The sequence below is a fragment of the Euleptes europaea genome, chromosome 18 (genome assembly GCF_029931775.1).
Source record: "Euleptes europaea isolate rEulEur1 chromosome 18, rEulEur1.hap1, whole genome shotgun sequence".
Taxonomy (NCBI): domain Eukaryota; kingdom Metazoa; phylum Chordata; class Lepidosauria; order Squamata; family Sphaerodactylidae; genus Euleptes; species Euleptes europaea.
The window spans coordinates 9,285,905-9,349,272 of NC_079329.1; the positions used below are offsets into that span (position 1 = coordinate 9,285,905).

At 46.9% G+C, this 63,368-nt stretch overlaps 4 protein-coding genes across 4 annotated transcripts; all 4 read right to left on the reverse strand.

The window, feature by feature from the left end:
- Window positions 1-983: 983 nt before the first annotated feature.
- LOC130490389 (zinc finger protein OZF-like) lies at window positions 984-3,762 on the reverse strand. Its single transcript, XM_056864215.1, has 2 exons — window positions 3,708-3,762; window positions 984-2,194 (listed from the first exon to the last, which is right to left on the reverse strand). Exons 1-2 carry the CDS (start codon window positions 3,760-3,762, stop codon window positions 984-986), a joined length of 1,266 nt encoding a protein of 421 aa, XP_056720193.1.
- Window positions 3,763-35,043: 31,281 nt separating this feature from the next.
- Window positions 35,044-36,534, reverse strand: LOC130490390 (apoptosis-associated speck-like protein containing a CARD). The gene is made up of 2 exons (XM_056864216.1): window positions 36,261-36,534; window positions 35,044-35,324 (listed from the first exon to the last, which is right to left on the reverse strand). The coding sequence occupies exons 1-2, from the start codon at window positions 36,532-36,534 to the stop codon at window positions 35,044-35,046; spliced, it is 555 nt and encodes a 184-aa protein (XP_056720194.1).
- A 10,409-nt stretch (window positions 36,535-46,943) lies between these two features.
- LOC130490391 (gastrula zinc finger protein XlCGF52.1-like) lies at window positions 46,944-47,990 on the reverse strand. The gene has a single exon (XM_056864217.1). It carries the CDS (start codon window positions 47,988-47,990, stop codon window positions 46,944-46,946), a length of 1,047 nt encoding a protein of 348 aa, XP_056720195.1.
- Window positions 47,991-58,582: 10,592 nt separating this feature from the next.
- LOC130491001 (apoptosis-associated speck-like protein containing a CARD) lies at window positions 58,583-61,382 on the reverse strand. Its single transcript, XM_056864826.1, has 3 exons — window positions 61,085-61,382; window positions 59,263-59,288; window positions 58,583-58,859 (listed from the first exon to the last, which is right to left on the reverse strand). The coding sequence occupies exons 1-3, from the start codon at window positions 61,380-61,382 to the stop codon at window positions 58,587-58,589; spliced, it is 597 nt and encodes a 198-aa protein (XP_056720804.1). The 3' UTR covers window positions 58,583-58,586.
- Window positions 61,383-63,368: the final 1,986 nt, after the last annotated feature.

The following is a 63,368-nucleotide window of genomic DNA, read 5'->3' on the forward strand; positions in this document are numbered from 1 at the left end:
CTGTGGCAGGCATCTTCAGAGGAGTAACACTGAAGGACAGTGTCTCTCAGTGTCAAGGGTGTAGGAAGAGTAATATATAGTCAGAAAGGGGTTGGGTTCCATCATTAGCACATTATCTTGATACTTACAGGACAATGATTAGCACATTACTTTTGCAGGACAATACTCAGCTCAAACCCAACCCCTTTCTGACTATATATTACTCTTCCTACACCCTTGACACTGAGAGACACTGTCCTTCAGTGTTACTTCTCTGAAGATGCCTGCCACAGTTGCTGGCGAAACGTCAGGAAAGAAAATTCCAAGACCACGGTTACACAGCCCGGATAACCTACAAGAACCAATATTAAAAATATGTTTTTTAGAATAATTTTGCCTTTCCACTAAACTGGGTGTTGCCGGTTGATACCATAAATACACGAAAGGAAACTCATGATATCAGTAGTCAACAATCTTGGTGTTCGTGCATCACGTAAGACAATGTAATTCTGTTAATATAATCCTTGGGAGAATGGGTATCTTCCTTTGAAACAGGGTCTCAAGTTGGCATCTCCTTTGGCACTACCACAAATACATTCCGAAACAATATGGCCTTGGTTAATTTTGCTTTTGTTTCCTGGTGTCACACCACAGATTCCAATAAAGGAATCACCACAATTCCAGAGAATAGTTCCTTGAAAAAGAGGCCAAAACCTGTATTGGAACCAGGCCACCCAAGTCTGGCTGGAATCCAATGCAAGCTTACCTTAGAAGTTCGCCCCATGCCTCAGCTCAGTTCAGCGGGACTTCCTAATCAAAATGCATAAAAATGGACTGCATTTATGTCACCAGAAATATTTCTGGCAGCTCCCAGGACCTGCTCAGTAAGTCAGCAGTGAGACCCTAGGATGGGCAGTTTATGGACCACCCAATTTTGGCAGGACTTATGCCTTTAACTGGAGTCAGTCTCTATAGTATCTGAAGCCCATTGGCCAGGGGCTGGGCTATGCGAGTAGCATATTAACGCTGGTGCCCAAAGTGAGCACAGAAACATGGTCCTCCCCAGGGTGGACGTGGGCTTGGTGGCGTGGGAACTGCTGCTTGTACCGGAAGGTCTTCCCACAGGCAGAGCAGGCATATGGTTTCTCGCCCGTGTGGATTCTCTGGTGCTTGACCAGTTTGGAATTGACATAGAATCCTCGGCCGCACTGGGCGCATTTGTAGGGCTTCTCCCCGGTGTGGATGCGCTGGTGCTCGATGAGGGACGAGCTCTGAGAGAAGCACTTCCCGCACTCCTCGCACCGGTAGGGCCGCTCCCCAGTGTGCACCCGGTTGTGTGACACCAGGTGGGTCTTCTTCTTGAAGCATTTCCCACAGAGCGGGCAGGGGAAGGGCTTCTCCCCCGAGTGGGTGCGCTCATGCTTGAGGAGATTGGAACTAAGGGAGAAGCGCTTCCCGCAGAGGGTGCAAGAGTAGGGCTTCTCACCCGAGTGGGTGCGCAGGTGCTTGACCAGGTTGGAGGTGCGGCTGAAGGCCTTCCCGCACTCCCGGCATGAGAAGGGCGTCTCCCCGGTGTGGGTGCGCTGGTGCTCGGTCAAGGCAGAGCTGCGGGTGAAGCCCCGCCCACACTCCAAGCAAGTGAAGGGCTTCTCGCCAGTGTGGATCCTCTGGTGCCCCATCAGCGTAGAGCTTTGGGAGAAGCGTTTCCCGCACACATTGCACACAAAGGGCCTCTCCCCCGTGTGGATTCTCTGGTGTTCGATTAGCACAGAGCTCTGCGAGAAGCTCTTCCCACACTCGGTGCAATGGTAAGGCTTATCCACTGGCCTGCGGCTGGCGGGGGGTGGAAGTTGAGGAGGAGGGGGCTCCAAGATCCCCAAAAGGTTGATAAAGCCCGGAGGATCATGGGAAGCCTCCTTGGCCTGGCGCCTTCTCAGCTGACTCTTCCACTGTTGCTCCTCTGCCCGGACTTGACTTCTGTAGATACTGGGGATCTGTGCATTATTCGTGTGGTGTGGCTCTGCCTCCCTTATGTTCCCATTTTCTTGGTCCTGGTCCCTCAGTTCTCTTCCTGGGCAGCCCTCACTTTCTGAAAGCATCCCTATCTGCTCAGGACTCAGAGGGGCTTCCAGCAACAATGCCTCCAGTTCTTCTTCTTCTTCTTCCAGTACTCCTTCCTGAAGACCTTCTTCTTGACTTCCAACCACAGCGCCTTCTAGAAGGAAAACAGAAATATGAGCAAAATCGCTAAGGAGATTGCAATCTCAGTTTTGACCACAGTGAAGCCAGGTTCTCTGTCCCAAAGACCCGTTCGCATGGGAAGATATAGACAAGTGCACTGCTGGGACTCATCCCCTGACCCCTGACCCTGCAAGGTTTCCCATGTTCCAGGAGTTTCTCAGAGAAGGGTACAAATAGCTTGATATAGCCCAAAGTTGCGATAAGGCCTGATTTAAACATGTCATGTAGTTGCTTCGGCCATACAGCAGTACAGTTTAAATGAGACGCTGGATGTATGTCAGGAGGGTGCATATGTGTTAATGTTGTTTGAATGAATTGTAAGATTTAATTTCTTTATCCTGCATTGATTGGAGCTAATTACACCTTGTCTAATTATTCCAAATAAAATGAGTTTTACTTTTTAAAAAAGTGAAGCAAGCGCAATCTCCAGGTCATTGGAACATAACATATAACTGGAAGTGACCCCAAGGATCATCTAGTCCAACTTTCTGCACACTGCAGGAAATTCATAGCTTCCTTCCCCCACACTCCCCCAGTGACCCCTGCTGTATGCCCAGAGGAAGGCAAAAAACCTTCAAGGTACCTGGGCCAATCTGGCCTGGAGGAAAATTCCAGATCGACATATAAGAAAGAGCCACAAGAGCTGACCACTGCCTCATCCCTTCCTGCCCTCCCTCATCTGCCTAAATTAATTGTGAGTCAACATGAATTGTACTGGAAGTTGCCAGCGCTTTTTCTCACTCAGTGGCTTATCGCTCACATTTGTTACCTCTGGATACGATCCCTAACTAGCTAACAGCAGCTCCAGTCATGACAGAGTTGCCGCACAATCCTAAGAACACTTCCTAGGAAGGAAGCCCCATTGAATAAACTTCAGTAGACCCGCTTAAGATTGCTCTCTCAGGAACCAAAGGCCCTCATAGGAACCAAAGCAACAGAGACAAGATGGGACTTTTGCTTTTTACTGCCTTCTGCTAATCATTCCAAACTACTCTAGCTCTGCAGAATATAACTGGAGTCTTCTTTTCTGAATATTACCTCTACCCAGCTTCATGTTTTTAGGCTCAATGAGAGCTATATAGGATTGAAAATTATTCCAGTCACAGCTTTTATTGCAGTAGCTGTTTTGGTGATGAAACCTTTAAAGTTGCAGAAAAACAACCTGAAGAAGAGTTCTGTGTACCTCTGAAGTTTGCTATTTACTGATCCAATTGCTCACAGGCACAATTAAAAAAAATCCCAGGTATTTCCATCAACTTGTGTTACATCATACACACACACAGTGTTTGTTTTGAACAGCTCAATCTGAAGAATCCTGTACAAATCAAAAAGCTCTCGCCTCTGAAATTTTGACACGAGTTGGCCACAATAAAAGGAATTGCCTCACTTCTAATTTTAATCTGGAATTGAATATGATGAGGGAGGAACATCTGGCATTCCCCTCTCCCCATCTTGCTCCCCGACAAAGATTTCTTCTCCATTCTTACCTGTCTCTCCAGCTCTCTCCCATTCTTCCGTCTCTCGCAAATCCTTCTGTTCCATCTTGGGCAGATTCCCTGGATCCTATTAGGTCTGAAGACGTTTTTGCAGCCCCCCTCTCTCCCCCACTCCGAAAACAGAAGAGAGATCAACCTGAGAGCATTAGACAGTTACAACAATCCCACTGGTAATGTCTGCAGAGTGGCAGAGGGAACCCAGTGATGATGTCACATCCTCACACCAGTTCACATGATGCAGGGGGGATCAAAGGGAGAGGGGAGGAAGAGGAATGCTGGAGGCGGTTGCTAGGGAACGAGTAGAGTCACACTAGGCAAGGAGGGGCTAGAGGAAACCAGGGCTTTCAGTTCCTTTATATGTGTGTGTGTGCGGTTGCACCATCAAGTCACAACTGACTTATGGCTACTTAAAGTCCAATAACTTGTGCTAAGAGAGTGATAAAGGCGGCAAGCAGGAGTATTTATAAGTTTAAAGAATCTCTGTCTGACCTCCACCCGTGATCTCTGAAATGGTTTCTAAACAAAAATGTAAACAATCCTAGGATTAAATATAAATGAAAGCAGGCTAAAAGGAACAGCATGGTCAATATCTCTGTGTGTGGGGACTACACCCATAAACAGTAGGATTGCTAACCCCAAGCTGGAAAATTCCTAGAGATTTGAGGGCAGAGCATGGGCAGGGCAGAGTTTGGGGACAGTAAGAAACGCAGCAGGGATGTGATGCTAGAGAGACGGCCCTCTGAAGCTGCCATTTTCTCCAGGTCCTACCTGGAGGTTGGCAACCCTACATGCAGTTGAATCTCACTTGGAAAGACAAGATGGTTTTTACCTGCTGCTGAAAAGTTATATGGCATGTACCTAATCAAGCATTTCCTCCGGCAGCATTTCAGTTCGCGAAAGAGTGGGCGGAGATTTCCCAAAGCCCCTCCCCCCAATGCACACTGCAGACCCCTGGTTTTTTGTTTTTGTTTTTGCCCCTGCACTAGTGTTGCAGCCTCCAGGTACTAGCTGGAGATCTCCTGCTATTACAACTGATCTCCAGCCGATAGAGATCAGTTCACCTGGAGAAAATGGCCGTTTTGGCAATTAGACTGTATGGCATTGAAGTCCCTCCCCTGCCCAAACCCCGCTCTCCTCAGGCTCTGCCCCAGAAACCTACCGCCGGTGGCGAAGAGGGACCTGGCAAGCCTACCCTGCACTGTTCTTGAGGTTCCACTAACCACCAGAAACAAAATGTGGTGGAGGGAAGGTTTGGCGGGCTGCACTGAGAGTGGGAAACAGGAAAGAACTGCTCTGTGAAGTCTACAAATCGTTGGATACACGCTAGTATAGGGGGAAGCCAGACAAAAATGCTGGGCCAGGCATTTCATACAAAGAGCGCCCCTGCAGGAAAGTCCATCTTCCTGGTAGCCACACATCTAATTGCCAAAGATGAGATGACAGAGATCGGTTCCCGGGAGTAAATGGCTGCTTTGTAAAGTGGACTCTATGGCATTATAGGCTCCTCTCCTCCCCCAACCACCACCCCAGTTCTGCCCACCCCAAAGAGCCAGTGTGGTGTTGTGGTTAAGTGCAGTGGTTTGGAACAGTGGAGTTTGATCTGGAGAACCGGGTTTGATTCCCCACTCTTCATGAGTGGCAGAGGCTAATTTGGTTAACTGGATTTGTTTCCCCACTCCTACACACAAAGCCAGCTGGGTGACCTTGGGCTAGTCACAACTCTCTCAGCCCCACCTACCTCGCAGGGTGTCTGTTGTGGGGAGGGGAGGGGAAGGTGATTGTAAGCCGGTTTGATTCTGCCTTAAGTGGTAGAGAAAGTTGGCATATAAAAACCAACTTCTTCTTTATCAGGTTGATACTAGCATGGACACTCTGTATGGGAGACTAATATAGCCCAGAGGAGAACAACTTGCAGGTATTCCACCTGAGTGGGCTTTCAGATATATACATACCAGGGCTTTTATCATTCTGTTCATATATTGTGATACATTTGTATATTGTTTGGGTGTGCATTATATGGGATTTTATCTGACCACTGATGAAGGCCAGTTGGCCGAAACACGTATGGTGTGTGGTTTATCAACCTTAATAGTTACTATTATGCTTTGATGTATCATTTTTAATGTTTTTAACCCTGATATATGTGCCCTAAAATAAATATATTTCTACATAACATTATTTTACCTTTCTCCACCTAACCTTTGAGTACCCAGCTAACAAAAATGAGGAACATGCATACTGGATGGGGGATACACTTCTGGGTAGCAGTGTGTGTGAGCAAGATCTTGGGTTTGAGTGCACTGTAAATTAAATATGAGCAGCCACTGTGATGCAGCAACAAAAAAGGCTTACATCACAATGAGCCAGCAGAGCCTCTACCCCGGGCCCTTCGTTTATGGGAGTGCAGCAAACTCAAATTAACAATTCTGGGGGTGTGGGTTGCCCACAACCCCAGCCCGGGTAGTCTGCCACCAGCTCTGTTCAAGACTTCAAATCTGTTAGAGACCAAAGAGCAAGCCTCCAACGTCTTACACACTTTAACAAGGAAAACCAATCTTGTAAGGCGGGATTCCTAAAATAGGTGTTTTACTAAAGCAAGGTCTTCAATAAACAGATAGGTGAACACTTTGGTCTGGGTAATAGATTTAGGTTGAAGCACATAAGCCACAAGAACAAAGGTTAATGTTATTTATTTAAAAGTTGTACAAATCACAAAGACAAAATACGTGTTAGCAAAAAGTGTAGGCAGAACAAGAAAGCTTAAGATACAAATCTTTAAACATGATACAAAACAAAATCCTCAGCATCTCACCTGAGGGCACAATCACAAGCAGGATCACAGCCAACTGCTGCAATCCCTCTGAAACAGGACTGCCTTTCAGAGTTTGCAAAAGGCCAGTGAAGAGGTTGCTCTATGGCCCTCCACCAGGAGGCTGTTACACTCTGTGAGTGCTACAACTGCTAACAGTGCTATCCTGAGAACACTTTCCAGGGAGTAAGCCTTACAGAAAAGACTTGAGTAAGATTCTGAGACCTGTTCAGGATCGCTGTCTAAATTGTGTGTGTGTGTTAAGTGCCGTCAAGTTGCTTCCAATGCATGGCGACCCTATGAATCAGTGTGCTCCAAAACATCCTATCTTGAACAGCCTTGCTCAGACCTTGCAAACTGAGGGCCGTGGCTTCCTTTATAGAGTCAATCCATCTTTTGTTTGGTCTTCCTCTTTTCCTGCTGCCTTCAACTTTTCCTAGCATGACTGTCTTTTCCAGTGACTCTTGTCTTCTCATAACGGGACCAACGTACGGTAGCCTCAATTTAGTCATTTTAGCTTTTAGGGTCAGTTCAAGCTTGACTTGATCTATAACCCACTCTCCTCCAACACCAAATTAGCAACAACCAAATTGTGTGTGTGTGTAAAGTGTCTTCAAATCGCATCCGACTTATGGCGACCCCTTTTGGGGTTTTCATGGCAGGAGACTAGCAGAGGTGAACAACCAAATAAGCAACACTGAATTAGCAAGGCTAATTATGGAAGACTGCACTTGGTGAAACAGAAGCACCACCAAAATCAAATCACGAGAAGACTGAAAATGACGTCTGTGTGGCTAAAGCAAGAGGCAGCCCTTCAGGTACGAAGGTCCCATATCACAACGGGCTTTCCAGGAAAGGACCAACACCGTGAATGGAGTCTGGCAGCTGATCCATAACTAGTGCAGTTGCTTTACAATTGGCAGTACAAACTCTTGTGGCATCACCCCCATCAGAATCAGGGAATCCTCATTCTGCAGTCGTCGAAGATTCTGTGGTGACTTTCCCCACCAATTCCTAACAAGGGAGGGGGGAGGTAGGCTTCTGCAACAGATTTTAAATTAGACCTTCGCTTATTTCCCCCCACCCCACCGGCTGCACAGGCGTCGGTCAGGAGCAAGAAGCTTCAGCTTTTTGCCTCAGCATCACAGAGGCTTGGTCTAAAAGAAACAATTGTTAGGGAGTCAGAAAAACAAACTTACTCCCTGAATAATGTGGGTACCAGCCAGCCAGCCTGCTAAAACGCAAGCTAAACAAAGATAATGAAGGTAAAATTAAAGTAAAATAAAACACTCTGCGGAGTGTAGCACGGCCACAACGCTGTTCACAGCTCAACCGGAACCAGAAAATCCATGGTGACTTTCAGGACAGCCCCATGTACACTACATCACAACAACTCTGTCTACAAATGACAATAGTGTGGATTAGTGTAGCTAGGGCAAAGGACAAGTTTATGAGCTAAACGCGGGTGATATAGGATGTCTTAGCAACCACGCCTGTTTGGCAGTTAGCAAGGCCAGATCTAAGAGAACTGCCATTTTTTTTACTCCATCTGATATTCAGAATGGCACATCAATCCTTTCTAGAGCATAGGGTGTTGGACAAAGAGACAAAAGAGCACTCTCCTGTATCAAATATATCCTAAGGAGTATCTGCCTTCTCTCCATCTCACTGCAGAATTCCTCATCCAACAGCTTTTGCCCCCATGGCATACTTCCCACAATGGCCATATGCCGGGTTACCATTTCTTCCCCATAGTGCAAAAGAGATAGTGTCGCTCCATATTGGAGCATAGTATATGCTTGGGAAGAGGCATTGCATGGTCCTGGGGGAGTCCCACAGCATGTGATTCTGGACTTTCTGTGCCCCGAATGGCACTGTACCACCTTCTTTATAGCTTCAATTTCTTTCCAAGGTCTGCTATGAGGTGGGGGGTTTTCTTCCTCAGTGCCTCGTAAAGCTGATCCTTGCAAGAGCAGTCCCAGCTTTTCACTAGATTGTACAGCTCCCGCATTTTATCTGGGTCAGTCTCCCGCGAAGATATTCTTTGGTATTGCTCATCATCCAGAACAGTTGGGTACAGCAGATCCAAAACTCCCTCCACTAATACAGTCCTCTGGATCAGCTGCTCCCGGTGCCGCTCGATGAAATGAGGCTCCAATGAGAGGAGTGCCTGTGTCCCTGTTAGAGAAAAAACGAGAGTCTAAGGACACGTCCCTGTCACTGCAGGCTTCAATTGCTTTCTCAGCTATATCTTTATCCCCAGCACATAGAGAGCTGTAATTCTCCGAGGGGAGGCTAGAGATTTCCTTCAGATTTCTTAGCAACCGACCAACCTACAGTTCTCAGAATTCACTGAAGGAAGCCATGACAGTTAAAGTGGTATCTAAGCAAAGCAAGTTGTGTAAAGCAGTGTTTCCCAACCTGTGGGTTCTGACCCAAAAGTTAGTCCCAGGCTTTTACATGGTTATTGATATGTGGCCTGCTCTGTTTAAGAAGGGGGTCACCAAGCCAAGTAAATTTGGGCTTGTGGGTCACCATACCAAAAAGTAATCTCTAACAAGACAGCAAGTGCCTGCCCATTTGTTTTCCTGAAGTAACACGGAAGGATGTGAACAAAACAATTCTTGTGTATCAGGTGAGATTGAAGGAGATAATATGTCCAGAACAATGACTCATTCAGAAATACTGGAGCTGGGCAAGCTCCAAGGGTGAGCAGTTGCAACTCTTAAGCACTCAGAAAGTCATTCTTTGCAGGTGTCAGAGTTAACTGTGCTCCAAAGTGTAATTTGTACCCCCAAAGTATTGCCTTAGCTATCAGATGTTTAGGAAACAGTGGGTCACTGATAACCCTTCCACCATTATCCCTTAGAAAGCAGTCTTCCTTTCCGTAAGGTTCAAGAGAATCTGAACTGATTTCCCAGATCTGGATCTTGCTGGAAGATCTCTGAAATAGCATAAAATTTAACAGCCTTAGACGGGTATTTGAAGAATGGCCAAGAAGAGGACCTTCTGGGTTCATACCTGTCCTTGACGACTCTTTCCCCCAAAAAACTACACAAAGGCTAAGCTGCAGATTACTTGATTTAGGGAACAGTGCTGTCAGGTGACCTTATTCTGGCTCCCAGAATACTGGCAGCTAGGGCCCATCACCAAAGTGGCTGCAGGATTACTTCCTCCTAGATTTCAGCCTTCCTAATAAAGGAATGCCAAGAACAAGCACTAAAGCCAAGCTGGCAGGACTCAGTCTGATTGCTGGTTAACAATGGTACTGGTAGGCTGCGCCTAAGCAGGCTAAAAAGTATAAAAGAGGAAGCAGTAGTTAGGGGGCTACGGTGGAGATCTGGAGCTGTTGGGAACAGCTGTTGTTGTAAGGAGCTCCATTGACCACAGGGATGTAAGAAACTGCCTTTATGTATATCGTGGCTTGTTTTCTTTTCTGTAATTAAAGTACATTTGTGTTGAGCTTCTTTGACTGCCCAGATCTATTCAAGAACCCTTGCCTCAGGCAAAACGGTCCCTGCAAAAACAACATGTTCTGTAGTAGTTGCCCCACAGTTTCCCTGACAAGGAAGCTTTGTATGGCTGGGAAGCCTCCACTCCTCCTTACCCTACTGGTTTGCCCTGCCTGGTATTGGAGCCACCCCAGTTTCTTTCTCCCTTCTCCTCCAGCTGCTGGCTTGGTTCTCTGCTCTTGCAGTGCCTTCCACCCAGGTGGGGCATCTGATCCTGGCAGTCTCAGATTCTCTTTCAGTGTTGCAGTGCCATCGTTGAGACAGTCTGACTGGCAGACAGAGGCAGCCAACGTTAGGTCAGAAGAGTGACCTACACCCACATCCAGAAAGGAAATCCCCACTCCCACTGTTAATTTAGCCCAATATTGCAGGGAGAATGAGAGCCTTTCTATGTCTCTTCCCCAGCTGTTCCAAACTCGCATAATTTAAGTAACCATGAAAACCATGACTTTCTGTTGCCATCACTATCCTCCTCCTGATTGTATGGACCTTCATATAAACAACAAAGGAAAAAACAGCCCTAATCTAAATTTAGCAGCTAGAAATAGAAGAGCTTTAACCACAAGGAGAGATATTAAATTGCAAATGTTCTTCCCTAGCTATACATTCGAATAGCAAACAGTGCCCGGTGCGAAAAATCCATGCAACCCTCATTAGGGTTGCAGGGGAGATACACGGCCAAAAAAACAAGGGCATTTCCGAGCCGAAATGGCTCAGGAGGCAGCCTAATGGCGGCCCCGCCCCCCAGCTGGCGCCACAACGCCCCGGGAACACCTCCTGGGATGCCGGAACGCCCTGGGAACGCCTCCTGGGTCGCTGCCGCGGCCTGTGTCGGCGTCCGGATGCTGGCAGGAGGCTCCAGTGGAGTCTGGGCCCAGCGCTGCCACGGCAGCGGCCGGGGACCAGTGTCCAGGCCTGCACACTGGTGCTGGGGCCACCAACACTGGTGTGCGCCTTCCAGACGCTAGCACTGTGGGCCCTTGTATAGGTGTGGGCTGTCGCCGGCCTCCAAAGGGCTTTGGGTGCAGCTGCCGGCACAGCTCAGGAATGGGCTGTATTTCGCAAAGGTGTGTGCTTTGTTACATTCCTCTTCTGTTTACTGGCTCGTTAGTGCAAATGAATTAGGAACAACTCAGGTTGAAAACCAGGAGTCTTGATTTTCACTTGCCCCTGCCTTTACTGGATCTAACCTGCACAACTTCTCCCCTTGAATGCAACCGACCCAACAACCATGTATGCCAGAAGAACAGGGGCCCAACAGTCTTCTGTTTTTGCCGCCTATCTTGTAAAAACAGGGTGTAATGAACTCAAGAGCCACAACATACAGACTGTGGGTTCATCCAGGAGTTTTGGTCCCCAGCCCGAACCCTCACTTTTCTTAAGGTGCCCTGGTCCTTTCCTTACATTCACTCAGTGGTGCCAGTTGCTTCATCTCACTTCATTACAATGTCAGCTCTTAATCCACTCGTAACTCCTTCAAAGTTCTTAAAACCCCTTCTCCAATGTTGACACTGCTGCTGTCCCTCATTGTTCAAGCATTTCCTCAAACTGCTGCAGGCACCTCATTTCTCCCACTGCCTTAACTTTTGCATGCAGTCTTGATGTATAACCTGCCTTTGTCTTCTTGCTGCAATAAGCTTGGGGGGTGGGGGGAAGAAATAGCCTTTGGCCTCTGTAAAAAAAAAAAAAGGACTTTTCCCAGTTCAACTAGTTTGCTCCTATGATCAGTCATATCATCAGTTATTTCCTTATGATGTCATATACATAAATAATAGCATGGCTGCATTAGATACCTATTCATAACAATCAGGTTAAGAATCATAAGCATCTAGTGAACTGGGGAACAAAAGGGCAGGATTCCTGAATGGTCTGGGACATGATGGGCTGCTGTGGTTGATGGATTTCTGTTCACCTTTTCATTACCTTCTGCACCAGAAGATACAGGAATCTGCTCAGCTTGAGAGGTGGTATCATTGAGACTTCCTAGAGAAAGTGCTTGAAGGTTCATGCCCAGGTCCCCTAGGAGAGAAGCAGATGGTTGAAACTCTGATGGGCAGAGCCAGAGATCAGTGGCCATTCTGGATGAAGTCTTAGCTCACAGTTCTTCCTACCCTGCAGTTGGAGTTCTCTGCTTGCTGTAGGGATTCTGAGGAGTAGTGAGAGATCATAGTTCATTTTATTTTAGGTGCTCCAGAAACACCTTTAGAAAATACAAGCAGCAGAGTACCACCACTAACTAACTATCTAACATTTTGGCTGGGAATACGGATCAAATTTCATAGTTTATTGTGTTGTACTCCACTTTGAGATCCTTGAAAAATGGCTTGTAAATTTTGTAAAGAAAGGAGCCTACACATATCTTGTACATAGTATACGCAGTATTCTTCCACAGAGAAACACTGGTTTTATCAATGCAGAATGCACTTTAGTACACAAGGGCCAATGGGCATTTTCATTATTTGCTCTAATATGCCATGTTATTTTGGAACGTATCTATCTTTTTCTTTAGTTATTGGAGAAAGAGGATTCTTAATTTCAAGTATTCAAAGTATCTGGGATATTCTCTCCACTGCCTGGATTTGTACACAGGAGCTGGGCCCTTAGGATGTTTCTGAGTACCTCTTTCTTCCTCTCCAGTTTCTGTGTTAGAAACACGACATTCCTCTTGAAGCAGCACATCCTCTATGATGGAAACAAAAGAAACACGAATTGAGCCTTGAGGGAGGAATTGAGGGAGGAAAAATGACAAAGAAAACCCCCCATAGCTTTCTCTTCTTTTCTGGTCTTATTCCTTTAAAAAAACAAAACAAAACCCTAGCTCTTCATCAAACCATCTGTGCCCAACTTAGCTCCCACTGTGCAATTCCCCTGCCCCAGCACAAAACGTGTCAGAATAAGCTTTATGCCAGTGTCCCTCAAGGCAGATCTTTCCTTTCCTTGTTCTTGTGGTTGCCTGCAAAGCAGTAATGTTTCATGTTAAGTGGAGCAGTAAGTCTCTCGCATTACATCTGCACATAAAAATCTAACAGTACCTGATTCTAGCCAAGCATCCCAGACAGTGAAAAGACTTTCCTTCTTTGCCAAACTGAGGTTTACTTTCTCTATGTTTCCAAGGTAGATATCCACAAAGGACTGCAGTTGGTTTGGAGACTTATAGGAAAACTCCAGTTCCTGATAAAGATGTAGAAAGGTGACATGCGGGGAGTGGGGGGATAGCTTTGAGTCAAAGGAGCACAGATTTACGGTTACATATAACTGTGAATCCAGACGCCATCTTTACTAGCACGGGCATTGTAATGGTTTTGGTAAATCTCATGTAAGGTTGTTTAAATCTCGTGCTTAAAAACATATAGTCAAATTCTGCTTCAAGAAAGGCTGTTTATTTACCATGTTTAATTCTGCCAGTCATGGGCAAAGAGCCCCCCCCCCCAAGTAGCTGCATACCCTTCTTTTATAATCCCAGCCTCTCCCTTTCCTCCTCTCCCTCATTGCTGGATTTCCTTAGGTCTGGAACTTGTCATTAATGCTGCTGATACCCTGTAAAGTGCCATGTACATTTTATATACATAAATAATCCTATATCATAATAAAGCCTATCTCCTGCCATTCTTTTTAAAAGACTCTGATGCCATTTAAAAAGAGGCTAGAGAAGACTCTGAGAGCCAGTGTGGTGTAGTGGTTAAGAACAGTGGTTTGGAGCAGTGGACTCTGATCTGGAGAACAGGGTTTGATTCCCTATTCCTCCACATGAGCAGCGGAGGCTAATCGGTGAACTGGGTTAGGTTCCCCATTCCTACACATGAAGCCAGCTGGGCAACCTTGGGCTAGTCACTCTCAGCCCCACTTACCTCACAGGGTGTCTGTTGTGGGGAGGGGAGGGGAAGGTGATTGTAAGCCGGTTTGATTCTTCCTTAAGTGGTGGAGAAAGTCAGCATATAAGAACCAGCAGCCCATTCCTGAGCGAAAGGGCTGTGTGGGTGACTGGAGGCAGCGCACCCACGCTGCCGCCAAAGAGGTTTGCCCCCCCCCCACTGAGGCTGAAACGTTCCCCTTCTCCCAAAAACCCGTGCAACCGCTCCATAGGGTTGCATGGGGATACGCCACCCAAAAAGGTGGCGTATCTCGGGGGAAAGGAAAAGGGGCGTTCCCGGGCTGAAAGGAGCCATGGAATAAATATAACCCAGGTCATGTTGTCAACTAGTTGGAAATCTATGAAGGCAGACTAGAAGAGGATTACAAAAAATAATTTATTACAATACTGCATGTAGATCATAGAGATTATGTGACTACTAACCGTTGGGCTTATCTGGAGATTTGCTGAGCTAAACACAATGTACCGAGAGCCATAGTACAAGGGTTCATTCGTTTGAGGGTGTTTATCCACCAGCACTGAATGCCGCTTTCTCTCACGTTCTCTGATGACCTGTTTAAAATTAAAAGGGACACTTCTGCTTATGATGATATGGGTGGGGGCTATGGAAATGACACAGCATTATTTTGTATCTTCCTCAAATCAGTTGTGAAGTCTACCAATTAGGATCTTCTTACACACAGAAATGTTGGACAGAAGGTTTTGTTCTCCTTCCCCAGGAAGTGAAACTTTCAAGGCATCACTATATGGTTCAATAGTCCCCTTAGCATTCTACAGTAGGCGCCCAGTACACACAACTGAAATGTCATGTAAAATATAATTCCTGATAGGATAGTTATGACGTTACCGCCACAATGTACGTGAACCATTTGAATACAAGGTATTATGTAAATTAGCGCTAAGTATTACTATTCTAGGAAGGGAAGGCAGCACGGTCTAGCCCGATCATCAGATTTTGGAAGCTAAGAAGGGATGGTCCTTGGAAGGGCAACATACCTGAGGAAAGGAATGGCAAACCACCTCTGCTTCTCACTTGCCCTGAAAGCCCCTTGCACTTTACAAATACATTACTATGATAATTATTGTAATTTAATCGTTATTTTAATTCCATATGTGTGATTTTTCCCAGACAAACCAAGGGATGTTCAGCAGGGATTTCATTGTATATTCCTTATTTAGTGCATAAACATGACCTATTGTAGTTACTTTTCCAGCCACTTCCCCCTTACAAAAAATACAGCGGTTTTTATTGGTCCAGATGCATAGACTTGGCCTCAATTGATACCGTTTGGATGAAAGCTCTTTTTCTGGTTTCACTGGCTGTCAGTTCTCACTTACCTTTCTCAAGGAAGAGTCATTGGGAATCAGATAGAGGTGAAGAGTTATGGTCTTCCTGCAGATCTGATAAAGCAGCACCACAGAATGGATAGGGATGAACCAGTGAATGGGTTTCAGCAGCACACCCAGAACAGAGAATTCAGGATTCTCCAGAACAACATGAAACTGGGTCACCTGTGATGGCTCCTCCAGAGTCATCCCAGCATCAACAAAATGGGCAATTTTCATCTGGGATGTATCAGTCTTTCCCCCTGTGAACAGATTTGTAAGAAATAAAGGTTCTCTACTATTTTATAAAAATGACTTTATCATTAGCAGGGGCAGTCTTAGTGATTCTAGGGTCCTGGGAAAAGTTAAGGATGGTCCCCAGAAAAATTGAGCATGGAGGTTGGGGCAGCTTCAGGTCAAACGACTATCAGTTGTAGGGCATTCAAAGGTGGACTTTCCCACCACCCTACAGCTGATTGCCCACTGCTGCCTGAGTGAAGCTGCTGACCCCACAACTGCAGAGGCAATGACAGCGAAGGAGGGAGGGTCGATCCCCCTCTGTAGTAGCAGCTGTGGCAACTACATAGGGGCCAGCAGCAATCAGCTGTAGGGCAGTCATAGAATATAATCATAGAATTGGAAGGGACCACCAGGGTCATCTAGTCCAACCCCTTGCACAATGCTGGAAATTCACAACTACCTCCCCCCTACACCCCCAGTGACCCCTACTCCATTCCCAGAAGATGGCCAAGATGCCCTCCCTCTCATCATCTGCCTAAGGTGATAGAAGCAGCATTGATGACAGATGGCAATCTAGCCTCTGCTTAAAAACCTCCAGGGAAGGAGAGCTCACCACCTCCCGAGGAAGCCAGTTCCACTGAGGAACAGCTCTAACTGTTAGAAAGTTCTTCCTAATGTTTAAATGAAAACTCTTTTGATTTAATAACTTGTTGGTTCTGGTCCGACCTTCTGGGACAACAGAAAACAGCTTGGCACCCTCCTCTCTATGACAGCCCTTCAAGTAGTTGAAGATGGTTATCATGTCCCCTCAAGTCTTCTCCTCTCCAGGCTAAACATCCCCAGCTCCTTCAACCTTTCCTCATAGGACTTGGTGTCCAGACCCCTCACCAACTTTGTTGCCCTCCTCTGGACATGTACAAGCTTGTCTGCATCCTTTTTAAATTGTGGTGCCCAAAACGGAACACAAAGCAGAGTAAAGCGATACCATCATGCGATCTAGACACTATACTTCTGTTGATTCAGCCCTAGATCCCATTTGCCTTTTTAGCTACCTATCACGACTGGCCGCCCTCTCCAGGGCCCCAGCCGCGTTGTAACGTAACCGAGTCAGGTCAAATAACTCAAACCACCTTTTAAATGAAAAGGTTTATTAAGAGATTAAAAGAGAATAATTAAAATGCAACTACAGTAATCTTAAAGACACACTGTTAAGCTAAGCTGGTTCAGGCCTTAGTTTTTTGCATTGCTGTATCTGAGCAGAGTAGTGTGCTAAAGCAGTTTAGGTGATGATAATAATTAGAATAGCATAAGAATGGCTAAACCTATAGCAATCTGAATCCCAGTCAGATGACCCCTGACTTCCAATCAGGAACAGTGGCTCAAAAAAACCTCTAGATGGTTCAGGCCGGTTCAAGCTGGATTGGGTTTTAGGAGTGAAGAGTGAAATCATTCCCCCCTCCCAACTAGGCTGGTATGCTGGTTCGGCCTTGCACAACCTTATCTGCTTGGTAACAGGCTGCAGGTGCATCTTGTTTTTCATGGTCTCTGTTAGGCCTCTACAATTAGAACAACCGTTTTCTAAGCATTCAAAATGGAGAATAGTGATGCTAAGCAAAAGTTAACACAAAATGGCTTTTCCTGTCTTCACACTACCACATCAAAGTGCTGACTCATGTTCAGTGTTTGATCTACTAAGACCCCAAGATCCTTTTTGCACACACTACTGCCCAGACAAGTCTCCCCATCCTATAATTATGCATTTGATTTTTCCTACCTAAATGCAGAACTTTAATTTATCTCTGGCTAAGAACTCACCCCCTGCGCACATTCTGGCCCTGCCCTCTTTAACCCCTCCATTGTCGCCACTTCCACCCCCAGCCCTCTTGTAGTACAGAGGGAATACGTTTCTCCATGGCCTGGGTGGTAAAGTGTTAATACAGTTTCTTGGGCGGTCCTAGCAGCTCCATAGCTAATGACTCTTCGGCAAGGGGGGAGGAAGGTTCCATTTCATGGTGCTCAGAATAAGCATGATGTCGTGTGGAAGCAAAAAAACAAACAAAGCTCAACGTGGGAGGCAATGAAAGTTCCACAAATAACTGTCACCATGTTGAAGGACCCTAGAATTGCCTTATTGCCTAGTTTTGTGCTCAAAACTGCCTTACCTTGAACACATATAAAATGAGGGAGGTGAACAGCTGCCACCTCCCCTGCTGGATCTGCATGGATGTCAAACAATGGTCCAGCCACCATCCATTCCTGCATCGCAGCCTCGCTCAGGTGCTGATTCCAGGAACTGTATGTATATTTGACAGTCACGGCCGCTTTCACTTCAAACTTGAGCTCAGTTACCGGGCAAAGGAAGATGCCGGCCTTGGGCAAGTGAATTCTGCAATGTCAAAGGTAGAAGAAGAGGAACAGGCCCTGATTAGTTTTGATCTTTACTTACCGGGGAAGGAGTGGTTTTCTGTAGATTTAATGTGCTACTAGTAATCAGGATCCATTTTCATCAGAAGAACAGCTCAGAGGGGGGGGAAATGTCTGACGTGTTCCTAAGCAATCTCAAGGGAAAATGAGGAAATTTCGGTTTTGGCTGAAGAAGCTGGAAAATTGGGCAGCCCAGCTAATGAGATTTCTCAGGTTCAAACTACATGTAATAGTAACTGTACTGATGGCCTACATGTGTAAAACATCGCCCCCCCCCCCAATGTGGCAAATAGTGCTGGAAGTGAAGGACTTTGCGCTGTCTCTTAACCCCAGACTTCAGAGGACCAGAACAGAGAGTAAAAAAGATAGAAGGGTCAAGACACAGCATCCTTTCCCCACTGCTCAGACACTGTCCCTTCGATGTATAGACTCTCGGGGAAACCCTTCCTTTCTGCTTTTCACACCTCCACACGTACGCACTCTATTGTTCTCCATCTTGCCACTATGAGAGCAGGACATGGATCCTGCATCTCCCTCCATCCTAGTTAGTTAGACTAGATTAGGAATCTATCTCTACTCCATCCTATCCAGAAATGGAGTTCCTATGATAAAAGAAGCTTATTAGTTTTGAATAGATAAAAGAGGCTCTGTGTGAGTTTGTTCTTAGCACAACACAAAGATCATGCTGGCTTCGCCGAGCACAATTGCCTTTGTGCACTCTGCTAACTACAGGATAACGAAAATATCCCCCAAAAAATAGTGCCCCTGGATCTGTTTTGGATCAGCAAAAGAGTGCTGGGGAGAGGCACAGTTGCCTCTTCCCACAGGCTGCTGCCCCAATTTAAATCGGTACTCTACATGCTTGGAGAACAAGTCCCCACACTCCTGATGTCTGACTATCTGTGTCAGAGTCAGGTATAGTCAGGTCAGGTCCTATACTTCAATTAACTACGAAGGATGGAGCTCTGCTTAGAATGCACTGACAGAAGACCAGAGGGCAGCTAAAGGAAGAAGGGCACCCTCAGAGATTGTTTCCTCTCTTGAGTCTTACCTCCCTGGAACCTGCCTCCTTGCAACCATCACATTTACTATTTTCTGTTTTGAAGTCATTCTGAGGGCTTATTAGACATATTTGTGATAAACCAGCTGGTAGGCAGAAAATTTTCCATGGGTGCTTTGATCTCAAAAAGAAGAAACTGGCTGAAGGTTCTAAGTGACTCCAAAAAGGTTACCTGTAGGTATTCAGCTTCCCTTTATCATCTGGAATAAGCTCTGGTTGGACCTCTGGACAGCCCTGAAGAACAAGAGATTACTTTAAGAGTGGCCAGGATTTGATTTTGGAATCCCGGACCTTTGCAAGTCTGAATCACTCATAAACGTAATGGCCAACTGAATTCCAAAGCTATAAGCAGCTGGAGTTTGTAGCTAATCCCTCCATATGAAGGATGTGGGGAAGGGAGGCTGGGAGGTAGAACAAAACAAATATTCTTGTCATTATCACTTTAAAGTTCCGAGCAGAGGGTTAGATCCTACTGCTCCACTCAGCTAATGGTGGTGCCTTCCACCAGCACAAGGAACTTTTCTCTGACACCAGCAGAAGAGCCTCTTGCATTGAAGGAAGTATCCTTGCACTGGAGAAATACACAGCCATTAACTGAGCAAAGAAGTAGGATTAAAACCCTTCAAGCTACCGTACTCTTGGTGTGGATTAGTTAACCTGTGGGTTGTTTTTTTTAAGTAGAATACAAAGAAAAGTGGCTCTAGAACCTTTTCTTCTTAAGGCATTGTCACCTGTACAGTAGTAGACAACATCCCTAACGTACAGCAACTTACCACTTACAGTTTACTTTCTGTAAACCAAAAAGCACCTGTGATAGGGGGAAAACCCCCACCAGAAATCTTTATTATTATTGTTATTATTATTATTAAAGATTTTAAATAAATTTTCAAACAAAACAACAGAAATCTATTCATTTTTGCTATTGGGCTATTTTTTTAAGCCACAGTGCACTAAAATATTCCACTGCACTTTTTTTTACCTCATGAGTTCATTAAGAAAATAGTGATTCATGCTCTGGAGAACATGCCTTTGAGGGACATTTTTATACGTAGTCATATGGGGGGATTTGGCTTGGGATGCCCTAAATGCAATATGTGTAATTTTTTCAAAGGGTAGTTTGAAGGTTAAACCCTATTGATCCTACAGCTGAGGTTAAAATCTGCAAGAGTCTTGGCTCATAGGTTATGGCTGCATTTGTATGTGATGAACAAACCACTAATGCAAGGGTATCAAAGATACGGGCCGTGGGCCAGATCCAGCCCCTTGAGCGTATTATCTGGCCTGCTAGTTGTCTAGGGTCCGCCTCCCCAGGAAGGGGCTTGCAGGAGAAACCATGAATCCGGCATAAAAGATCCCCACAGAGCTCCAAGCTGAAAGGCAATGGGGATCTGAGGGTGGGGGCCTCCCCTTGGGGCCTTCCAATGCACACTGCTTGCTGGCTCTGACCTTCCCATGGAGGTCCCAGCTGGCAAGCAGAATGGATCTGCCTTCAGATCCATGCTGCTTGCCAGTTCAGAACTCCAGATGGCATTTGCGAACTTTTTTTGCGGATAAGATCTTGTCACTCCATTGTAACCTCCCTGCCAATCTTGATACAGTAAGGGAGCTAGAGGCCCCTTCCCCGTCTTCTGGTCCAATTTTGGACCATTTCAGTCGGCTTGAACCAGCTGATGTTGGCAAGATCCTGTTAGCTGTGAGGCCTACCATGAGCCTTCTTGACTCGTGCCCTTCCTGGATGGTGAAGGCCAGTCTGGATGTGGTGTGGGTCCCCCTGGGAGAGATTATTAATCTGTCCCTAAATTCTGTGACCTTCCCGGGGGGGGGGGGAGGGGGTTAAAGGAGGCCATGGTACGACCGCTTTTGAAGAAGCCTTCGTTAGACCCTAAGGGTCTTACCAACTACTGCCTGGTTTCAAATCTTTTGTACCTGGGTAAGGTAGTTGAGAGAAGAAGAAGAGTTGGTTTTTATATACTGACTTCCTCTACCACTTAAGGGAGACTCAACCCGGCTTACAATCACTTTCCCTTCCCCTTCCCACAACAGACACCCTGTCAGGTAGGTGGGGCTGAGAGAGCTCTTAACAGAACTGTGAATGGCCCAAGGTCACCCAGCTGGCTTCATGTGTAGGAGTGGGGAAACAAATCTAGTTCCCCAGATGAGCCTCCGCCGCGCATGTGGAGGAGTGGGGAATCAAACCCGGTTCTCCAAATTAGAGTCCACCGCTCCAAACCACCACTCTTAACCACTACACACCACTGGTAGTCGCCAAGCAGCTGCAGAGATTTCTGGATGACACATCGGCCATGGACCCATTCCAGTCAGGTTTCCACCCTGGCCATGGGATGGAGACGGCTCTGGTCGCCCTCACGGACGATCTCCATCAGCAGCTGGATCAAGGCAAGTCAGGGCTGCTAATACTCTTAAGATTTGTCAGCAGCCTTTGACATGGTCGATCATGATCTTTTAGACCACCGCCTCACCGACATTGGGACCCGAGGCATAGCCTGTCAATGGTTTCACTCCTTTCTCCAAGGTTGGGGACAAAGAGTGGCACTAGGGGAGCAGGTGTTGCAGTGGCACTCTTTGGTGTGTGAGGTGCCGCAGGGGGTGATCCTCTCCCCTATAGTTGTTTAACATCTTTATGCGCCCTCTTGCCCAGCTTGTCAGGAGTTTTGGGCTGGGGTGTCATCAGTACGCTGATGACACACAGCTTTTTCTGTTGATGGACGGCCATCTGGACGGCCCCAGACACACTGGCCAGGTGCTTGGATGCCATGACTGGATGGCTGAAGAAAAGCCGGCTGAAACTAAATCCATTGAAGATGGAGGTCCTTTGGCTCGGCTGAGGCAGCTCTGGGGCAGGATGTTGGCTCCCAGCTCTTGATGGCGTGCAACGAACATCTGCACCTGCCGTCAGGAGTCTGGGTGTGATTTGTGATGCCTCCTTATCTATGGAGGCTCAGGTCACAGCCGTGGTCAAGGCAGTTTTTCCCCACCTTTGCTGGGCCCGGCAGCTGGTGCCTTACCTCTCCCGCCCCAACCTAGCCACAGTGATCCATGCAACGGTCACCTCTAGACTGGATTACTGTAACTCGCTCTACCCCTGAGGCTGACCTAAAAGCTCCAGCTGGTGCAAAATGCCACGGCGAGGCTCCTTACTGGGGCTTCGCCGCGGGTTCATATAACACCTGTGTTGAAACAGCTGCACTGGCTCCAGCTGGATCATCGGATCAGTTTCAAGGTGCTGTTTTTGACCTTTAAAGCCTTACACGGTCTGGGACCATCGTACCTGTGGGACTGCCTCTCCTGGTATGCCCCCAAAGAGCTTTATGCTATACTAATAATAATCTGCTGTTGGTCCCTGTCCCAAAGAATGTGTGGCTGTCCTCAACAAGGGCCAGGCCTTTCTGGCCCTGGCAGAATAGCCTTCCTGGTCACATTAGGGCCCTGCAGGACCTTAAGGAGTTCCATCAGGCCTGTAATACAGAACTATTCCACCAGGCCTATAATTGAGGACAGCCACAAGTTGATCCATCGTTACTGGCCTCCCCGCCAGTGACCTGCTGAAATCCTGTGACATGGTGGCATCTGGGAAATTTTAAGGCCATCTGTTTAAATTGATGTGGTTAATGTTTTATGGATGAGTAAAGTTTTTATGTTTTTAAGGTTGTTTACCTGCCCTGAGCATGGTTTGCCAGGAATGAGGGCGGGATATACATTTGAATGAATACATTTCTAGTACAGAATAACTGCTCAGCATCAGGAAGGAACCTACCCTTAGCACAGAACAATGCCTTTACCTTCTCTTTCTCACACAAGTAGCATTTCTCCTCTACAAGAGAGTCAGGAACCAAGCCCTCGTTGCTGCTTCTCCCTATCTCAAAAGAAGAAAGATTAGATTTCAGCAGAACGGGCCACCATTTCCCATGAAAACAGGCAGAGAATGTCTTGTCTTTTGGGGACCCTGAACTCCCGAGTATTTGGTAGATTGATCTCCCATGGTGCATCAAACTCCACATTCTCATGACCTAAACTTGGGAGTGAAAGTTTGTCTTGTTATCTATAACTATCCCAAAACATGCACTGTCCAAAACACACCCCTGACATTCATCCCTCTGTCTCATGGAATTAGCCATACTGAATTGTGGTTTGAGTGGCAAAGGTGGCTACGTGGGGGTGTTTCCATGGATTAAATGCCTTTTGGGGCCCCACCCCATTGGCTGAATGCCCTGCTGGGCAGGCTTGGAGTCATCTGTCACTCTCCCAGGGGTAAGGCATGCACCCTTCTCCTAGTTAATGAACAGAGACGGCAGCTTCCTGCAATTGAGGAATGGAGACGGCCATATCCCACAAATTAAAGTCACAAACGTAACACAACATTGACACTTCATCAGAAGACAGCACCGATACAGGCCCATCGAGAACTGTGGGTATAAGGAAATTTTTCAGTTAAAGAGTTTTGACTGACATTTATTACCTCAAGGCATTTCTTAGGCTCAAATTATAGTACATTGCTGGCTCTGAAGACATATGTTTAGTGTCATGTAGTTTGGGCTCTTCCACATTGACTGATGAATACAACTGATTTTTCTGTGTGGCATCATTATTGAGGTGTTCTGCGTTTCAGTTCACCAGGAGATTTGCTTTTTGCTAGAGCCACACATGGCATTTTAAATCCCCATTCTAGGTGGTTATTGTATAAGTCAACAAAGAACTAGGAACCAAAGCTATGAACTGGGATCCACTGTGTGTGTATGTGTAAGTGCCGTCAAGTCACCTCCGACTCATGGCGACCCTAAGAATCAGTGGCCTCCAAAACGTCCTATCTTTGACAGCCTTGCTCAGATCTTGCAAACTCAGGGCTGTGGCTTCCTTTATTTAATCAATCCATCTCTTGTTGGGTCTTCCTCTTTTCCTGCTGCCCTCAACTTTTCCACGCATGACTGTCTCTTCTACCGACTCTTGTCTTAATGGGATCCACTGACTTACCCTCAAGCTCCTTAATCAGGGATTCATTTGTGGCCCTTAGTTCCTGGTAGAGACGGTCCTTCCACTCTCCATTCCAACCTGGCATCACCTTGTAGAGTATCTCCATTTTTTCCTTGTCTGTATCCTTCTCCAAGAGGTCATTATACAAATGACGGCAGATGTTAGAGCGAAGCAATAATAGTGCTACTGTTTTTACCCTGGTGACACTTTGGATCAACTGTTCCTTGTGTCTCTCGACGAAGTGTCCCTCTGAGAAAAGAGTGATGGTAGACACATGAGTCCAGTTGGACAGGTTTGTGTTTTCACAGGAACAGTGGATGTTCCCTTGTGAAGCAGTGTCAGCATAACTCTTGGAAGGCTTTCAGGGCAAGCGTAATCTCCCTGGCACCCAAACCCTTCATGAGGCTCCAAGAAACCTACTCCAGCCTGAAGCTGGAATTTGGAGTAATTCCAAATTCAAACTACTAAATTAACAAGTGGTAATTTTACCTTCGAGTTCTGCAACAAGAGGTCCATTGGTCCTCTTCAGCACCATGTACAGATGGTCTTTCTTCTTCCTGTTCCAATTTGGCACTAATCTGTACAACTGCTCCATCTTCTGCTGGCCTGAGCCCTCTTTTATCATGGAACATTGAGTAGGGAGCCATCGTAAGATAGTATCAACTCTGGAGACTCGATGAATCAGTTCCTCCTGATGCTTTTCGATAAAATGTTCCTCTGACAAGAAACACAGAACAATCTCAACCGTTGCAGTCCAAAGGAGCAGGGTCACAGTGTGGGGGTGCTGTTGGATAAACAGGTGGCAGCAGTAACCAAGGTACTAGCCACCAGCTTTGGCTGGTGAGCCAGCTGCAGCCTTTCCAGCATAAGATCTTGTACATGCCCTGGTAACATCTTGATTAGATTACTGCAATGTACTTTACATGGGGATGCCCTTGAATGCTGTGGTGAGGATGCTATCTGGAGTGGGTTGCAGGGACCATATTACTTTTGTTCCCTCTGCATTGGCTCCCAGTCTGCTTCCAGGCCTAATTTAAGGTTCTGGTAATGACCTTTAAAGCTCTATACAGCCTAGGACCTGTACACCTTAAGGATTGCTTAGTTCCATATGAACCTACCAGACCATTATGATCATCTTCTGGGGACCTTTGAGAGTCCGCATCATCTGAGGCAATATGGGTAGAAACCTGAGAAAGGGCGTTTTCGGTTATGGCACCAAATTTATGGAATTCTCTTCTCAGAGAGATTCCTCTAGCCCCCTCAATAATGGTATTCTGACAACAGGCAAAGACTTTTCTGTGTCCGGCATTCCCTTACTAACCCTCCTTTTTGTCTGTTTTTAATTGCTGGCAAAATCATACATTGCTCATTTTATATTATTTATAGCCAGTGTGGTGTAATGGTTAAGAATGTTGGTTTGGAGTGTTGGGAGTCTGATCTGGAGAACCAGGTTTGATTCCCCACTCCTACACATGAAGCCAGCTGGGTGACCTTGGGCCATTCACAGTTCTCTTAGAGCTCTCTCAGTCTCACCTACCTCACAGGGTGTCTGTTGTGGGAAGGGGAAGGAAAGGTGATTGTAAGCCGTTTTGATTCTGCCTTAAGTGGTAGAGAAAGTCGGCATATAAAAACCAACTCTTCTTCATATGTGTGAGTGTGGGTGTGTACTGGTTTAAAAATTGATTTTAATGCCTTTTTAACTGTTTGCTGCCTTGAGGGAACTAATTGGATGGAAAGATAGGATACAAATGTTTTAAACAGCTAAATATACAAATAAATCTTACTGTCAAACTAGACATAGAATCATAGAGTTAGAAGGGACCTCCAGGGTCATCTAGTCCAACTGCTTGCACAATGTAGGAAATTCACAACTACTTCCCTCCCTCCACACCCCCAGTGACCCCTGCTCCATGCCCAGAAGATGGCAAAAAACAAACAAACCCAGAAACCCTCCAGGATCCCTGGCCAAACTGGCCTGGAGGAAAATTGCTTTCTGACCCCAAAGTGGAGATCAGCATTTCTCTGGGCCCGCAAGAAAGGGCAACAAGAGCCAAACACTGGCACAACCTTTCCTGCCCTCTTTCTCATGATCTAAGTTCACAAAATCAGCACTGCTTTCAGATGGCCATCTCAGCTTAAAAACCTCCAAAGAAAGAGAGCCCACTACCTCGAGGAAGCCTGTTCCACTGAGGAATCGCTCTAACTTTCAGGAAGAATGTTTAGCTGAAAACCCTTTGGGTTTAATTTCATCCCATTCATTCTGGTCCTTCTGGGGCAACAGAAAACAACTCAGCACCATCCTCTATATGACAGCCCTTCAAGTACTTAGATGGTTATCATATCACCTCTCAGTTGTCTCCTCTCCAGGCTAAACATACCCAGCTCCTTCAACCTTTCTTCATAGGACTTGGTCTCCAGACCCCTCACCATCTTTGTTGCCCTTCTCTGGACATGTTCCAACTTGTCTATATCCTTCTTAAATTGGGGTGCCAAAAATGAACACAATACTCTAGGTGAGGTCTAACCAGAACAGAGTAAAGCGATACCATCACTTAGTGTGATCTGGACACGATACTTCTGTCAATACAGCCCAAAATTGGAAGCCATACTGGAGGGGACAATTAATGAGCTGACACCAATTGCTATTGCCAGTGAAGGGTCTGAGCCAAGTGGCCCCTGAGGCACCAGCAGAGTTACTGGGGCTTGGCTTTGACCTTTCAGGACCACTGGTGGCTCTCTAGGGCCGTGACTCACTGGGAAATTTCCCGGTAAGTTAAATGGCCCATGGATCCAATCCTATAATTCATGTAAAAGATGGTGTTTTCTCTTTCACAATGGACACTAAAGTTGCATAAAAACACAGCACAAATAAGTTGCTTCTGGATCTACCCTCAAGAACTTTCACAACATCTGGATTTGTTTCTGTCAGGGCTCGGTACAGCTGATCTTTCTGCTGCCTGTTCCACTTCTGCACCATCTGAAACAGTGCTTGCATTTGCATCTTCTCTGTGGCGCAGTTAAGGAGAGTCTCATATTGATCCTCAGCCAGTGAAAATCCACGAAGCTGGTTCAGGGGGACCTCTGTCACTCGTTCGATCAGCTCCTTCCGATGTCTGTCCACAAAATGGCCCCCTGGGGAAAAAGTTAGCCAAATAGCATCTGCAGGTGATTCTGTATCTTCACAGGCATTACTTAAAAGGATACAGCAGCAGGGGCTTGCCTGGGGAGAGCCAGCTCATATGCATTAGTGAAGGGATGCAGATATTTTCAAGTGTTCACTCTCATTTCCTCACCTGTACAAGGATGGTGGCTTCACAATAAAGAGAAAGATAGCTTACAATTAGAGGTGTGCACTGATTTTCCCCACTGGTATTTTTCAGGTTTGGGTTTAATAAACCCAGATTTTCCAAAACAAATTCTGGTTTAATATACCCAGACCTGAAAAATACTGGAAAAAAATGGAGGCGGGGCCTTCCTAGCCCTGCTACCTGCGTGCTTCGTGGAGGCCCACATGGAAGCCTGATCTGGCAAACGTCTTGGAGAGGAAGGGGGGCATTCCTATCTACAGTGCCCGCCTTCTCTGGAGTTCAGAGATCTGAGTCAGCAAACAGGTAAGTATGGGGGAAGTAAAGGGGGGAGGTGGAGAGAGGGGGAGAAATGGTGGGGCCAAAGCAGCCCGAATAATGCCAAATAAATTCAGCATTATTCGGGTCTGCTTTTTTGGCTCCCATTTTTCTGCCGCCATTTTTTGCCAGTAAAACCCCGCCCCCCAAATACCAAAAAGGTATTTCCGGAGGGTTTTAAAATTCGGCATATTGATAGGTACAATGCTGTCCTAGGCAGAGTTACACCCTTCTAAGCCCATTGAAGACAGTGGACTTGGAAGTATGTAACTCTGTTTAGGATTGCACTGTAAATATCTCCCTTTTTTTGAGAATTTCATGCTCTTCAACCATTATGCTTTACCAGCTGTTCTGTGTGACTGGGACAGGAGATTGGCTTAAATGTTCCCAGAAGGTGTCTTCTTTCAAGCTTTATTTGCGCATTTTGTGAATGACACTCTAATCTAGGTTCAAGCATTTTGTAGAGCAGTTAGAACAATCTGAAGCATTTGAAAGTGTCCTGCTATTAATTTGGTGGGCATCACAATGAGATGTAACAATCACATATGGGAAAAACCACAATAAGAAAGTTTCGTGAAAATCAGGGACCACTGCAACAACAAATAGTCTCAGGGCCAAAATACATGAATGCAGCCTAGAAGCAGTGATGCATACGTGTGCTCTAAATGAGTTGGAGATGTGAGACCCCAAGAAACACCTCTTGACTAAGACCTAATTCCCATACTGGAAGATAAAGGATTGACCCCAGGATAGGTCAGGTATTTTTTATCCCTTTTGGATGGAATAAGGATCATGTAACTGTCTAGGACAGGAGTACCACATTTATGACCAACATCAGTATATTTACCTGCAAGCTGCACAATAAGCCGTCGGTTTGTTTCTGTTAGGATACATTGCAATTTTTCCTTGCCTGCTGTCGTCCAGGTTTCCACCAGTTCATACAGTTTCTGCATTTGCTCTTCAGGCCTGCCTTTGATTGCCTGCATTTGTTCTTTTGTTATTAGCTGGTCAGATTGTGCATAGCTTAAAATAATGTCCACCCCAATGACACGGCGAATCAGCTCTTCTTGATGCTTCTCAATGAAATGTTCCTCTAAGAAAAGATGGTAGAAAAACAGCCATTAGTTCATACTTGAATCTCTCCTAATGTCCTGTATGAAGGCCAAATCCCATGGTACCAAATCCCATGGTACCATTTCAACTAATTAAAGACGCAATCCAGGTGAAGGAAGAAACTTTTACATTACATTGATCAATGTGACTAGAAGTCTTCAATTTGGGTGGCATGTTAAATACCGTAAATTAACAAATCTAAAATATTCATTGTTTTCAATCCTTAGTACTGGCCCACCTAAAATGTTTTCTCCATACCAGGATCTGCCCAATCTGAACAATCTTTGAGCTCATTTATTTTATTTAAAATATTTTATACCAATTTTCCAGTTTAACATTAGAACAATATCATGAAACACATGAAAACAAGAAAGTATACATCTCAAACTAATACTGATCCAAGAGAAAAAACAACACTCTCAGAGGTCATTCTATTTTTTGTGTACTGTTGCAAGTTTTGTGACTCCAAAGGAAGAATGTCCCCTTCCTTTGAAGTCTGAAATCTCCCCCCATTTCCTGATTCACAATAACTAGTGCACAATATCACTTCTGGCAAAAACTGGGTTTTCATTGTGTGTGTGTTTTTCTTTTTTCTTTTGTGGGTTTTCTGGTTGTCTTTGGTTAGACAGACACTCTAGAAGAACTACTTTTACTCACAGTTACTAAATTTGGTTTTAAAAATGCTGCTCCAAAAAACTGGCAGTCATTTACACACCTTTTCCCACTATGGCAAGATGATGGTTGAGGCACCTTATTTAAGGGGCTGTAAACCTGAAACCCTTTGTCCAATTCACTTGAAACCTGGGGATTCTTTAGAACAGACAGTAACTAGGTTCCCTGATGTTTTGATATCATTTAATGAAAAAAAGTCAGCTCAGGAAAATCTGCAATGTTATGAGCATGGGAAACAAGGGTGCAGCCAACCATGCTACTCAATTAAAACAAAATGGAACCCAGTGAGTCTTCACAATACAACATTTCTGAGAATTCTTAGAACAGATACACTCTCAGAAATGCTACCTGTTTCACGTGCAAGACCAGGTAGGCAGGCACAGTTGGTGAGTCTCAATGCGTGAATGAGACGGTGGTGCAGGGAGGAGGGCTTTAGATTTGTAAGGAACTGGGCAACATTTTGGGACAAGCCCAGCCTGTACAAAAGACTGCTGGTGGCAGAGCAGCTTTTAAACTGAACCTGGTGGGGAAGCCGACAGGAGCTGAGAAGCATCCGGTTTGGGCAGACTCAGTGCACATGGACAAAGGGAAAATTGCTTCAGAATGCCCACATGAGAATGGCATAGGCATGAAAGGAGATGGTAAAAAAAGTGTGGAATAGCCACTTAAGGGGGGGGGAAGCGAGGGTGGGGCAAGGTTTCTCATTTTAGAGAGGTTCCCTCTTTTAAAGTCAAATGTTATTGTGTGGGATTTCCCAGGCACTTTCCCACCTATATGTAAATTAAATTTGATGCCATTGTGGTCAGTATTGGCAACTGGCTCTACATACACATCCCACACAAAGTCTCTGGCAGAGTATTAAGTCTAGGATCTCCTCCCCTCTGGTTGGGTCCATGACCAACTGTTTGAGGGCACAGGCATTTAAGATGTCTAGAAATTTTATCTCTTTGGCTTGACTGGAGCATGCATTTATCCAGTCAATATATAAAGTCTCCCATTATTACTACCTCATCATCTTTGTATGCTTCCCTGATTTCATTCTCCATCTCTAGATCACCCTGAGCCTTTTGGTCAGGGGGGCGATAGAACGTCCCCAGTACTAAATTACCTTTGGGGCCTGGCATTATTACCCACAAGGATTCTGTGGACGAGTCTGCCTTTTTTATGGCTTCCAGTTTATTAGACACTATGTCTTACTTGATATATATAGCAACACTCTCTCCAATACGCCCTTCCCTGTCATTTTTTAAAGAGTTTGTATCCAGGGATGACCATATCCCACTGGTTCTCTCCCTTCCACCAGTATTCCGTAACGCTCACTACATTTATGTTTTCCCTTGAAACCATGCACTCTAACTCCCCCATTTTCGCCTGGAGGCTTCTAGCATTAGCATAGAAAAACCTCCACACTGTCTCTCTCTTTTGACTTGCCTTGCATGTGCCCTTGGACATCCTTAAATGGCTATCCCACTTTACTTTACCATCCCCTTTCATGTCTACCCCATTCCTGTGTGGGCAATCAGAAGCAATTTTCCCTTTGTCCATTTGCAGTGAGTCTGCCCGAACCGGATGCTTCTCAGCTCCTATCGGCTTTCCCCCAGGTTCAGTTGAAAAGCTTCCTATCAAGGGTTCCATTCCTTGGGGGACAGCCCCAGGTCTCACCTGAACTGGATTCCGGTTGAAGAATTGAATGGCCAATAATCTGGACTGGATTTTGATCCTGACCTGTAAAACAATAACAGTTTCTTATCCCCCATGTCCCCCCATGGCAGCACATGTTGAGTGTGTCGGCAAATTCCACAGGTGTAGGCTCGAACCATGAGGGAAGGTGGGACATACATATTTATTTATTTGTTTATTGAAATAATTATATTAACATCTATGACATCCCCGGTCCCATTTTTTCTAAAACAAAATTGCTATATTTCATAGTTTTTCCTTGCAGGAAAGGTCCTCCAACCCTGGGGTCTTTTTGTTTCCCTTCTGATTGTTAGTAGAGTGTGAGCTAGGAAGCCCAAAGGGCAGCCAACCCAAAGATATTGGGGAAAGAGAGAAAGAAAGTAAAACTTACATATGGACTAGAACTAACCAGCTCCATTTTTGGCAGACAATCCCCAAGAGCAATGTCAATTTAAAAAGGAATTCTTTTAGCTGAGGTTGAGGAAGTTTTTCACACATGGATTTGCTGCCTTAAGAACATTGTCCTGGGAGTGCAGGGTATAAAACAGGGTAAATAAAAAACAAATGGGATGCCCAGCATGGAAATGGGATGATGTTCTCTCAGAAGCTTCCTATCAAGGGTTCCGTTCCTTGAGGGACAGCCCCATGTCTCACCTGAACTGGATTCTGGTTGAGACCTCGAATGGCCAATAATCTGGACTGGATTTTGATCCTGACCTGCAAAGCAATGATAACAGTTTCTTATCCCCCATGGCTCCTCTGAGAATGAAAAGGGAAATAATGTACAACTATCCTTGAAGCTTAGAAAGAAGGCAAAGGAAGACACACTATGGATTGGTGCTGAAGGCATCATACCAGTGTCTGGCTTTTCAATTTTCCTGCCTTCCTCTGAGGACACAGAAGGAAACTCTAACAGCAGCACAGAAAGTTGCTTTGGGTACATGCTGTGTTCCCTGACCCAGGTCACCCAGGACCTGCCTGGGAAGGAAAGTCCCCCGAGACAGTCCTGCCTGGATGAGACTCTGTCTGGGGTGCCACTATACAATATTAATGAAAGTTTTAGATGGGCCATGGATAGCAAGATACCTTTGGTAAGGCATTTCTCCTCTTGCTCTGGTTCTTGTTGAACTTCAACTCTTTGCTTCAGATTTGACCGGCCTAGAAACACAAACTCACATTGAATTGCCAAGGTGAAAAGTCACAATGGTTTAGTCACTCTTGGAAATGTACTCTTAGATCATTGATCCTTCTTTAAAAAAAGAACCCAGAATGTACTTGTATGCCCAAAAGATTTTAGAATAAGAACCACTTGCTCTCTGAAGAAGCCCCTTATGGATATATCCTTGAGACCCTGTGGTAATGAGATGGGCAGCCACTAAGGACAGGGCCTTCTCAGTGAAGGCACCTTGTCGGAGGATTTCTCGCCTCACAGCAGCTTGCCAGGTGTCAAGCTTATCTAAGCAAAGACAGTTTTGCTCACCCAGGCCTTTGGTTTGGCTACTCCCCCTCCTTTGCTCTTGAGTATTTGCTTTATATTTCCCTTAATAAAGGTTTCATGTGGCTTCATGTGGTTTCATCCAGTCATATTTAATTAATGCATTTGCCTTTTCACATATGCAGTTGGGTGTGTGTGTCATTTTTTTTAACACAAAGCTGATACTATGGTGAGGGAAGCCCCTTATGGATATATTATTAGGAATATCAAGAGAGCAGTCGGTGACAGGCATTTTAACTGCATGGTGTGAAGGTTGCGGACATCACATGCTCTCTAGATAGGTTGATAGTGCTGGGGAGGAGACAGCAGTCATGGTACAAATGACATTGGGAAATATAGGCCTGTGGTCTTGGAGGAAAATTTTAGGTTACTAGGAAGAAAGTTAAAGGCCAGAACCTCAAAGGCAACATTCTCAGAACTGCTATCAGTTCCACACAAAGGGCCAACTAGACAGGCACAGATCAGAAGTCTCAATGTGGGGATGAGAAAGTAGGGCTGGGAAGCAGGGTTTAGATTTTTTAGGCACTGGGGAACCTTCTGGGACAAGCCGAACCTGTACAAAAGAGATGGGCTTCACTTGAACCAGGCTTCTGGAGATGAACATCAAAAGAAGGTGGCAGAGCAGCTTTTAAACTAATCCCAGGGGGAAAGCCATCAGGAGCTGGGGAGCCTCCAATTTGAGACAATGCACTCCAAAGGGACAATTGTGTAAAAACACTCAAGATAATATTGATAGGAGCATGTGAATTTTTAAAAATGTATTTGTTTTTATAATATAAGTAGAAAAGTATATGTATTATGAATGTAAGGTCTTTATGTGTATTAGAAAGCTGAACAATCATACAAATTTAATTTGTTCTTAAATGATCTGGAACTAGAGATGAGTAGTGTAGTGGCCAAGCCTGCAGGCGACACAAAATTATTCAGGATGGTGAAAACCAAGGATGACTGAAAAGAGCTCCAGGAGGATCTCCACAAATTGGGTGAGTGGCCAACAATGTGGCAGATGAAGTTCAGTGTTGGTAAGTGATTCACATTGGGACAAAAAAAATCCCATCTTCAAGGGGCTAATGGGGTCTGAACTTGCTGAGGCTGAGAGGGAAAAAGATTTTGGGGTCATAGTAGATAGTTTAATGAAAGTGCCAACCCAGTGTGTAGCAGCGGTGAAAAAGGCAAACTCTATGTTGGGGATTATTAGGAAACAGACTGAAAATAAAATGGCCAACATTATAATTCCCCTGCATAGATCAATGGTGTGGGCTTATTTGCAATACTGTGTGCAGTTCTGGTCACCGTATCTCAAAAAGGACATCACAGAGCTGGAAAAAGTGCAGAAGAGGGCAACCAAAATGATTAGGAGGCTGGAGCATCTTCCCTATAGAAATGTCAGGGAAGGGCATATTGGGGGGTGTTGCTATGTACATCAGGGAGGGCATAGTGTCTAATAAACTAGAAACCATAAAAACGGCACTCGTCCACAGAATCCTTATGGGTGATGATTCTGGGTCCCAAAGGTAATTTAGTAGTGGGGATGTTCCAAAAGGCTCAGGGTGATCTAGAGATGGAGAATGAAATCAGGGAACCATCCAAGGGTGATGAGCTAGTAATATAGGGAGACTTTTACTACCCTTATATTGACTGGATAAATGCATGATCCAGTTAAGCCAAAGAGATCAGATTTCTAGACATCCTCAATGACTTGCTCTCAAACAGTTGGTCATGGACCCAAACAGAGGGGAGGCGATCCTGGACTTTATTCTCAGTGATGCTGCCAGCAACTTAGTGCGGGATGTGGAAGTAGTTGAGCCAACTGCCAGTATTGACCACAATGGCATCAAATTTAATTTATATGTATGTGGGAAAGTTATATGTATGTGAGAAATCTCACACAATAACATTTTACTTTAAAAGAGGGAACTTCGCTAAAATGAGGAACCTGGTAAAAAGGAAGTTGAACAGTTAGGAGGGTTAAATCTCCGGAAAAGGCTTGGGGGTTACTCAAGTCTACAATACTAGAGGTTCAACTAGATTGTATACCACAAGTCAGGAAAGGTGGTATTGAGTCCAAGAGGTCACCACCAGGCTAACAGGTAAGGTGAAGGAAGCTTTTAGCAAGAAAAAGACTTGCTTCAGAAACTGGAAGGATTGCCCAAACAATGCAAACAAAAGCAAACACAGACTTGCCCAAAGAAAATGCAAGCAAACAATTAGAGATGTAAAAAAAGATTTAGAGGGATATCGCTAAACACATCAAGAACAACAATAAGAAATTCTTTTAGTCTATTAGGAGTAGAAAACCAGCCAGGGAAGCGGTTGGACTATTGGATGACAATGGGAGTAAACACTAAGGGAGGATAAATCGATTGCTGAGAAACTAAATGAATATTTCTCATCTGTCTTCACTGTTGAAGTTATAGGGCAGTTACCTTCTCCTGAACAGATGTTTTGGGCAGGGGAGAATGATTCTGGGCTCTCTGTGCCCTGAATGGCATTGTACCACCTTCTTTATAGCTTCATCTACCTTCAAGGTCTGCTATGAGGAATCGGTTTGTCTTCCTCAGTGCCTCGTACAGCTGATCCTTGCAAGAGGGGTCCCAGCTTGGCACTAGCTTGTACAGCTCCCGCATTTTCTCTGGGTTAGTCTCCAGCGAAGAGATTCTTTCATGTTGCTCATCATCCAGAACAATTCCATACAGCAGATCCAAAACTCCCTCCACTAAGGCAGTCCTCTGGATCAGCTGCTCCTGGTGCTGCTCGATGAAATGAGGCTCCAACGAGAGGAGTGGTTGTCTCCCTGTCAGAGAAAAAACTAGTCTAAGGACACGTCCCTGTCACTGCAGGCTTTGATTGCTTTCTCAGCTATGTCTTTATCGCCAGTGCACAGAGAACTAATTCTCTTAGGGGAGGCTAGAGATTTCCAACAGATTTCTTAGCAACCTACAGTTCCCAGAATTCACTGAAGGAAGCCATGACAGTTAAAGTAAAAAAAAAAAGTTGTCTCTAAACATTCCTAAACAGTTACTCTCTTTAAAACCTGTTTAACTCTTTTCTTTACAGCCAGGGCAAAGAGTGACATTTTATAGCACCCGGATCGGGTCTGGGCGTTTCTCCTCCCGGCTGCCCCCTCCCCACAACCCATTGACTTGAGTAGTGAGGCAGCCCTTCATTTCTAAAGGGGGGCATTGGGTACCTAGTGGAGGATGCCCTTGGCCAGGGATTGCCTTGAATGGGAGCTGGGCGACGGGCTCCTGCCAGCAAATCGCTTAGGCCTTTTATGGCAATGTTCAGAGTTCGGTTGGAAGAACCAGGCGGTTTCTGAAGAGGAACCACGGGGCAGGAAGGGATCAAACTGGAACGTGAAAGTACATGGGGGCTTTCCCAGGAATAACATGTGGCAGGAAAAGGGTGCTGGTTCTAATGGGAATAAGTCTTATATCAGAGGTTATGGATCGTATGATTTTCAACTGATCCTCTCTGACCAATAGCTAATTGATACATTGGAGATTACATCACCTTCTTGAGCTGGTCAGCATCAATACAAACAATTTAACCCTCGTCTGTCTGACATGTAACGAAGCTGGCTATCTAATCCTCAACAGGTTCCACGCTTCGTTGTCCCACCCAGTTCCAACAGGCCCACGTGCGCCCGGATCGGGTCCTCCTCCCGGCCGCCCCCTCCCCGCGAAGACAAGCGAGGCTGCCCCCCCGCACCAGATCCCGCTCCCCTCACCGATCCCGGTGACGGACAGGAGCCTCTGGGCCTCGCGCTTGAGGTTGACGGCTTCCAGCACCTGGGCGGCCACCAGCAAGGCGTAAGGGTAGTAGTTGCTCAACAGCAGATCGCAGAGGTCCAGCGGGTCGGCCTTCTGCAGCCGCTCCCAGGGGATGTGGCAGAAGCCCTCCGGGAGCGGGGTCTCGCTCAGCTTCCTCTTGAATCTCTCCAGCTCCTCCTCCTCCAGGCCCTTCAGGGCGCCCAGCAGGCGGTCCCGCACCGTCTTCTCCATCGCCGCCTTCCAGAGGATGTTTTGCAGCGGCGGCGCATCTTCGTGCCCGTAGCGGCAGCGCTGGGGACCCGCCCGGAGGGAGGGAGGGAGGGAGGGGGGGGCTGCTGTGGCCGCTGTGATTGGCGCTGCGGGAGCAGGAGGGGCGGGGCCTGAGCCTGCTGGCCTCTGGGCTCCGCCCGGGGCGAGGAGCGCGCTCGTCTCTCCGGCGCTTCCCTTCCCTTCTCTTCCCTTCCCTGGGCTGTCGGGGCTGGACAGCTTTGGCCAAGAGCGGGGAGGGAGCGAGGGGTCATTGCTGCACGGGCGTTTCCCCTGGGGTCCGTCGCTGGCTGGACTCCCACTCCCCTCCCCTCCCTCCTGGGGATTCCTGCGCCGGCTACCTCCCAGGCTCAAATCAAGCCCCGCCCCTTTAAATGCCGCTCGGTCATTGGCTCCGCTGAAAGGTAAAAGAGAAAGTGCCGAAGCAGCTGAACGTCAAGAAGACAAAAGTGATTACAGCCACTTTAAACCAAAAAGACAATGTACGATTTATGGGGGAATGGGAGGCTTGGATGATATACTGTGAATATGAATTAGGACTGGGGAAAATGGAAGAGTACCTTTCAGTCTGATCTAGATGATAATATTAACATAAAGAAGTATAAATAATTATATTAACAGAATATTGTAATTGAAAATTAATTGAGATATAAGAATAATTAAGATCAGATCATATCACGATGGGATAGAATACTTTATTAAGAGACGGACGGAGGTGATGGGGAAGTCAAAAAATTTTCCTTTATTTTTTTTTTATATTATGTACTTAAGTAATTATAACAACATTAGCCATGACTTAGATTTCCATACTGCTTTCATTGTTGTTTGTTAATATGGAGAATTTGTATTATAAAAACCAATAAAAAATTATTAAAAAAAAGAAGAAGAAGACAAAAGTGATGACTGCAGGAGAACGACACCACTCTGAGGTTGACGATGAGGACATTGAAATTGTTGAAGACTTTCTATTCCTTGGCTCCATCATCAACCAAAAGGGAGACTGCAGCCAAGAAATCAGAAGGAGGTTGAGACTGGGAAGGGCAGCCGTGAAGGAGCTAGAAAAGATTCTGAAATATAAGGATGTGTCACTGGCCACCAAGATCAAGTTAATTCATTCCATCGTATTCCCTATTACGATGTATGGGGGTGAAAGCTGGACATTGAAGAAAGCTGACAGGAAGAAAGTAGACTCCTTTGAAATGTGGTGTTGGAGGAGAGTGTTACGGATACAAAATGGTTTGTTTAAAATTAAAAAATAATAATTTAAAAAATCAATTATAACAATCTGGGTTTACATTTTGTGTCTGCTGTATACGGCCAGTAATATGTACAATATATGTACACTGTAATTACTTTAAAATATGCATTTATTTTGCAAAAAAATTGTACCTTTTCCCCACTTATGTATTTTTTTGAAAAAAATTATTTCTTATAACAATTAAATGACAGCCTTATAGTTGTGGGTGGGCCCCCTTTGTCTCCTGGCAACCCATATTTTTAGACCCAGTCTGCCACTGACCACGGGCACAGACGGCGGAGCCATTGGGTTGGTTGGTTCAGCAGGGCTGCTCAGGGTGGGAGGACACCTGCTTGGTGTGCAGAAGGTCCCGGGTTCAATCTCCAGTGAAAGGAAGGTTTGGCCTCTGAGACTTTGAAAAGCTGATGCTGCCTGCAGACGCCAGCCTCGCTAGACCAACGGTCTGGCTGCAAAACGAAAGGGGCTCTGGTTTTGTGGTGGTAGAGCTTCTGCTTGGCATGCAGAATGGCCTGGGTTCAGTCCCCAGCATCTCCTCTTTCAAGGCTCAAGTAGAAGTGATATGAAAAACTACTGCCCCAGACCATGGAGAACCGCTGCCAGAATACACAATACTGACCTTGAAAGATGGAGGACTTGACTCCGTAGTCGTGTTCACATGTTCCAGTAAACACGAGTAGGTGAACCACCTGCCTGCGTCTGTTTGTGCCAAAAAGCCAAGGCGTGCTTGTTTTGCAAATGAACCCAGTGCCTGAATAAATTGGAGGGAGGGGGTGTTAAACCACACGTTTAGTTCTGCGTTGAAAGTTTGAAATTGCTTGAATGTGTTTTTTGATGCTCCAGGCGTCCCCTTTAAATTCATTCTCTGCCCACCCCGTCCCAAATATGGTTGCTTCAGGGAGGAAAAACTTTTGATCTACTAACACCTCCCATTAGAAAGGGACATACTTTAAAATCCATCAAGAGTCCAGCAGATGAACAACATTTGTGTGTTAAGTGATGTCCAGTGGCTTCCAATTTATGGCAACCCTATGAATTAATGTCCTATTGTTAACACACTTGCTTGGGTCTGGCAGGCAGAGGGCCTTTCGGCCTTCCAGTGGCAAACACACAAACAGCGCGGCATGCTGTGACCAGCTTTTCCAGTGCCCCAACAAGCATCCAGTTCGAACATTCATTCATACAATACTGTGTGTGTGTGTGTGTGTGTGTGTGTGTGTGTGTGTGTCAGATTTCTTTTTTAAAAGAAACAGGAAGCAGCACCAGGCAGTTTACAAACTCCGAGGCAGGAACTCCACCCCCACCTGAACCAACTTCATTTCTCAAACTTGGTACCTCCAGGCGGATGTCTTCCAATGTAAAGAACATTCCTGTCCATCCACATATTTTAAATGTCCCAACTCCACACAGATTGTTTTTTTTTAAAGAATGACTGCAGTGAGCAAAGTAACTGGGAGAAAAACATTTATTTGTATTTATAATGAACAGGATTTAGGTAGCACGTTATCTGCTCACAAATGAAGATTACCCCCCACACACACCAGGCAGTGATATCAAACTGTAAAAAAAATCATATTTTGGGGATATTTAATAATGGAAGCCAGAGTGCCTCTAGTATCTTGAAAACAATGGAGCTATTTATCGTCTGTGAATTTACATGGAGTTGCTGTTCTCGAGGTGGGGCTTGGGTCATCTAGTCTGACCCTCTGCACAATGCAGGAAATTCATGACTAACTCCTCCCCACATCCCCAGTGACCCCTACTCCATGCCCAGAAGATGGCCAAGATGCCCTCCCTCTCATGATCTGCCTGAGGTCACAGAATCAGCATTGCTGACAGATGGCCGTCTAGCCTCTGTTTAAAAACCTCCAGGGAAGGAGAGCTTACCGCCTCCCGAGGAAGGGGGGATATGATGCCAGAGAGAGGGCCCTCTGAAGTTGCCATTTTCTCCAGGGGAACTGATTTCTCCAGATCCCACCAGGAGGTTGGCAGCCCTACATGCAGTTGAATTTCACTTGGAAAGACAAGATGGTTTTTACCTGCCGCTGAAAAGATAATGGCATGTACCCAATCATGCATTTCCTCTGAGAGCATTTCTGTTTGCGAGAGTGGGCAGAGATTTCACAATCCCCCCCAAATGCATACCGCAGACCCGTTTGGGGTTTTTTTTTGCCCCTGCACCACCAAGAACAAAATGGGGGGGCTTAGTGAGCTGTACTGAGAGGGGGAAGCAGGAAGGTCCTGCTCTGTGAAGCCCACTGATTGTTGGATACACGCCAATATAGGGGGAAGCCAGACAAATATGCTGGGCCAGGCATTTCATATGAAGAGTGCCCAGCCTCTGCCCACCCAAATCTCCAGGAATTTCCCAAACTGGAGCTGGCAACCCTATCCAGCTGAGTCTAGAATAGAGGCAGGATCATACCAAGGACAGGCAGGCCTCCAGAGACCCAGTTCTTGCCCATGTAGGGTGTACTAGACTAGACCTTTGAATTCCCCGAACTGGAGACCTATGGACTTGCCACTATTCTTTCTGCAGCCAGCGCACTGGTAAAAGTGACAGAAAGGCATTGTGGCATACTGAGTCTATATCGCATCCTTATGTCCACCTAGACCCGTGTTGGCGAACCTATGGCACGGGTGCCACTTCCGGCACTCGTAGCCCTCTCTGCCGGCACGCGCGGTTCCTCCAAGCCGCTGGCCTTTCCGGCTCTGCCCTGCCCCGGATGGGGGAGGCTGTAGCCCAGAGGTGGGGAACCTCCGACATCATTGGCGGTGGCCCCCGGACTCTCCCACAGAAGCTGCCGCCATTGCCGCCACTGGAGCGTGCGTGGCCGGCCAGGTGGGTGGGAGAGCGGGGAACAGAAGCCGAGCGCCCACACTCGGCATGGCCGGCGGCTTCTCCGGCGCCCTCTGGGCCTGTGCGGGTGGAGGGGCGTGGCTGGCCGGTGGGTGCGAAGGAGGCGTCCTCCGCCCTACCCTGCTCGCCTCTCACTAGCCTGCCGCCGCCGCCACGCCCCACCGAGTGGCAAATCCAAGGCAAAACCTCCCATGCATAAATGGCCTCTTTCTTTTTCTGTCTCCCTCTGTCCTTTTCTTTCCCTACTTTTCTTTCTCTCCCTTGCTCCATTTCCTTCTCCCTTTCTCTCTCTTTTTCTTTCTTTCTCTCCCTCCCTCCCTTCCCTTTCCTTCTCCCTTCCCTTCTTTCCTTCCTTCCTTCTTTCCCTCCAGCGGCTTCTCCGGCGCCCTCTGGGTCTGTGCGGGCGGAGGGGCGTGCAGTCCTATTCCACCTTTGAAGTGCCCACAAGCCATCCTCCAAACACCTTTCCATTTGTCTTGATATGTAGAGAGAAAACACTAAGGAACTAGTTGCCAATCTCCAGGTACTAGCTGGAGATCTCCTCCTATTACAAGCGATCTCCAACCAATAGAGATCAGTTCCCCTGGAAAAAATTGCCACTTTGGCAATTGGACTCTATGGCACTGAAGTCCTTCCCCAAACCCCGCCCTCCTCAGGCGCAAAAACCTCCCACTCATGGCAAAGAGGAACTTGGCAACCCTAGCCTCTCCCTCTGGGCCCCCTCTGGGGGTGGTATTCAGGTTAAATTGCCGCATTGGCACTCGGCGATAAATAAGTGGGTTTTTGGTTGCAGTTTGGGCACTCGGTCTCTAAAAGGTTCGCCATCACTGACCTAGACCATCGGCCAGATCTCCCGTTCTTGAGTGCTCCAACAATTGATTGAAAGAATTTATTTTACAGCATTAGCCAGAACACCTCAGCCATGTTACAAACCTAAAAATAAGTAAAATAATCTCTTTGTCTAGGAAATATCAAAGGATTAAAAAAAAATGAAACCAATACTTTACCAGTTAACATTAACCAATACCATTATTGTTAATAATCTTTTCCAAATGGATCTTAATCTCTGTGGTGCTGAATTTGGCTACTTGAGAAAGTCAAAAAGAGTCCCCGTCCCATAGAAGAAATTTCATTTCCTCTTCCTCTTTGTCGAGCTCCCTTGAATTAATAAGAGGATAAACCAACTTCTGCTGAATAGCTTTATAATACCTGCATCTGAGAAAGACGTGGCTAGTATCTTCAGTTTCCCCTGCCCCACCATGGCATTCCCACTGTGCTCTTGGAAGCTTCCTACATTTCCCCTCCAATAATGCTGAGGGTAAAGCTGAGCTGATCACTCCAACGATTGAGGCTGCTAATTTCTTGAGCTGCCATCTCTGGCTTTGAGAAAGCGGTGGCTCATTTGGATATGACGACTCACTGAAATATAGGGGCATCCCCCTTAAGAGCCAGTGTGGTGTAGTGGTTAAGAGCGGTGGTTTGGAGCAGTGGACTCTGATCTGGAGGACCAGGTTTGATTCCCCGCTCCTCCCCATGAAGCCAGCTGGGGGACCTTGGGCTAGTCACAGCTCTCTTAGAGTTCTCTCAGCCCCACCTACCTCACAAGGTGTCTGTTGAGGGGAGGGGGAGGGGAGGAGATTGTAAGCCGGCTCGATTCTGCCTTAAATGGGAAAGTCGGCATATAAAAACCAACTCTTCTTAACTAACATAAGCCGCTTTGTAAAAATAAAGCCAGTCCTGAGATGAGAGTATCTCCAAGCATTAACTAGAGGGGGAAATACCTTTTAAAAATTTTGACATGAGGACAGACTGCGTTTGAGCGTGGGCAGAAACACTTTCCTTCTTTCAGCATGTGACAAAAAAACAATCTTGAAATAAAATAAATTTGAGGGGAATTACCTTAGATTAGGTAAGGCTGCTTACAGAGACTCCTTTTGCTTCCTTGCTTGGTATTGAATTGGGTCGCTGCCTGGTTATGGAGACTTCTATCCAGTTACTCTTATTTTTTGTCCCACCTTTCTTCCAAGCCCTGGCGGGAGGAGGGGTATAAATTGAATTCAAAAATAAAAAAAATATACAAGGAGCGCAAGGCAGCCAACATGGTCCCCCTCACCATTTTCTCCTTACAATAATCCTGTAAGGTAGGCCAGGCTGGCTATGTGGCTGGCTCAAGGTCACCCCTTCAATTTCACAGCAGACTGGAGTTTTGAACCCAGGCCTCCCAAATCCGAATCCAGGATTCTAAGCGCGACATTAGACTGGCTCTCCGCCACTTCTGTTGTGGCTGCTGAGATCAGCTTGGAGCAGGAAGGCGGGAAATACCACTGATCTGGTAGCTTTTCTCTGCCACTTATGGCTCTGATGGATACGGGGTGGCAAGGGTGTGATATTACAAGAGAGGTCTCAGGCCTTTGGCCCAGGTACTTGGCATAAATTGGCAGGAGGTCTGGAAGAAATGGTGCCAGGAAAGCAAAGGGGATTGGCCATTGTCAACCTATTGGCCATTGTCAACCTATTGGCCAACCTATTGGCCATTGTCAACCTATTGGGGCACAATAAAACCAAAGTCCAGTGGCACTTAAAGGACTGACAGCTTTTACTTCAGAGTGAATTCGTGAGCCACAGTTCACTTCTTCAGATCATACCCTTCAGATTTCTGAGGGACTGAGCTGTGACTCACAACAGGTCATGTCGAAATCAGTGTTGCTCTAGCCCTTAAGGCCTATTGGACTTTTGTTTGGTTTTACCTTTTGGCCTTCCAGTGGCAAACACACAAAGCTGTGACCAGCTTTTCCAGTGCCCCGACAAGCATCCAGTTCGAACATTCATTCATACAGCACTGGGGTGTGTGTGTCAGATTTCTTTTAAAAAAGAAACAGGAAGCAGCACTGGGCACTTTACAAACCCCAAGGCAGGAGTGCCACCCGCACCTGAACCAGCTTCATTTCTCAAACTTGGTACCTCCAGGCTAATGGCATCCAATGTAACGAGCATTCCTGTCAATCCACATATTTTAAACGTCCCAACTCCACACAGATTTTTTTTTAAAAGAATGACTGCAGCGAACAAAGTAACTGGGAGAAAAACATTTATTTGTATTTATAATGAAGAGGATTTAGATAGCACACAATCTGTTCACAAATGAAGATCCCACCCAGCAGGCAGTAATATCAAACTTGTTAAAAAAATCATATTTTGGGGATATTTAATAATGGAAGCCAGAGTGCCTTTAGTATCCCGAAAATAATGGTGATATTTATCGTCTGTTAATTTACATGGAGAATAGGGCTGCCGTTCTCTTGGAGTCACAACTGCTCTCCAGATGACATATCAGTTCCCCTGGAGAAAGTGTGGTAGACTGTATGATATTATGCCCTCCTAGGGTTGCCAGCTCTGGGTTGGGAAATTGCTTGAGATTTTGGGTGTGGAGTCTGGGAACTGTGAGTTTTGGGGAGGGGAGGGGCTTCAGTGGGGTATAATGGTCACCTTATATTGCTGCCTTGCCTTTTTCCTCTGCAGACTAGCATGGCCACTTTCTTAGAGGTTCTCTATGAAAAGTTTCAAGATCCGTGATAAACATGGAACTGGGAGGGACAAAACCTTTAGGCCCAGGACATTATAGCTCTATTCAGACTTATGACGGCTTGGATCCTATGGCCGACTTCTGTGCACTCTAGACAGCCTTTGCTATGGAGTGCGTTTCCTCTTCTACTTACATTTTTGTTTGCGCAAGATCAGTGGTTTTTGATGAGTCCTCGTGCTAGTGGAAAAGGAACTGCGTTCCATGGCACAGGCGGTCCAGCATGCACAGAACTAGTCCACACAATCCCAGCTGATGTCCTTGGGTTAGACACAAGCATCTTTGGGTTTTAAAAAAAAGACTGAAGAGGTGTCTCTTTTCACCCTGCAAAAGTGTGTGCAGGGGGGATCATGGGACTTGCATGGACAAAAGGCGCATGGGATGGGGGCTGAAGTAAGGAAGATTGACAACAAAACCTGGCTGGATCCAACCCACTTAAGAACATAAGAAAAGACCTGCTGGATCAGACCAAGGCCCATCAAGTCCAGCAGTCCATTCACACAGTGGCCAACCAGGTGCCTCTAGGAAGCCCCCAAACAAGACAACTGCAGCAGCACCATCCCGCCTGTGTTCCACAGCACCTCATATAATAGGCATGCTCCTTTGATCCTGGAGATCCTGATTAGTATCCATTTTAACTAGTAGCCATGAATACCCCTTGCTACCCACAACAGCAAAAGCTTTGGACAAGAAAGGGTGGGGCTCAGAAACTGGCAACCTTGCTCAGGATGTGAAGGATCCAGGTATCTTCCTGGCATGGTTAGTACTCGGATGGGAGACCGTCAAGGAAGTCCAGTCACTACACAGGCAGGCAATGGCAAACCGCCTCTGTATGCCTCCCTCCTTGTAAACCCCATGGTCCTGGGGTTGCCATGAGTTGGCTGTAACTTGATGGCACACAATTATTAACTGCAGGTCAAGGGTAGGTCACCTTTTGTGGCCCAAATGCTGGGGGCGGGGGGAGAAGCCGTACACCTGCTTGGGGGGGGGGGAAACCCCTGCAACATCTACTGGTGAAGACGTTGGTGACAGCCCAACAAAATGGGGAATTGGACAGATGAGGCCTGTATTTGGCCAAACATGCTTGGAGCAAGCCAAGCAACAGCGGTGTCACCAGCCTCACCAAGATTCGCTGTGTACTCGGCTGGTGGCTGTGCAGATGTGGGAGATGACAACGAGCCATAATCCATGCCTGCTGCCTTCTCCTGGACTGCCAGCCCCAGCAGAGCTGCTAGGACCTTGGTTGGAAATCCGGCCCTGGGTGCCAAATGAAATGGCCTGGTGGGCTGCGGTTGGCACGCATGCCAAGGGGGTTGTCTGGCCCTGCCACAGGTGACCAAGGGAGAGCACGATCACCATCAAAGAGCAGTGCAGACTTAGAGAGGGCGCTGAAGCTCATCCACTAAGTGCTGGAATTGAGCGGGAGAGGCTGGGGAGGGACTGTGGCTCAGTGGTAGAGTATCTGCTTGACGTGCAGAAGGCCCTAGGTTCAACCCCCAGCGTCTCCAGTTAAAACAATCAGGTCATAGGCAACGTGAAAGACCTCCACTTGAGACCCTGGAGAACTGCTGCTGGTCTGAGTAGACAACACTGACCTCGATGGACCAAGGGTATGATTCAGTATAAGGCAGCTTTATTTATTTATTTACTTACTTTATACCCGGCCCTCCCCAGCCACTGCCGGACGCAGGGCGGCTTCCGACAATAGATATACAAATGCATCAATTAAAACCTCACATTAAAACTATAAAGCTAGACTCGATTTAAAACACAGAAGGTGCCCAAAGTCAATCGCTCCTGTAAAAATATTCACCGAGGAGGTTGGTAAAGATGGAAATCAGCGAGGCCAAATCCCTCCAAGGGGCCCACCAACCTAAGACAAGAAAGGCTAATGGTAACAGGGATGGGGAAGGCACAGAGAGGGTCAAAAAGGGTAGGGTAGGGAATGTTGGGGAGTGGAAGGGCAAGGAGAGCGCATGTGTGTTCATGTGTGTTTAGTTTCCGATCCTTTCCTGGACACTACATAGACTGTGCAAATCTTCTAATGTTTTGCTCTTGCAGCGCTTTTGTGCAGAAGGAAAGATGTAGCCCACCCTGTGCACAAAAAAGCCCAAACTAAGATGAGCCGGTCAGACCAACCAGAGCGGCAGTGAAGACAGATCTGACGCCTAGGCCAATGGGCCCAGGAGAAACTATTAGATTCAAGGTTTTAAGGTTAAGGGGTGACATGATAGCCATGTTTAAATATTTGAAGGGATGCCATGTTAATGAGGGAACTAGCTTGTTCTCCGGTTTCAGAGACTAGGACACGGAGTAATGGATTTAAACTAAGAGAAAAGCGATTCCACCTAAACATCAGGAAGAACTTTCTGATGGTGAGGGTGGTTCGACGGTGGAATGCGCTGCCTTGGGGTAGGGGGTGGGGGGTGGGAGTCCCTGTCTCTGGGGGTCTTTAAGCAGAGGTTGGATGGCCATCTGTTGGGAGAACTTTGATTTTGGGATCCTGCATGGTAGGGGGTTGGACTGGATGGCCCTTGTGGTCTCTTCGAACCTTGTATGATTTTGAAGGGCAAAAACTGGTAAAACGGCAGCCTCTGAGAGTCCTGGGCCACAACTCTATGGGGGCCAATAGCATGACAGAAGGAGAATAAGAAAGGAAACGAGTCTACAGAAGAGCTCTATGCTTGTAAGAGAGCCGGTGTCTCTGCCCAGGGGCCACCAGTGAGAGGGGTGACCGGTTCGCCCTCTCCCGAATGCATCTGTTTCTGGTGACGGGTGAACTGGGGCTTGTAACGGAAATCTTTCCCGCAGGCCAAGCAGGTGTACGGCTTCTCCCCCGTGTGGATTCTCTGGTGCTTGATGAGGTTGGAGCTCACGCAGAAGCCCTTCCCGCAGTCCGCACACTTGTAGGGCTTCTCGCCGGTGTGGATCCGCTGGTGCTCGATGAGGATGGAGCTCTGGGAGAAGCACTTCCCGCACTGCTCGCACCGGTAAGGCCGCTCCCCGGTGTGCACCCGGTGGTGGGAGAGCAGGTGGGTCTTCTTCTTGAAGCGCTTCCCGCAGAGGGCGCAAGGGAAGGGCTTCTCCCCCGAATGGGTGCGCTCGTGCTTCAGGAGATTGGAACTGAGGGAGAAGCGCTTCCCGCAGAGTGCGCACGTGTAGGGCTTCTCACCGGAGTGGGTGCGCAGGTGCTTGACCAGGTTGGAGGTGCGGCTGAAGGCCTTCCCGCACTCCCGGCACGGGAAGGGGGTCTCCCCGGTGTGGGTGCGCTGGTGCTCTGTGAGGGTGGAGCTCCGGCTGAAGCCCCGCCCGCACTCAGTGCACGTGTAAGGCTTCTCCCCCGTGTGGGTGCGCTGGTGCTCCACCAGGGTGCTGCTGCGGCTGAAACTCTTCTCGCACTCGCTGCATGTGAAAGGGCGCTCCCCTGTGTGGATTCTCTGGTGCTCTATCAGGTTGGAGCTCTGCGAGAAGCTCTTCCCGCAGTCGGTGCAGTGGAAGGGCTTCTCCAGCACACGCCGGGGCGAGCTGGCGGCCGGCGGATCTTCCAGGATCCCCAGCATGTTGATGTAACCCCCCAAACCTGGCGCATTGGAGCCCCTCCGCCGCCGTCGGAATGGTGGGGGAGTCACCTGAGGATTCTCTGGGCTCTCGCAGATGCCTTGGAGGTTAGGAGCAGTGCTCTTGGGGGACAGCGCATTCGCAAGAAATTCTGTTTCCTCTTCCATCCTCCCATCACCTACATAGAAAAAGAAGAACTTTCTCAGAATGACAGGCACTGGTGAAGGGGTCGTGGCTCAGTGGTAGAGCATCTGCTTGGCGTGCAGAAGGTCCCAGGTTCAATCCCTGGCTTCTCCAGTTAAAGGGACCAGGCAAGTAGGTGACGTGAAAGACCTCTGCCTAAGACCCTGGAGAGCCGCTGCCAGTCTGAGTAGACAGTACTGACTTTGATGGGCCAAGGGTCTGATTCAGTATAAGGCAGCTTCATATGTTCCATATTAAAAGGTAAAGGCAAGCACCGGGTCATTCCTGACCCATGGGGTGATGTCACATGCCAACGTTTCCAAGGCAGACGTTGTTTATGGGGTGGTTTGCCAGTGCCTTCCCCAGTCATCTTCCCTTTACCCCCAGCAAGCTGGGTACTCATTTTTCCGACCTCGGAAGGATGGAAGGCTGAGTCAACCTTGAGCCAGCTACCTGAAACCAACTTCTGTCGGGATCAAACTCAGGTCATGAGCAGAGTTTGGACTGCAGTACTGCAGCCTTCCACTCCGCGCCACAGGGCTCCTGTGTTCCATATTACAAGTGCTTAAAAGCTTTGTTCCTTACCCCAGCGTGGTGTAGTGGTTAAGAGCGGTCGTTTGGAGCAGTGAACTCTAATTTGGAGAACCGGGTTTGATTCCCCACTCCTCCACATGAGCTAATCTGGTGAACTGGATTTGTTTCCCCCCTCCTCCGCATGAAGCCACCTGGGTGACCTTGGGCTAGTTCTCTTAGAGCTCTCTCAGCCCCAGCTACCTCACAGGGTGTCTGTTATGGTGAGGGGAAGGGAAGGTGATTGTAAGCCAGTTTGATTCTTCCCTAAGTGGTAGACAAAGTCGGCAGATAAAAACCAACTCTTCTTCTTATCAAGACTCTGAGAATTCCTATGGTCGGTCAAATCTATTTCCTCATGTTTCAGGGTTCTGTCCTCGGATAGCTTCACTCCATTAAACTGCTTGTAAATTCATTGACTCCACACATTTATTTTATTTTTTTATTTTACTTAATTTCTACCCCACTTTCTTCCCCAATGGGGGCCCGAAGCTTACATCATTCTCCTCCTCTTCTCCATTTTTCCTCGCAACAACCCTGTGAGGTAGGTTAGGCTAAGGGTATGTGACTGGCCTAAGGTCACCCAGTACGCTTTCACAGCAGAGCAAGGAATTGAACCTGGGTTGCTCAGATCTTAGTCCATTACTCTAACCACTACACCACACTAGCTCTCTCATGTTCCAGCACTGGACACGGGTTCTGAAAACAGGTTCTACGGCTCAGGCCTGGTGGATCCTTGTACTACATGAGTCATACATGACACAGAATTCAGCATAAAAAAGGAAGTTTCTAAGTGCTGATGAATTGGAAAAATCTTCATGTCCTTCCTTTCTGTTCTCTCAAGGTGTCCCACTTCTGAGAACATCCAAGTTATTTAAAAGCACCAAACCCAGAAGCAGAATAAATTATACAAAGTCAGGAATACTTATTTCCTGGTTGTGATTACAGAATATGGGCATCCAGGTTGCAGAATATGCCTTCTGGGGTGCTTTGAGGGCCACGAATTGCCCACGTCTGAAAATATTTATCCAATCAAAGCAAAGAGGGGATCACATACATTGGTGGTTTCACTGATTTCTTACCCACACAAACTTCAATATCCACTTCCTCAGAGGCATGAAGATGTGGGACATGTTCGTTGCCTTCACTTTGGGCCATCCGAAAGACCAAGGCAAACTTTGCTGAATTGAAAACCTGCTTGTGAGAAATGGAGAATCAAGATTTCATATGCTCTATCTTTCTGGGAGGCTGCATGTCAACATGAAAATTATTGCTGTACACACACTGCCACAAATACACATCTTCCTAGAATATATAGCCCCTGGAATTTTTAATCTTGTTAATTAAATCCTCAGGCATCTGGGATTAGGGGTAAGTGATGTCTGGGACAGAGGGTGTATCTTCTGTGCAGGTCTTAATCCACAAGTTACCAATGGACTAAAGGAAGCCGACAAAAGTCTGTTGGTGGATGAAAATCGGGGGGGGGGGGATGCACTAAAGCAGGTTATTGGATGGGACAAGATGCCTCCGCCTGTTGCATCGTTCTCCGCAACACCTGGGGCAAACAGCTTCCCTGAACTGCCCAACACCACAATAAACTTTCCTAATGTTGGCTGATTGGGGTGATGTAAAACTGTAGCTTGTGCTTTTTGACAGCACCTCTGAGCACCTGAGTAACTGCGAGGATGGTGCAATCCAGATTGTGGAAGGACAAAAACTAACCAATTAGGAGTAAAGAATGAATTGGCACTCACTGTTACAGAGAGAAAAAGAGGCAGGCAAATGGAGGTGGGGGGGGGAGAAATAAGTTTGGGGAGAGAGAATAAACATCTCAGATATTGTGAGGAAGGCTGGAAGGAGTCAGTCCCAAATAGGACTGGCACAATTTCTGCTGGGGAGAATCACACACACACACACAATCATACAGACGAGGTGAACGGGTGAAAGGATGGGATGGGGCTGAAGAACCCAGAGACGGCACGGAAGGGGGGCGTGGGAAAAGAAAAGGAATTCCCAGCACAGGCATGTTGTGACCTTATCCTGCCCCACCCATCCCTTGCCTCAAGTGACTGCTGCGCAGGACGAGCCTTACAGGGTTGCCAACTCTGGGTTGAGAAATTTCTGGAGACTTCTGGGTGCAGCCTGGGAAGGAGCGAGTCCACCCTCCAAAGCAGCCATTTCCTCTAGGGCAGGGGTGTCGAACTCAACTCTTACGACAGCCAGATAGGACATAAATGTCACTTGGTCAGGCCGGGCCCTGCTTCGCCAGCCCAGATTGAGAGTGGGGTGGTGGCGGCTGCCTTGCGGGCCGGATAAGAGCTCTCAAGGGGCCAGATCCGGCCATGGGCCTTATGTCTGACACCCCTGCTCCAGGGGAACTGATACGTTTAAAAGGGGTAGAAAAGGGCAAGAGTCCAGTAGCACCTTAAAGACTAACAAAAATATTTTCTGGTAGGGTATGAGCTTTCGTGAGCCACAGCTCACTTCTTCAGAAAGCTCATACCCTACCAGAAAATATTTGTGTTAGTCTTTAAGGTGCTACTGGACTCTTGCCCTTTTCTACATTTAGATACATTTAGTTACATTCAGATACCTGAAGAAGGGAGCTGTGGCTCATGAAAGCGCACATCCTGCCAGAAAATATTTGTGTTAGTCTTTAAGGTGCTACTGGACTCTTGCCCTTTTCTACATTTAGATACATTTAGTTACATTCAGATACCTGAAGAAGGGAGCTGTGGCTCATGAAAGCGCACACCCTGCCAGAAAATATTTGTGTTAGTCTTTAAGGTGCTACTGGACTCTTGCCCTTTTCTACATTTAGATACATTCAGATACCTGAAGAAGGGAGCTGTGGCTCACGAAAGCGCACACCCTGCCAGAAAATATTTGTGTTAGTCTTTCATGTGCTACTGGACTCTTGCCCTTTTCGACATTTAGATACATTCAGATACATTCAGATACCTGAAGAAGGGAGCTGTGGCTCACGAAAGCTCCTACCCTGCCAGAAAATATTTTTGTTCGTCTTTCAGGTGCTACTGGACTCTTGCCCTTTTCTACTACCGAAGGCAGACGAACACGGCGACCCACTGGGAATCATCTTTAAAAGGGGATTTAAAAGGGGAACCGAGACTTTTAGTCTGGAAATCAGTTGTGATTCTGGGAGATCTCCAGGCCCCACTTGGGAGACTGGCGACCCCAGGACGAGAAGAGGGGCGGTGTAGGTTGGGGGGGGGGCATAAGTGAACCGCAAACCACCTACCCGCCCCCGTGGCATTTGCAGGGCTCGGGGCCGTCCGCCAGGCGCTCTCCCAGCTCTCCTCCTGCTTCCCCGCCACCCCCGTGCCTCCCCACCCCCGTCCCCCTTCCCTCTACGGTCTCCCGGCCGCAAACCCAGGAAGCGGTGAGGATCGAGGCCCTCCCGGCCCGGCCCTCCTCACCCGCAGGCCGCTGCGACGCGCCCAGCCTCTCTGGCCAGCCCAGATGGCATGCGCGGGGCGGGGGGGGGCGTGTGCTCCCAGGAAGGCCGTCCCCGGCAAACCCCGTCCCCGCGCCGACAGTTCCCCCCTGCCCGGGCGAGCGCCGCTCAGCCCTTCCTCCCCAATGGAAAAGCCTGCCGAGGAGGGAGGGTGGAGGCCGGGAGTCCCAGTGCCGGGTTGACGTATAAGCCAAACAAGCTTTCTTTCAGGAAAGAAAATACCAAGACCACGGTCACACAGCCCGGATAACCGACAAGAACCAACCAACAAGCTATAGTTTAGGGCCCCACTCTCTTGGCCCCCCCCAAAAAAAGTTTAAAGGAATAAAAAATACTGGATATAAGATAAAAAAACCAATTAAATAAAACCTGCATACAGCAACAGTGTGCGTGTGTGTGTGTGTGGGGGTGGGTTTGTATTGTATTGTATTCCCAGCGATGTATTGTATTGCATTGTATTCCCAGCGATGGATTAAGATATTGTCGAAGGCTTTCACGGTCAGAGTTCATCGGTTCTTGTCGGTTATCCGGGCTGTGTGACCGCGGCCTTGGTATTTTCTTTCCTGACGTTTCGCCAGCAGCTGTGGCGGGCATCTTCAGAGGAGTCACACTGAAGTAGTAACACTGCCGTCCTTCAGTGTTACTCCTCTCTAGATGCCGGCCACAGTTGCTGGCGAAACGTCAGGAAAGAAAATTCCAAGGCCGCGGTCACACAGCCCGGATAACCTACCAGAACCGATGTATTAAGAGTTTGAAAACGTCACAAAAAATACTGTTCGCACTTTCTATGTATTCCCAGCGATGTATTAAGGGTTTGAAAACGTTATAAAAAATACCGTTCGCACTTTGGTTTGGCCGCTTTAGCTGTGAAGACGTCTTCCAACCATTTGTAAGCCGTGGTATCCAAAAACCCTTTTAAAGCGATGTGTTTTTTTTATAACATTTTCAAACTCTTTCAATACATCGCTTTAAAAGGGGTTTTGGACACCACGGCTTATAAATGGCTGGAAGACGTCTTCACAGCTTAAGGGGCCAAACAAAGTGCGAACGGTATTTTTATAACGTTTTCAAACTCTTTAATACATCAGTGGGAATACATAGAAAATGCGAACAGTATTTTTTGTGACGTTTTCAAACTCTTAATACATCGCTGGGAATACAAGTGCGGTAACCCCCAGTGTTTTGTGTTGTGTAGGCTCCTATGATGTAAGTAATGGGCCCCGCCTGCTAGCCTTTAGATACCTATTATGTCCATAAATTACCATACAGCATATGTTCAACAACAACAACAAAACAGCGACAACTTGTTGTTGACAAAGGACAGCTGGACATATAAAGGGCCCCATTACCTTTAATAGCTTAGGGCCTCATCAAACCTCAATCCGGCCCTGCCAGGGACAAAGGCCATCACATGGGCAGATTTGACCAGGGGCTAGAAAAACTCGTCATAGGACTGCACTGTTTTATCCTGGGTTCCTAATTAATATATAACCAACTAACTAACTAATGTTATATTTTGCTCATGTTCGGGAACGGGTTCAGGCGCCATATCCGTCCGGGCAGAAATCAGTGGGTTTAGGCTGGAATAAATCTGCATGGAATGAAGGAGTTGGTTTTTATATGCAGACTTTCTCTTACCACTTATGGCAGAATCACTTCTCTGCCACTTAAGGCGCACAATCGCCTTCCCTTCCCCACAACAGACTCCCTGTGAGGTAGATGGGGGAGAGAGCTCTAAGAGAACTGTGAATGGCTCAAGGTCACCCAGCTGGCTTCATATGTAGGAGTGGGGAAACCAATCCAGTTCACCAGATAAGCTACCACCGCTCGTGTGGAGGAGTGGGGAATCAAACCCGGTTCTCCCGATCAGAGTCCACCGCTCCAAACCACTGTTCCTAACCACTACACCACGCTGGCTCTTGTGTAGGGGAGCTGCCCAGTGCCCATTTCCAAAGGAATACAGCTGAGATGTTTCCTCCCCAAAAGTCAAGCACTTGTCGAACAAATTAACAAACGCCTTTATTGGTGTTCATTCATCAAGCACTTGTCTTTTCGGTCAAGAACGACAGAGGTTTCTAAAATAGTACGTGCCAAAGTTGTGTGTTTCAATTCAGCACAGTTCTTTGTTTCAGCTCACCCCCTCTCCCCAAAATTGGAATTAAGGCTTGCAGGTCCTATGAAGACGTTCTGTGCATGCAAGACATAATCTACCATGGAGTTCACTTCCTCTTCCACTAGTGCATCTGTTTATGCAAGGGTTTATTGAAAAACATTGATCTTGCACAAAGGGAAGTGTGAGCGGAAGAGGAAGCATGCTCCACAGCACAGGTTACGTGACATGCATAGAACCTTTTTATAGGATTCAAGCCTCTGTGCCCTGACCTGGATAGCCAAGGCTAGCCCAATCTTGCAAGCGAAGCAGCGTCAACCCTGGTTGGTACTTGGATGGGAGACCACCAAGGAAGTCCAGGGTCTCTATGCAGAGGAAGACAATGGCAAACCACCTCTGAACATCTCTTGCATTGAAAACCCGACAGGATCACCACAAGTCAGCTGTAACTTGACAGCACTTTAGAAGAAGAGTTGTTTTATATGCCGACTTTCTCTACCACTTAAGGGAGACTCGAACTGGCTTACAATCCCCTTCCCTTCCCCACAACAGACACCCTGTGAGGTAGGGGAAGCTGAGAGAATGTGACTTGCCCAAGGTCACCCGGCTGTGTGGAGGAGTGGGGAAACAAATCCAGTTCACCAGGTTAGCCTCCGCCACTCATGTGGAGGAGCGGGGAATCAAACCCGGTTCTCCAGATCAGACTCCACCGCTCCAAACCACCGCTCTTAACCACGACACCACGCTGGCTCCCTGCCACAAACCTGTGTGATGAACAGGGCCTAAGTGAGTCTACTCAGAATCCTACTTGGGTATTTTCAAGGGGGCTTACTCTCAGGAAAGTATCTTTAGGATTGCACTGTCACTTGGATCAATTCCAGCATCCCATTATTGCGGTCACACAGTGGAGGTTACCGCACTTTGTATTCCCAGCGATGTATTAAGAGTTTGAAAACGTTATAAAAAACATCGCTTTAAAAGGGTTTTTGGATGCACGGCTTATAAATGGTTGGAAGACGTCTTCACAGCTAAAGGGGCCAAACAAAGTGCGAACAGTATTTTTTATAATATTTTCAAACTCTTAATACATCGCTGGGAATACAAGTGCAGTAACCCCATTATGAACTCAATACCAGTATGCTGGAATTGCCCCAAGCTCCTGGTTAGGGATAGACCAGCCTATAATGTCTCCGGTCCTCCACCGAGGAAGTCCATATACCTCTTACTTGTCTCTGTTCAGGCTTCCTGTGCCAAATAACAGCCTCAAGTGTTCTGTAACCAGGGCTTCCATTGTTATTTTTTGTTTTGAACAAATGCACAGGGTGGTGGTGATTTTGACTGGGACTACAGCATAAAAAGAGGGAAGGATTTAAGCCACCCCCCACACCATTTCTCCTCTCTGAAATGGCCCCAGAAAGTCACTACTTGCCCCACTAAGGAAAACATTACAGATACTCTTGTCTCTTCAAGGGGGAGGATTTATGACTTGGATTCTCAGGTTCTTTCAACCTTTCAGGTTCTGTTTTTCGTCTCCCTATTTTTTTAAAAACTTTGTGGGCAATTGTGTGTGTTGTTTTTTGCTTGTGTTTTCAATTCCAGGGTTTCTTTGTTCTAAATATTGTCGAAGGCTTTCACGGTCAGAGTTCATTGGTTCTTGTAGGTTATCCGGGCTGTGTAACCAAGACCACGGTTACACAGCCCGGATAACCTACAAGAACCAATTTCTTTGTTCTGTTTTGCAAGAGGAACTATCTATACAGGAGAGAAAGACCACCACTCTTTCCCCTAATGGGCCCGCCTAAAAACAGCCAGGTTTAACCGGATCACTTACCAGCACAGGTGTGTGTAAACACAGATGGAAGAGAGAAACGAAGATGAACCAGCAAAAAGGTGTGCAGTGTAATAAGCAGCGACTGTGAGCTGGTCTTTTATATGGTTTCACACCAAGGCAAAGACAGAAACACTTCCCAATTTTTGATTCAGTTGTGATTTATATTCTAGATCTTTTGTTACTCCATTGATTTCACACTTTCCTGTATGTTCTCATGACTATCATTTACAGCCCATTCCTGAGGGGAAGGGGTGAGGCTGGTGGTTGGAGGCAGCGCAACCACATCCCTTCCAAAAGGAAGATTCAGCCCACCCCCCAAGCCGGAAAGCTGCCCTTACCTTCGAGCCCTGTCGAACCACTCCATAGCGTTCCAAGGGGCTACGCCACCTAACTCGAAGTAAAGGCAAAGGGGGCATTTCCGGCTAAAAGCAGCTCCACCCCCAGAATGCCCCCCCGGGATGATGGCACACACACACATGACTGTCAGGATGCCAGCGAGAGGCACAGCCGATGTCCCAGGGCTGCGCTGCCGCAACAGTGCATGGAGACCGGTGTAAGTGCCCCGACGCCGGCATCCATGCCAGTCTTGACGCCGCAAGTGGCACAGATGCTGGCACGGGCCCGTGCGCACCTCCTATAGGCTGGTGCGCACCTTTCAGCCCCCAAAGTGAGGAATGAGCTGTGATTTTATCGGCTGTCTGGTAAAGATAAAGCTGTTACTCTATCTGTAGTTTATTATTTAACGGCCGCTTTGAAAGACATGCCGAAAGTTATAATCAAGTTATGCCTAAATGCTGTTTTGCATATAGGCACCCATTTTGCACTGGAACTAGTTTCACACCAGTACATTTCCTACCCCCCCCCCAAATCCCATAAAGGCTGAAGGAAAATGTGTTTGTCAGAAAATATTGAAAGCAGTCTTCCAGGAAGCCCTGCAGACAAAATAAGTTTCCAGCAGTGCGCCATAGTTTCCTGGGAGAATTATTCTGGATCTCAAACACCAAATCATTCCATCCCACTGTCTCACCCAATGAATAAACTCCCAGTCTGGAACCACAAACACAACTTGTATTCATTAAAAACCAATTAAAAGGCACGCGTAAGATTATTCCACAGACATAGCTACCTGTCCAAGTACAGAATTGTTAAAAGATGCATCTTTCCCAATTTTAAAAAAAATATTTGAGGGAATGTTGACAAAGTAGTCTAACGAAGTAGGAAGAGGCCTATGGGAACACACCAGCAGAGAACAGGAGCAAGGAAAGACCAATAGAACAGAAAATCCTGCAGGCTGTAAAATCAAGATTGATTGTTCATTATGCCATCTACATCACAACGAAAACCTCATTGTGTAATTAGCGCATTCTCCTCATTCCCTTCCCTTAGTTTTGTGTTTAGTAGAACTACTGATTAATATTCAGAGCAGGAGCCAACATTAAAGTAGGAACACCCGAGGCAGCAAAAGGGGTCACTAACTATGAATGCTAATTTTCAATGTACTTAAATAATATACCTGATTTGTGTTACCTGGGCAACTGGGGATCTGTAAAATGCATTGAAGGTCAGGTAGTCAGTCTCCTGTGCGAGCACCGGATCATTACTGACCCTGTCATCACATCCCGCCGTTTACTAGGCAGAGTATGTTTACAGGATGGTTTGCCAGTGCCTTCCCCTGTCATCTACACTTAACTCATTTTACCGACCTCGGAAGGGTGGAAGGCTGAGTCGACCTTGAGCCGGCTACCTGAAACCGACTTTCATCGGGATCGAACTCAGGTTGTGAGCAGAGCTTTCAACTGCGGTACTGCAGCCTATCAATCTGTGCCTATTGAAATATCTGGTACAATTAGGAAAACAAAGGGAGAGGAAAAGTCTTGTCCTGAACCACTTTCACTGTCGTAGGTTAATATGGGCCTCTTGGCTTGTCAACTAAATCACATTATGTTCTTGCGAGCCATTGGTAAAATCGGTAAATCAATCAGTTAAAAGGTAAATTGTACAAGCGCTATTTTTCTCATGCTCATTTTAACTTTGCTAGGTCTAAAAGATCCTAAGCTCTCTGGCCAGAACACAGAAAAGACTTTTTCACAAAATAGTTGCATTTTTCTTTTGCTTTTCTACAACAATAAGGACTAGAGGCATATCTGTTACAAAGCTTACAAATGTGGGCTTGATAATGCCCTCCCTGAGCATCAGTGCAAAAGTTGGTCTCCGGGAAATATTTTTAAAAAACAACAACAACAACAACAACATGGCCTCAATGGTCAGAATTTCTGTCCCCAAATAGAGGGCAAAAATTATTTCCTGTAGAAGATTGCTGGACCCCAAGGAAATGACTAAAAGAGGACGGATGGTTATTCCTGCTATACCACACAGCAGAATCTCTTAACTGTTTCTACCCTCACTGGGCTGTTCCCACGGGACCGCATGTGTTTCCTTCCCTGCAATTGAACGGGGGCATCTTCCCAGGACTTTCAAATGGAGGTGGGTAATGGGGGTGTTTGGGTGGAGACCTTCCCTGGCTCCACAAGATTCCCATGTGATTTGATATTCCCGTGCCTTGGGAATGGAGTTGCTCTACCGTCTTCGCGGCCTCATTTCCCTTCAAGATCCCGAATGAGGAACTTGTTCTTGGCCTTCAGTGCCTCGTACAGCTGGTCCTTGCAATAGCAATCCCAGCTGGGCACCAGCCTGTACAGCTCTCGCATTTTATCTGGGTTGGTCTCCCGCGAAGAGATTCTTTCGTACTGCTCATCATCCAGGACTCTTCCATGAAGCAGATCCAGAACCCCCTCGACTGTGGAAGTCCTCTGGATCAGCTCTGCCCGGTGTCTTTCAATGAAGTGTGACCCCACCGAGATGGGTTCCTGTGGCCCTGTCAAGAGAAAAAGCGTGAAAAATCTAAGGAAATGGCCATATTCCAAATTTAAACTGGTTTATCATTTACTTCCTCCTCTCTGGAGCCCCGAGAATCATACCTTTGTGTGGGGAGGCTAGAGATTTCCTACATGAAGTTCTTCGCACCTCACTAAACTACAATTCTCGAAGTTTTTTTTGGGGGGGGGGGGAGGAGAAAGCCATGATGATTACATCAGTATAAAACTGATTGGTTTGTAATCATGTCATTGTGGCCTAGATAAATGTGGTGTGAAGCCGTGGCCAGAGTAAGACTCAGTGGCTAGTGAACGGTCACACAGCCAGGTTCCTCAACATCCCCACGGGGTTGACAATATCTGAGCAGATCAGGAGGGCTTACCATGTCTTGCTGACGCGCCATGGGAGGATTGCACGGGGGTCTGAACCGAGCCATTTTCACCTGGAAGGGAAACAGAGGACAAGTGGGCACATATGTGAAACCAGAGGAGTGATTCATACCCCAGAATCCTGTCAAAAACGCTCTAAAATGTTCCATGTTGTGGCCCATTTATGCTAAATCCTAATTGTGGGAAGCTGCAGGGGAGAAGAGGAGCAGGGTGGGAAAAAGGGGGATCCAGAGGGTACAAAGCGGTAGTTTTGGAGGACTCCCCAGACTTCAGTTATTAGGGATAACAGAAGCTCTCAAAGTCAGGTTACGTAATCGGTTTACCTTAGGTTAATAGAGACGTGGCCTATTGTTCTTAGAAAGTTATAGTGAAATCAGATTATTGATGTAAGTCACTTTAATGTCCCCTGGAAGAGGAAATAAGGCAGCTGGAGAGAGGGTTTGGAGGGGGCTATTGGTAAGAAGGACTCTGAATAAGCATGAAAGGAACCTGTTTACATAACAGAGCTTGAGCTATTTTTCCCCTTCTGCTCAAGAGTCCTGTAGAATCCAAAAGTACTTTTTTGGTGATTAATGTGGCACTAACATCTGGAGCCAACTTTTTCAAATTGGAACTAAACAAACTTTCTAGACAATGCTCCAATGACCGTTAGGTAAAGGCAGTCCCCTGTGGAAGCACCGGGTCATTCCTGAGCCATGGGGTGACGTCACATCCCGCCGTTTACTAGGCAGCCTATCTTTACGGGGTGGTTTGCCAGCGCCTTCCCCAGTCATCTACACCAATGACCGTTAGGTGGTGCATATTTTGCAGTTCTTGCCCAGGGGAGTACCACTTATCACGGGACTCCAATGAGGGTGCTTGTTCTGGAAAGGAACACAAACAAACACGGAACCTGATGCTCTTAAATCAGGATCGCCAAAACTGTTTTGGTGTTGTTGTTTTAATTCAACGGTTTTGCCAAAATATCTTCAGTTACGTTGGTTCTCGTAGGTTATCCGGGCTGTGTAAGACCACGGTTACACAGCCCGGATAACCTACGAGAACCAATGAACTCTGACCGTGAAAACCTTCGACAATATCTTCAGTTACCTTTCCCATTATGGTATATTTCTGCAGGAAGAGTCGTTTGCGTTCAGTGGAATTACTACTTTCCCCCTTTTTGCTTCCTGGTGCCCAGCCCCACCCCCTCCAGATTAAATGCCAAGGCAAAGCTTAATCTGATTCCTACAGGCAGTTTATTGCAGGGCTGCAGATCGACACGACAACCTGCACAGGGCACTCCTGCTGCGGCCCATTGAGTAGTGGGGCAGCCCTAAAGGGAGGGGGCACCGGGTATCTAGTGGAGGATGCCCTCGGCCAGGAGCTGCCTTGAATGGGAGCGGAGCAAATCGCTTCGGCCTTTTATGGCAATGTTCAGAGTTCAGTTGGAAGCACCAGGCGGTTTCTGAAGATGAACCGCCAGGCAGGAAGGGATCAAATTGGAAAGTGAAAGCACATGGGGGCTTTTCCAGGAATAACACGTGGCAGGAAAAGGCTGCTGGTTCTAATGGGAATAATTCTTATATCAGAGGTTACGGATCGTATGATTGTCAACGGATCCTCTCTGATCAATAGCTAATCAATAAATTGGAGGTTACATCACCTTCTCGAACTGGTCAGCATCAATACAAACAATTTAACCCTTGTCCGTCTGGCATGTAACGAAGCTGGCTATCTAATCCTCAACAGGTCCCACGCTCCTTTGTCCCACCAACAGGCCCACGTGCGCCCGGATCGGGTCTCCTCCCGGCCGCCCCCTCCCCGCGGAGGCAGGCGAGGCTGCCCCCCGCGCCGGATCCCGCTCCCCTTACCGATCCCGGCGACGGACAGGAGCCTCTCGGCCTCGCGCCTGAGGTTGACGGCTTCCAGCACCTGGGCGGCCACCTGCACGGCGTAGAGGTCGGTGTAGTAGCTGACCAGCAGGTCGCTGAGGTCCAGCGGGTCGGCCTTCTGCAGCCGCCCCCGGGGGATGTGGTCGAAGCCCGCCCGCAGCGGGGTCTCGTTCAGCTTGCGCTTGAAGCGCTTCAGCTGCTCCTCCTCCAGGTCCTCCAGGGCGTCCAGCAGGCGGTCCCGCACCGACTTCGCCATCGCCGCCTTGCACCGCTGCAAACAGCAGCAGCAGCACCTCTGCCCGGGCAGCCCGCGTCACAGGGAGGGGGGGGCTGCTGCTGCGGCCGCCCTGATTGGCGCTGCGGGAGGAGGAGGGGCGGGGCCTGAGCCCCCGGGCCGCCCTGCAGGGATCCGAACTCTCCCCGGGCCAGGGACGCCGTCGGGAGTTGCAAGTTTGGGGCGCGTGGCCAGGACCGAATTATCTATTCGTGGAAGTTTTTTTGCATTGGATTTGCCACTCTCTAGATCAGTGGTTCCCAACCTTTTTTTGACCAGGGACCACTAGGACTTTTTTGTTCGGTGCAGGGACCCCAAAGTTCAAAATAAAAATTCCGAGAATTTGAAAATAAACTTTAATCATGTTAGTTAAACATTAAACTTAGAATAATATTTGAATATATATATTTTATAATAGAGAACTTTTAATTGAAAGTATTAATTTATTATGGGTTTATAACTTTGTTTTGCAGACCTTAATTTAGTTCTCGCGGACCCCTGGGGTCCACGGACCCCTGGTTGGGAACCACCGCTCTAGATGCACATTTTCCCCATCTGAATTCTGAAAACTCTGCATGGCGGCTTATTGTTGAGTTTTGGGAATATGGATGGGGGGAAAGCGCATCTGAAGAGCGGCAAATCCAATGCAAAACCTTCCATGAATAAATGGCCTTTATTCATGGAAGGTTTTGCATTGGATTTGCCGCTCTTTAGATGCGCTTTCCCCCCATCCATATTCCCAAAACTCAACAATAAGCCGCCATGCAGACTTTTCAGAATTCAGATGGGGAAAATGTGCATCTAGAGCGGTGGTTCCCAACCTTTTTTTGACCAGGGACCCCTAGGACTTTTTTGTTCGGTGCAGGGACCCCACGGTTCAAAATACAAATTCCGAGAATTTGAAAATAAACTTTAATCATAACTCACAGTGGGTAGCCGTGTTAGTCTGTTTGCAGTAGTAAAAAAGGGCCAGAGTCCAGTAGCACCTGAAAGACTAACAAAAATATTTTCGGGTAGGGTATGAGCTTTCGTGAGCCACAGCTCACTTCTTCAGATAAGTATCAGATAAGATAGAGGTATCTGAAGAAGTGAGCTGTGGCTCATGAAAGCTCATACCCTACCAGAAAATATTTTTGTTAGTCTTTAAGGTGCTACTGGACTCTTGCCCTTTTCTACATTTAGATACATTTAAATACATTTAGATGGCTCACGAAAGCTCATACCCTACCAGAAAATATTTTTGTTAGTCTTTAAGGTGCTACTGGACTCTTGCCCTTTTAATCATAACTGTTAGTTAAACATTAAACTTAGAATAATATTTGAATATATTTTTATAATAGAGAACTTTTAATTGAAAATATTAATTTATTATGGGTTTATAACTTTGTTTTGTGGACCTTAGTTTAGTTCTCGCGGACTCCTGGGGGTCCATGGACCCCCGGTTGGGAACCAGTGATCTAGAGAGTGACAAATCCAATGCAAAACCTTCCGTGAATAAATGGCCGCTGCACTTAAAACATTTTGGTGCGCCCCCCCCCCCATAAATATGCAATTCAAAATATAAACAATAGTAAACCGTCCTCCGCCCTGACCTGGATGGCCCAGGCTAGCCTGATCTCATCAGATCTCAGAAACTAAGCAGGGTCAGCCCTGGTTAGTATTTGGATGGGAGACCACCAAGGAAGACCAGGGTTGCTGTGCAGAGGAAGGCACTGGCAAACCACCTCTGTTCGTCTCTTGCCATGAAAACCCCCAAAAAGGGGTTGCCATAAGTCGGCTGCTACTTGACGGCACTTTACACACACACAAACCGTCCTCTGGGACTTGTCCAGAGGAGGGCGAGCGTGGCCATTTATGCATGGGAGGTTTTGCCTTGGGTTTGCTGCTCTGCAGATGGGCATTTTTTCCCATCCGAATTCTCAAAGCTCAAAAATAAACGCCCATGCAGTTTTGAGAATCTGTGTGTAT

Bases quoted from the DNA above. Each gene is read 5' to 3' on its own strand.
- LOC130490389 (XM_056864215.1), bottom strand. From the start codon at position 3,762: ATGGAACAGAAGGATTTGCGAGAGACGGAAGAATGGGAGAGAGCTGGA. The intron at 2,195-3,707 runs GTAAGAATGGAG...TTTTCCTTCTAG, and splicing joins GGAGAGAGCTGGAGAGACAG to AAGGCGCTGTGGTTGGAAGT.
- LOC130490390 (XM_056864216.1), bottom strand. From the start codon at position 36,534: ATGGAGAAGACGGTGCGGGACCGCCTGCTGGGCGCCCTGAAGGGCCTG. The intron at 35,325-36,260 runs GTGAGGGGAGCG...TTTCTCTGACAG, and splicing joins CCTGTCCGTCACCGGGATCG to GGAGACAACCACTCCTCTCG.
- LOC130490391 (XM_056864217.1), bottom strand. From the start codon at position 47,990: ATGGAAGAGGAAACAGAATTTCTTGCGAATGCGCTGTCCCCCAAGAGC.
- LOC130491001 (XM_056864826.1), bottom strand. From the start codon at position 61,382: ATGGCGAAGTCGGTGCGGGACCGCCTGCTGGACGCCCTGGAGGACCTG. The intron at 59,289-61,084 runs GCGGGGGGCAGC...GGCTCGGTTCAG, and splicing joins TAAGGGGAGCGGGATCCGGC to ACCCCCGTGCAATCCTCCCA. The intron at 58,860-59,262 runs GTCAGCAAGACA...ACAGGGCCACAG, and splicing joins GTGCAATCCTCCCATGGCGC to GAACCCATCTCGGTGGGGTC.